Raw genomic sequence first — 72089 nt, forward strand, 5'->3', positions numbered from 1 at the left:
TGCCTGTAATCCCAGCTACTCGGGAGGCTGAGGCAGGAGAATCGCTTGAACCCCGGAGGCAGAGGTTGTGGTGAGCTGAGATCACACCATTGCACTCCAGCCTGGGCAATAAGAGCAAAACTCTGCCTCAAAAAACAAACAAACAAACAAACAAACAAACAAAAATCATGTTCTGCTGCCCACTCTTCCAGCACACACAACAAATATAATAGCTTATGGTATAATATTTTTCTCATTTTCTCCATTCTGAAGAATATATATGGTGAAAACTTGAAGAATAAATTCAACAATTTTCCCAATATTTTTCTCAAGATTATCTTTTTAATCCTTGCACTTTTGCCAAAATTTTACATTAAAGAGATAACTAAGATGTTTCCACTCCCCTACTTAACATCCAAAAGGATCTTTCTGTCACATTTAGGAAAAGAAGAAGGAGAAGGGAGAGGAGCAAGGGGTGCGAGAGATAAAGGCAGTCTGTACATCCTGCTTTAATTGTTATCAAATCTGGATTTTATATTAAGAGAAACCCAGACTGCTTTAAAAACATAACTGTGCCCGGGACCTGACCAGAGCAGTCAAATTATACTCTCTAGGGAAAAGACCTGAGCGTTCACTTTTTTATGGCTCTCCAGAGTAGAAAGCCATTTTCCTACATGATCTGGCTCTAGCACGCCCTTCTGAACTTCTCTAACATTCTCTTCCTTCCTTGTCCTACTCCGGCCCTGCTGGCTGTTTCTGGCCACACTTGTTCCCATCCAGGAAGTTGCTCTTTGTGTCGCCCTTGCTTTCCATTGTTCATTGTCTCCTGTTTCCAGTCTCTGCTCAAGAAAACCGCTTCTGGCCCCCAGTCAAAGTTGAACTCTTGCCTTCCTTCATTTTCTTCACAGCACTTAGTAGTCTGAATATTTTTACAGATACGTCTGTTTTGCTTCCGTCTCTCACCAGAACATAAGGTTTGTCAAGGAAGAGACATTTCTTGTTTAGTCCTTGCCTGGTCTTTAGGGCATAAAATCGTGATTGAAATATAAGCACTTAATAAATAAAGCAGAATGGAGCACAATGTAAGTTGGAAGTCCCAATCCAGAGAGGGGATAGATTAGAAAATGTCTGAGGACCGGAATTGTTCCCTTTTCTCAGATAATAATCTACTTGGCAGTAACTATAGGGATCCCTAGAGCTCAGGAAATTTGTAACTTGGGCCTTGCAGCAGGAACCAATTTTGTAGGAATGTAGATTACTTTCTGGTGTGGGCAACTTCTGATAAAGATAATCTGTGGCAAATATTTGATAAATAATCCAGTATCGTAGTTTTCCACTTCCTTTGCCACCAAGTGGAAAATGAGACTCCTCTCATAATTGCCTTCCATTAAGAGATGGGATAAACATTTTAGGAAGACATTTCTCATTGGCGGTATGGATTAAAAAGAAAAATAATAAGTATGGGGTTTTGGAGTACCATGATCTTGAGACAGGGTCTGACTTCACTATTTGCCAGCATAATCTGTTTGTTAAATACACATGGCTGATATGATCAGTGTATAGCAGGTTTGGCTTATTAGGAATATTGTTAACAAGGAGTGAGAGAAGGAGGCATAGAGTAATCTGCACCTGGCTTTATGGATTCTAAGATAACTGTGGATCCCATCCTGACACAGTTCCCTTTGGGAATCGGTCCTGCTCTTTGTTTTGTTACTAATGCCTGTTTTCATTCCTGTTGCCTGTGATTGGTGTCAGATGGTGCTGTGCATACCTGAACACTGATTAGCATTTCCCTGTTGATTTGCTCTAAATACTAGCAGATTGAAAGCAATGACACTATCTGCCAAGCTCCAGGTATAATTTTTATGACAGCACTGGCTTCTTTAAATAGCTTTAGCTTTACACAGATAACAGTAAATGTTTCCTTGCTTTCAATTTCTTTAACTGAATCACAAGGATTTCTGGTGATGGTATAGTAGCTAGAATTTGCCACGATGGTGCTTCTTAAAGGCAACGGTGCATATTCTTTCTTTGGAAGTGTGTGCATCGTCTTCTGTTTATGTCAGGGGTGTCAGCTCCAATGTCTTCAGTCACATTAGACTATTTGCTATGGGAAGCACTTATCAGATGAGCAACCATTGACTTGGCATAGTCATTGTTTATGGAAAACCAGTTTCAAAAATAACTCCTCTGCTTTTGTTTCCTATCAGTTTGAGCAAAATATGAATTGATAAGCTTTGAATTTAAACTGTTGCACCAATTGAAGTAGCCTTAAAATATCTTAGTTATGATGGAAACTGATCCCTTTATTAAAATATTTTGCCCAACTACTTTCACATACTTTTTTCATTACCACATCAATCATTGTGATTTGTTATATTATTTCAGTGAACCAAATAGAGAAGTGTTTTGCCTACAACATCTGAGCTACTGAATGACATAGATCTCAGTTCTCAAAAATCTCATGACAGTAATCCCTCCTCTAAAAACAATACTTCTTTTACCCTGCATTTGACTGAAAATGTTCCTATCTAAGTTAACATATTTTAACAAGGTTTAACTCTCAGCCACACTGTTATCCGTTGAATCGCACTTCTGTTTTTCCATGTCTTGACACTCTCTCAGACAATAAGTAACCTCATATCCTCCTATCACAACCCCTCAACCAATGCCATCACAATATTTACCTATTCTCGATTCCATTCTCTTCAATTTAAGTGCTTTTTTTTGAATCTGGCAGATAACCTAGTAAATCCTAGTTGTTATGTTCACCAGAGAGCGCTACCTTTTATTTTCACCACTGTACTATCTTTGTAATCTATGCATATTTCATTGAAAATTAATAAACTGAAATATAAGTAGGTCCCATAAGTCAGATTTACACAACCTAAAAGACAACCCACTACATCCCAGTTCTACCACACATTAACTTTGTTAACTTTTTCCTACTATCATTTCATTTGTGGTTGGATCCTTAAATCATTATGATTCCATATAATAATATTAATGATAATATATAAATGTTCTGTAACAATAAGTGAGAAGGACACAAGAAATTATATATAGAAAAGCACAATATTAGTTTAAAAGAATCAAATGTACAGGATTGTCAATTGCTTTAATTCTCGTTTTTACTAGACTTAGAGTCTTACATCACTGCTTATATTATGTAATTTATTTACTAGGTTGGGCTTGGGCCTACTCTTCACACCAGATGGTTGGGATAATTATTGAGGGAGACTGAACTTCCCTCTGGATTAGAGAAGGACCTAGCATTGTTCTGACCGTAAAGGGAATGATCAGGCCAAAACACGTAATTACCCTGAACAGCAGAGAAATAGTATCTCTTACATCTTGTTTCATCTCCATATTAACAGCAACTCAAAATTTGTCATGTTTGCATATTTCAGGTTTATAACCAAGATGCATTGTAACTTTTAGATCCAGACTTTAGCAAGCAATTATGTCTTCGGAGAAGCACACATGATGGGCACACAGTTCCTTAGAGTTTGCGATATTACTAAATCACTTTTAAATTGGAAATAAATAACTGTAAAGTAGATATACACTCCAGATACCTTGAGTAGTGATTTTCAAGGGGTTTAATGTGATGGAACAGAGTTAGAAGAAATCAACCCTGTTGGTTTAATTTGAGTTGTTGATTTCTTTTTAGTATTATCAGTTGAATTGATCTTCTCCCTTGTTCTTCTATAGTACCTTTGTTACATCCCCCATAATCAAGTGAATTTATCGTGCAGAAGAAACATTTGAAAAGGCTGTGTTTGTTTTTTACCTTTGCCTAATATAAAAAGGCATCACAAGGATTTCAACAGGGTAAACAGGCGAATGTGAGAGGAATAATAGATGCTTGAAGAAGTCAGACTGAAGACTACAAGATAAATTCACGAGTAGAAAAGTAGTGACTCCTGCTCACAAGTTATAATTTGACAGAGACTCTAAGGTTAATCTAACAAAGAGAAACACCAATATTAGCATAAAAACGTCCCAGCAATTTCAACAAAGTTTACTGTGTTAGATTGAAGCAAGATATCATAAAATATAAATCTAACACCTGGCAGGCTTATTGCACTGCTGCAGACTAAATGAATATGTTATATAATTGAATGAAGTTGAAGTATTTGAAAAGTTTATCGGGTTATTTATAAAAAGATCAAGCACCATTAGAATCTATGGAGCTGAAATATAAGAAATCAGATTTGGTTCACAGTAGAGAAGGGGTATTTAAGGTTTAGACATCCGTGAGTTGCCTAACTATGTTTGGGGAAGGAAATGTATTGTTGCCAAGGTAAGGAGTGGGTTCTTTGTCACTGTCAGTATTCAGTCTACAACACATATTAAAGAAAAACAGTGTCCAAAAAAAAAAAAAAAAAAAAAAACCCAACGTGTGAACCAAAAATGTGAGCCACATAATGTATTTCTAAATTTTGTTTCTTATTGTAAAAGTTATCTTTACCTTTATAAAAAGAAGTTAAAATAAATGACGTATTGTATTTGACAACTCAAAATATACAAAATGTTATCATTAAACTATAATAAATATAAAAATGAGCTGTTTTATATTTTTATATAAGCATTGGAAATTCCATGTGAATTTCAGTTATCCTTGAAATGTGGATTAGTCATGGGCTTAGTGGCTACTGGATTGGACAGTGCAGTTAAAAGTTTTTCACATTGAGCGAGAGATCTATTCTCTAAGGTGAATCCCATTTTAATATTTATTTATTCCATTATTTGTTCAAATCTTATTAGATGGACTTCCAGTTGGGTGGAGCAACCACAATGAGGACTTCATTAGCAGGCCACAGGGAAGGGAAGTCACAGGCAGGGCATTGCTCATTTTCGGGAGAGAAGAGCAATAACCTCGAACCAAATAAAAACAAGTTCAACTAATAGAAGTTGGTGAGACAAAAGAATGAATCAGTTAAATCCATATTTACTGGCTTTATGCACGGCATTATGGAGATATTGAAGTCCATGCTCTTACAGATCATAATATTAAATATGGGAAAGCCAGGCATAAATGCAAATCGACAACTAACTAATATTAATCAGTGTAAGAGAGTTCCAAAGAGGCTCTCTAGAGGAAGAATTCTGTAGATCACCTATATGTATGCATATATATATATATGTATTTATATATATATGAAATACTCAGCATTTAGAGGAGCCTTCCCGATGAAAGCAGTGGGCCTGAGCTGAACCTTGCAGGACGTACAGTACATGCACAAAAGCAGAGGGGAATGTAGCAGAAGCAATGAAGAGAGAATGTCCAAAGAACTTCATTTTTTCTGTGTGTGGTAAACATAAAATAAAGCATTCTGGATTGCAAGGATGCTATTACTATTCTTTATTTTTTATGTGTCACAGGAAGAGCTATCTCATTTTGGCCACGGGATTCTGTCAGACTTAACAGTCACCCAAAGGAGGATGAAAAAAAAATGTCTAATTCTTGTACCTTTCCTTCACTGTTTCGTCCTACTTCTATGCTCACTGATAAAAATGGGCATGTTGGAAGCTCAGTACAGAGGGTGAAGGACTAATTAAAATTAGATCACTATATCAAACAACTGCACTGAATGTTACTTGGTCAAAGAAATAGAGACCGGGATGAAAGTAGAGGCCAAATGAACAGCCTGCATTTCTAATGGGGAGAATAAAACAGCATGGCTCTAGGTAGATAGATTCATTTTAAGATTTCCAATGCGCTAAAAGAAGAGGAGAGGCAGTAAGCAGTGTGGGGTCAAATGGATCTATTGTCACTTTAGTTGGCAATCAGATACTGTTTTAATGGTCAGGGGATATGAGAACTGAGTTGTTTGAGAACAGGTTAAGAAATAAGAACAAGAGATGCTTCTGTTTGTCCGGGTCGAAACTTTGGTCTTATACTTGACTCCCTTTCTTCTCTGACACCCTACACCGAATTCATCATGAAATCCTTTTGGATCTACTGTCAAAATATACCCCCAATGTGACCTCTTTTTACCACCTAATGCTGTTACCATTCTGACCCAGTGCACCTTCAGCTCAGACCTCAATCTTTGCAACAGCATTCCAACTAGGCCCCTTCCCTCCTTCTCTCTTTGCTGTCTCTTCCCAGCAGAGCAGATTCCTTTGGAAACTTTGGTCAGATTATATATTTTTTCTGTTCAAAATCTTTTCTGTTTTACCATTCCACTAAAAAATCAAAAACGGATATTTCTGCTCTGAGCTAAAATCCCTTCCTTGATCTCCCTCCCTCTAACTCCTGCAACTGCCTCTCTGATTTTATCTACTTTATTTTCTCACTTGTTCACTCTGCACACTGAGCTTCTTGTTGCTGCTCGAAAACTCCAGCTCCTACTTACCTACAGAACTTTGAACTTGCTGTGTCCTCTATCTGATATGCCATTCCCTAAGCTACACAATGACATGCTCTCTCATTCCGTTCTCATCTTCTCAGTGAGTACCTCTCTAACCACCTTGTTTAAAAATTTTATCTTTCTTCCTGATACCTCCAATTCCCCTTCCATGTCTAATTATTTCCTCCTTAGACTGTATGTCTATCTACTAACATACTGTATGTAATTCTTTATCATGTTCACTGACTGCCTGTGACTCTGAAATATAAGCTCAAAGAAAGACAAGATTTTTGCTTTTTTTGTATCCTGCCATATTCACAGTGCATAAATAGTTTTTTGGCACATAATGGGAATTCAATAAATAAATTCTGAATGAATGAATGAATGATAGAATTGATATTGCACAGGCATCTAAAATGTGTACATGTCTAAAAAATAGTAGGAGGTAGATAAAAACCCATGTAACTGTACAAGAGTGAACCTTAATATCAACTATAGGCTAGAATTAATAATAATGCATGAATATCAGTTTATTAATTATAACAAAGTACTGCAACAATGCAAGATGTAAATGATATAGGAAACTTCAAGCAGTTGTGGGTAGGGGTGTAGAGTTTTATGGAGCTCTATATATTATCTGTTCAATTATTCTGCAAATGTAAATCTATACTAAAAAACAAAGTCTAGGTCAGGCGCGGTGGCTCATGCCTGTAATCCCAGCACTTTGGGAGGCCGAAGTGGGCAGATCACGAGGTCAGGAGATCGAGACCATCCTGGCTAACACGTTGAAACTCCGTCTCTACTAAAAATACAAAAAATTAGCCCGCCGTGGTGGCGGGCTCCTGTAGTCCCAGCTACTGCGAAGGCTGAGGCAGGAGAATGGCGTGAACGCGGGAGGCAGAGCTGGCAGTGAGCCGAGATCACACCACTGCACTCCAGCCTGGGCGACAGAGTGAGACAGAGAGTCTAGTGGTTATTTTTTAAAAAGAGAAAAAAGAAAAAAACATCCAGTTTGATGTATGTAGGGATTAGAGGCTGGGGAATATTTCTAGTAGCAATAGTTTTAAAGACTAACAATAGGCATAGTTTGCCTGTTTATTGCTAATGTTATTGTAACAGTTGTAAATTGACTCTTATCATAAATAGTCTGGGACATTGTAAAGTAAATCTCATGGCTTTTATGTATGCCAAAAATGGGTTCTTAACATGTAAATGAATTCCCTTACTTTGTAGTACAAATCCCGTAAGATTCTATTGACACAATAAATCAAGTAGTGCATTATTAGGAAATACCGGAATTACAATGGTTGTTTGTTTTCATTTTAATATTTCCTAAAGAAGAGATGTAAAATCAGGGAAATAAATTTAGCCTCTGCCAAGAAGGGACAGTCCTTTATCTTGTTAATCATAAGGGGGACTGATGCTCTTGACTGAAAGATAAATGCTTTCTCCCTACAAAATAAAAGTTAGAAGTCCCACAAATGATACTTTCGAAATAGTTTGGGTATATGAATGGGTGGGTAGATTGAAAGGAAATGTCAGTGTCAGTTTGGAGAAAAATTTTTTACTTTCTCAAGTTTGTTTCTTTCTTTTCCTGATCTTAACTTTATCCCATGCAACAAAATTCTTTGATTCTTTCAAATCACTGTCTCATCTTTGGCAAAATAACAATAAGCAACAAACAAATAACTACTTAATTAACAAGTTGTGATAGTTACACTGCATGTTGGAATATGGGTCATCAATTCACCATGTGACCTGAACTGCCTATCATGAACTGGGTGCTTTCTGAAATGGGTCATGCACAGCAGCATTCCATCATCAAATGGAAGTAGTACATATGTGATTGGATTCAATCAGGTCCTGAAGTCACAAGTAAGTTACATGAGGAAGTGGCTCAAATGCCCACGGTCTCCACTCCTTCCTGCCTTCTCTCTCACAGACTGCACCGATGGCTTCATGGGGAGTTCCCTATGATCAATTGACAGAGGAAGAGAAGACTAGGGCCTGGTTCACAGATGGTTCTGCATGATATGCAGGCACCACCCAAAAGTGGACAGCTACAGAACTACAGCCCCTTTCTAGGACATCCCTGAAGGATAGCGGTGAAGGGAAATCTTCCCAGTGTGCAGAACTTCAAGTGATGCACCTGGTTGTGCACTTTGCATGGAAGGAGAAATGGCCAGATGTGTGATTCTATACTGATTCATGGGCTATAGCCAATGGTTTAACTGGATGGTCAGGGACTTGAACATAGATTGATTGGAAAAAAAATTGGTGACAAATTTGTGGAAGAGATATGTGGATGAATCTCTGAGTGATCAACAACTGTAAAGATACTTGTATTCCATGTGAGTGTTCACCAACAGCTGACCTCAGCAGAGGAAGATTTTAATAATCGAGTGGATAGAATGACCCATTCTGTGGACACCACTCAGCTTCTTTCCCTAGCCACCCCTGTCATCACCCAGTGGGAACACGAACAAAGTGGCCATGGTGGCAGGGATGCAGATTATAGCTGGGCTCAGCAACGTGAACTTCCACTCATCAAGGCTGACCTGGCTATGACCACTGCTGAGTGCCTAATTTGCCAGCAGCAGAGACCAAGATGGAGCCTTCAATATAGCCCCATTCCTTGGGGCGATCAGCCAGCCACCTGGTGGCAAGCTGATTATATTAGACCTCTTCCATCATGGAAAGGGCAGAGGTTTGTCCTCACTGGAATAGACACTTACTCCAGATATGGGTTTGTGTATCCTGCATGCAATGCTTCTGCCAAGACTACCATCCATGGACTTAGGGAATGCCCACCATCATGGTATTCCACACAGCGTTGCCTCTGACCGAGGCACTCACCCTACAGCTAAAAAAAGCAAAGCAGTGGGCTCGTGTTCATGGACTTCACTGGTCTTACCATATTCCCCATCATTCTGAAGCAGCTGGGTTGATAGAACAATGGAATCGCCTTTTGAAATCACAATTACAATGCCAACTAGTTGACAATACATTGCAGAACTGGGGAAAAATCTCCAGAAGGCCACATATGCTCTGAATCAGCATCCAATATATGGTACTATTTCTCCCATAGCCAGGATTCACAGAGCCGGTCCAGGAATCAAGGGGTGAAAGTGAAAGTGGCACCACTCACCATCACGCCTAGTGATCCACTAGTAAAATTTTTGCTCTGTGTTCCTGTGGCATTACATTCTGCTGGCCTAGATGTCTTAGTTCCAGAGGGAGGAACGCTGCCACCAGGAGGCACAACAATCATTCCATAAAACTGGAAGTTAAGATTGCCAGCTGGACACTTTGGGCTCCTCCTACCTTTAAGTCAACAGGCTAAGAAGAGAGTTACAGTGTTGGCTGCGGTGATTGACCTGGGCTATCAAGATGAAATCAGTCTACTACTCTACAACAGAGGTAAGGAACAGTATGCATGGAATACAAGAGATCCATTAGGGCCCTGTGATTAAGGTCAATGGTAAACTACAACTGCCCAATCTATGCAGGACTATGAATGGCCCAGACCCTTCAGGAATGAAGGTTTGGGTTGCTCCACCAGGAAAACAAAGCAAAACAAAACAAAAATGACGTGCTGAGTTGCTTGCTGAAGGTAAAGGGAATACAAAATTGGTAGCAGAAGAAGGTAGTCATCAATACCAGTTATGACATGTGACCAGTTGCAGAAATGAAGACTGTAATTATTATGAGTATTTCCTCCTTCTTTTGTTACAAAACATGTTTGTGCATGTATACACTTGTACTAAGAAAATATCTTTGTTTTCTTTCCTTTTATCATGACATAAGTTTTATTGACTTCGTATCAGCATTTAAGTATTTTTAACTTTATGTAATAGCATTTGGGTTGGGTATTGGGGAGTTTCCAGTTGTACAAAAGATAGTTGTATTATGTTAGGCATAATTAACACCTCATTATTGTCTTTTTTTTTGAGATGGAGTCTCGCTCTGTTGCCCAGGCTGGAGGGCAGTGGCATCATCTCAGCTTACTGCAACCTCCATCTCATGGGTCCAAGCAATTCTGCCTCAGCCTCCCGAGTAGCTGGGATTGCAGGTGCTCACCACCATGCCCAGCTGATTTTTGCATTTTTAGTAGAGATGGGGTTTCACCATGTTGGCCAGGCTGGTCTTGAACTCCTGACCTCAGGTGATCCACCCGCCTCGGCCTCTCAAAGTGCTGGGATTACAGGCATGATCCACCACACCCAGCCTCATTATTGTCTTTATTTGAAGATTATGTATGATCTCAGGAGATGCATATGGTTCAAGTTAACAATGCATATACTGTGATGGTTAATACTGAGTGTCAACTTGAATGGATTGAAGAATGCAAAGTATTGATTCTGGGTGTGTCTGTGAGGGTGTGGCCGAAGGAGATTAACATTTGAGTCAGTGGGCTGGGAAAGGCAGACCCACCCTTAATCTGGGTGGGCATACAACTTTCCTTAATCTAATCGGCTGCCAGCATGGCCAGGATATAAAGCAGGCAGAACAACGTGAAAAGACTAGACTGGCTCAGCCTCCCAGCATACATCTTTCTCTCATGCTGGATGCTTCCTGACTTTGAATATTGGACTTCAAGTTATTCAGCTTTGGGACCCGGACTTGCTTTCTTGCTCCTCAACTTGCAGACGGCTTATTGTGTGATTTAGTACTACTGAATAAACTCCCATACACACACACACACACACACACACACACATATATATGTATGTATATAATTAGTTCTGTTCCTTTAGAGAACCCTGACTAATACACAAACAAATACACCTTTCCCAGTTTTCTTTTTCTATTACTTTGCTTATTTAAACAGAGACATTTTTTAGGTGTGAAACTCTGCCTATAAAGTGAATACATATCATATACATACATACTGCCTATATAGCGAATACATATCATATTTCTGGTTTTGCCACATAGTTGGAAATCCATGGTGCCCTTCAAGTTTCTGAAAAAATACACCCTACATAGATAAAGAAATTAGAGCCTGTAATGATTCACCCTGAAAAATAAATGAATATCTCAGGGTTATCCTCAGGAAAATAACCAGTAACTCTTTCAAAGAAGAGAAAACACAAATGGACCTAGCTCTCAACATTTTACCAGTACAAGATTCATCAATTAAACAGCAAGAATACAAATTATTAAAAAGAAAAAAATAAGTCACATATTTTCAAATGTCCTTCTCACCAGCCTTTACACCTTCTCAAACCATTATTAACAGAATTGATACTTTGTAGAAGAAGAATTTATCCTATTTTCTGATACCAAACCAACACACAAATATAATTGCTTAATGACTCTCTTCTTTATCCCCTCAGATCAAAACATAATAGTAGCCTCTGCATCCAGAAACTCATAAATATTTTTGTATTTAATGTTTTTCTATTAGCTTTCAATTTTATTATGATAAAGTGAGAAATCCATGCAATTGCCTCCACAGCTTTGAATCATATAGGCTTATCTTCCTTTTCAACTTCCTCCTATAATACTCCTCATCTTGTGATATTTATCTAGCCACAACTTTCCTTGACATTCGTATACTGGTTTTTACTAAGCACATCGTGGTAGCCTCTGACTGAAACACTATTCACATCTACCATTATTTTGCTTAATTTCTTTATACTCTCCCTTCAGATACTATATTAAACAGGTTTAAATTCTTTCATTGTTATTGCCTCTCATTTTATGTATGTTTGCTTACCATCTGTGTTCTCCAACTAAAATATAAGCTTGACAATTGAGCAAGACAATTGAGTGCTTTATTCATTGTTTTATCTATAAAAGTTAGAACAGTTCCTGGCATAAAATAATGGGTGAATGGATATTTGTTGAATGGGTGAAATAATGAAAATATACTTCTTCAGGTAAATTGTGCTTGGTATCATTGGATTAAGTTAGATCCTTCTGTTAAGTACATATAACATCTGAATATTACTAGTCCTGATACTCCTCATATCCTTGCTAATTTTTAAAAAAATTCCAATAACCTATCTCTGAAATTAAGAGTCAGATTGAATTTAAACAACAGCACAATAAATGGAAATATTGTAACATCTCTCTTCATACACAAATCTCTCCCCCCTCCTTAATTTACATTCATTTAGATGCTTATTCTTGGCTGAAAAAATGTGGCATTATTTTGAGGTCTTTTTAGATGCCTTTTAGCAACTCTTTAAAATGTGGTAAAGTGTTCTACTACTTCTTTGCCAAGTTTGTTTCTCGTGATTTGTGTTCCATTTTACAGAAAGAAACTCTGTTCAAGTTCATGGTTACATATTTGCTAGTATATATTACACTATTACGTATACTGGATTACACATGTATTAAAACGATGCATACATATATATACATTATACATGTATTATACATTATACATATATTAAAACAATAAAATAAATTAATATTATTTCACTGCATATTTTCTGTGTTTATGGTCCTGAACTCCTTTTGCTGGGCAGATGCCAAACAATTGTGTAGGTAGACTGCATACCGTGTCAGTGATTAAAAGTCCCAGAGTGTGACCAAGTCTTAAGGTTTCCCTAGCGTGACTAAACTTTAGACTTTTTATTGACTAAAGGCCATGACCTCCCTTTTCTTAGAGCATTTACTTTAGAAAACTTGTAATTGCAAATTCTGTCTCTGTCATTTTAAGATTAAGCCTTCTCCCAGCTCCCAGCCTCTCACCAGTTTTAAAACTCAGGGGATGTCTTTCTGAAGGTCTTGTGTGCCATCTTTTTGAAATGTAGTCATTAACAAAGATAGAGCCTCAACCTTTTGGTTCTATGAGAAAGTAGGAACATAGATAAGCAGCAATTAGCACATGCAGATAACCCAATCACAGTGACCAAACTCCTCCTTAATGTCCTCCACTACTTTTCTACTATCTCATCCCATCACTTAAAAACTCTGCCAGCCATACACGGTGGCTCACATCTGTAATCCCAGTACTTTGGGAGGCCAAGGTGAGTGGATCGCTTGAGCTTAGGAGTTCAAGACCAGTCTGAGCAGCATGGCAAAATCCTGTCTCTTCAAAAATACAAAAATTAGCTGAGCATGGTTGTGCACATACCTATAGTCCCAGCTATTAGAGAAACTGAGGTGGAAGGGCTGCTTGAGCCTGAGAATTCAAGTCTGCAGTGGGCTGTGATTGCACCACTGCACTCAACCTGGATGACAGAGTGAGACCCTGTCTCAAAACAAAACAAAACCTTTTTGCCTTTCTTTTATTTATTTATTTATTTTATTTTTTATTTTTATTTTGACCAAGTCTTGCTCTGTCATTCAGGCTGGAGTGCAGTAGTGTGATCTCGGCTCACTACAACCTCCACCTCCTGGGCTCAAGTAATTCTCATGCCTCAGCCTACTGAGAAGCTGGGACTATAGGAATCCGCCACCACTCCCAGCTAACATTTGTATTTTTATTAGAGACAGGGTTTCACCATGTTGACAAGGCTATCTGAAACACCTGACCTCAGGTGATCCGCCCACCTCAGCCTCTCAAAGTGCTGGGATTATGAGCATGAGCCATCACACCCAATCTGTATTTCCTTTTAGCAAAGTTGAGTCAATCTCTCTGTCCTATTGCAAGAGTCTTGAATCAAGTCTTTCCTGCTTAGTAACTTGTCCAGTTCTAGTTTTCTTTTTCTTTTCTTTTCTTTTTTTTTTGACACCTGTTGTGTTGAACCTGCTGCTATATAGTCTCATATACTCAAGAAAACATTTCACATTCTTAGCCTCACTGTCCTTATCATCCAAAACAAACAAACAAACAAAAAATTGAGTGCCCTGAGTAAAGTGCTAGGAGCTAGAGAAAAAAAAATAGTGAACAAGATAGATTAAATTTTGTTTATTTTAGCACTTGCATTTATTAAAGGAGAATGTGAATAATAAAAGTAGCAACAAAAAATCATTTAGAATGTGCTAAAATATCTAAAGTCAATAAATAAGATATTGCCATAACAAATACTTTTCGAAAATTTTATTTTTGATAGGTAAAACATGAAATTATAACTTCAGGTGTTGACAATTTAGGTAAGTTAGAAGGAAGTGATGAGGGAAACACCATGAGCGGGCTCTAGGCAAAACGGTCAGAAATACAAACTCCCATGTGGTAGATTAAAATGGCCCAAATGATTTAATCGTACTCCCGATAAGAGAGGCAGTCTTTGTCCTCTGCTCTTGAATGTGGACAGATTCTGTGATAACTTTGATCAATGATATATTGTAGAAGCGATGGAGTCAGTGTTTCAATCAGGCTCAGGAGATTGGCAGGTTGTACTTCCTGCCTTTTGATACACTGTCTCTTGGAGCCCTGAGCTGCCAGGTAAAAATTCACACAACCTAGCAGGGAAGACTAGATGGAGAGGCTCTAATATTACATGAAAAGAAAGAGGGGCCCACTTGAGTCCAGCCTTTTAGCCCTGTATACCAAGGAACCAAGGAACCAGACACCTGAGTAAAGCCACCTTGGATCCTCTACACTGGACTGGCCACCAGCTGAAAACCACCAAAGCGCCTGTCAAATTCATAGTGAAATAATTCCTGAGATATAATATAGTTTTGTGGTAGTTTGTCACACAGCAATAAAAACCAGAATCTCCAAAAAAAAAAACAACAGTTGACTTACTTTAGGAACTTCTTAAAAGCCAAGGCTGAATGCAGGGTACAAGAGGAGGGTGAACTAAGAAGATACTGGAGATGTAGGTAGTGGCCAAATTATAGTTTTCTTAGGTTATAGCAGGAAGTTTGGATTTTATTTTAAGTGTAAAAGGACATTATGAGATTTTAAAAGAGGATTGACATAAAATGTTCTTACATTTTAAAAAGATCTCTCAGATTGAAAGGACTGATATATTTCAGAGAGAAAAGACTGATTTCTATCTTTGCAATAGTCCAATAAGATGATGGCAGTAGTTTTGTACATATCAGCCAAGATAGAATCGATAGATCTGAAATATATTTTGAAAGTAGAATTGACAAGTGTTTTGTAAGATGGGTCCCTTTGTTGTCACCATTTAGGTGGTGTATTAGTCCATTTTCATGCTGCTGATAAAGACATACCCAAGACTGGGCAATTTCCAAAAGAAATATTTAATTGAACTTACAGTTTCATGTGGCTAGGGAAGCCTCACAATTATGGTGGACGGCAAGGAGGAGCAAGTCACATCTTACATGAATGGCAGCAAACAAAGAGAGGTTGTGAAGGAAAACTCCTCCTTATAGTAACCATCAGATATCATGAGACTTACTCACTATTATGAGAACAGGGTGGGAAGAAAGACTTGCCCCACGATTTATTTACCTCTCACCAGCTCCCTCCCACAACATGTGGGAATTCAAGATGAGATTTGGGTGGGGACATAGCCAAACCATATCAGGTGACAAAGTGAGTTATTTTATTAGCTACTTCTTATGTAATAGAGTAAGAACAAGAATTTTTCAGAATCCCATGACTTAGGCGAAGGGATAGACGTTAATGGAGAAATTCGCAAAGTCAGTGTCAGTTCAAGAAGACAAGGCACAATTCCCCAATTAACATATGGATGGAAGTCCTGGCGCCACAGTTTAATTCACAGGGTGGATCTGCTTTCCAAAAAAGGCATCTCACAGCTCCAGCTTCTATTTCCTCTTAAAGAAGTTTAGCCTATTTAGAAAATGAACACATAAGCTCTTCATATGCCATATAGTCCATATTGGCTGTCAGCCTTTCACAGGTGTTTGGGAACACCAGCTGTCCAGTGCATGTTTACCTTGGCAACAATTGGAAACCACAGGCCTTCTATTTAGGGAAGGCACTGGAGACCATTCCTACTTGGAGAAGGACAAATCCTCATTACTATGTAGGTCACAGTCCAGGATATGCAGAGTGAGTTCCTGGGATCGTTTTCAATACTTCTGTTCTATGCATCAAATTAAAACTTTTTGATAAAATTGGTTATAATGTACCAGGCACGGTGGCTCACATCTGTAATCCCAGCACTTTGGGAGGCCAAGGCAGGTGGATCATGAGGTCAGGAGATCGAGACCATCCTGGCTAACATGGTGAAACCTCGTCTCTATTAAAAATACAATAAATTAGCCGGGCGTGGTGGCAGACGCCTGTAGTCCCAGCTACTTGGGAGGCTGAGGCAGGAGAATGGCGTGAACCTGGGAGGAGGAGCTTTTAGTGAGCCGAGACCACAGCACTGCACTCCAGTCTGGGTGACAGAGCGAGACTCTGTCTCAACAAAATAAATAAATAAATAAATAAATAATAAATAAAAAAAATTGGTTATAATGTTTTGATGGTTAAAAAAAGAGGAATCAAAGATAAATTCTAGGTTTCTGCCTTGAGAACTGAAAAGGCTAGTGGTATGCTAATATGTAAAGAACTGAAGAATGAAAAATTGTTAACTATGAAATGATAATTTTTTCTGCACATGATGCATTTAAAATAAGTGTTCATATATATGAGTCTAGAGCTCAGAAGAGAGAGAAGTCATGGAGATGTACATTTTGAAGTCATCATCATACAGATAGAATATAAAGTCATGCAAACACATATCCCATCAGTATAAAGTGGAAAAATAAAATAAAAGGTTTGGGGTCTGAATCTCAGGGTATTGCAAATTTCAGAAATTACAGACTTGCAGAAACCTAGCAAGTTACCCTAAGATGAAGTACCTAGTGAGGTAAGAGGGGAAACAAAAAGTTTTTTTTAAATGTCTCTAAAATCAAGTAAAAAATGTATTTTGAGAAAATACAGCAAGAATGCATGTGTCAAATGTTGCCAATCGTTCAAATAAGGGGAGGTCTGAGAATTGACCATTAGCATTAGTAAGTTGGGACTGTTGATTAGCTTTAAAAAAGCAGCTTCAGTGGAGTGTGTGGGTCCAATGCCTCCAGAGGTGGAGTTAAGAGAGAGGGAGGTATAGGAGACACAAGTATGGTAAAATATCATTTTGTGGTATTTGGCTATAAAAGGAAGAAAAGAAATGTTGTACTGACAGGTATATTGTTGTTAATGGTTCCTTCTAAAAATGGAAATGCATTTACATGTTCACTCAAGCACATCCTAGTGTTACTCAAAAGCACTCAATCTCAGTAAGAAGCAAATTCTGGTAAAACTGTATACATCTATCTACTATCTACCTATGTATCTATCCATCTTACATGAAATATAATAGAGATGAAAAATGTATTTATTTTTAAAGATATTTTATAAAAAGATAAGGGTTAAACTCAAGAAATAATATACAGATTATAATCTAGTCTTCTGTGAATTATCACAAAGTGAACACACACATTAACACTTCCTAGATTAAGACATAAAACATAATCGTATCCAGAAGTTCATGATGTGTCTTTTCCTCGTCACTCACCTCTTTCTCCTTAATTAAATTGTATGCTGAATTCTAATACTATAAATATAATTTAAGTATATTTTTAAACTTTTCAACAAATACGGAAAATATCGAACACATGTAAAAGTAGATAGCATGACTTAATGAACCCCTAGCTTCAGTATACCTCCCTCCCAGCTTCAATAATTATCAGCTTATGAACGATGTTGTTTCATCTATCAAGTGATTCTCAGAAATGCGGTTCTTGTACCAGCAACATCAACAACATACAAGAACCAGTCTGAAATGCAAATCTTCAGGCTCTATCTTAGACCTCCTCAATCATAAACTCTGAGGGTGAAACCTATCAATTTGCATTTTAACAAGTCCTACAGTTGATTCTAATGCACAGTATTGCTTGGAAACCATTGATCTAGACTTGGACAGATGCCTTTCCCCTGCTAGATTAATTTTTAATTTGATGCACACCTTTGACATCTTCATACACCTTTTGATTTCTGCCATAAATATTTCAGCATGAAACCTAATACAATTAACAATACATTGTGAATATCAGTAAATATCCAGTGTTTAAATGATTTCACATATTTTAAGTGTATTTGTTTGAGAAAGAATCCATATAAAGTCTCTGCACTGAAATTGGTTGAATATGTTCATTATAGATATTTAGTTTATGGTTCCTTCCTTCCCTCATGGGCATTCATCTCTCTCTCCTTTTCTCCAACTCTAAATTGTTATTACTGTTTCTGTTTCTGTCTCCATTATCTCTATCTCTATCCTTATCACTATTTCTGTCTCTATCTCTATTATCTTTATCACTTTCTCTGTTTCTAATTCTATTTCTATCTTTCTCTTTCTTTTATATTTTGAATTGGAATTTTTGAATAAAATTAGTCATTTGTCCTGTAGAGTTTCTCAGTCTGGGCTTTGCGTACTACAACTTCACGACAGTGTGTGTGTGTGTGTGTGTGTGTGTGTGTGTATGTGTAACATGTTCATCTATGCCTGTGTTTCCTGAAAATTGGTAATCAAATCTAGTGACTTTATCATAATTAGATAAAATTTTTCTGAGAACTGGAAGAATTTGAAATTTTTTCGATGTGTAGTTGTGATACTGTAGTTTTGGGGAAAGGAAGTAACTAGGGAAATAGGGGTTTTAGAGGTCAGAACAGAAAGATTATGGGGTACAGACTGGAATGGAAAAGCACACAGAATAGCTGGGAAGTTATGAAATTGACAAGAATGCAGTGGTTAGTCCAGGTTTTGAACAAATGATAGAAGAAGTGAAAAATGGAAAAAAAATTGAGAAGTACAATAAAAAAAGAAAACTTGGTTACTGGAGATCAAAAAAAGAAAAAAAAAAAAAGGGAAGTAATTCAGTCAAAGGTAAATCCAGAGTTTAATCCTGGTTGTTTGCAATTATGGTAGCATTCACAAAATATTTTTTAGATTAATGTTGGAAAAGAAACATATTTTGAAGTAAGGTGTTGCATTTAATATATAAAAAATACATTTATGGTAACAGTTTAGATGATCCATAGAAGGTTACGTACTTCAGATATACCTTGCTATATTTTCTCCTCTTCTTTTATGTTTCCATAATAGGAATTCTTGCATCTGCAACATAGCTTCACCTGCTTAGACATGAAAAAGTAAACTCTGTGTGTGTGCTTCCTGTTAGTCCAGGAAGAAAAGCAATCATTTTTCCAATGCTTGTTACCTTTCATTTGCTGTTTCAATTATATTGACTTCTTATTAGAAATTTATAAATTTTCCATACTGTATATGAGATAAAAATTAAAATTCCTGGAATAATTAGTTTAATAGACTCAAAAGATTGCTTTTGTGCCATATCCTACCTTAGGACTCTGTTCTTAAGAGGGGATCCCCTATTTTATTCATAGGGGGTTCACCTTCCTGCTCTAATTTCCCTCCATTCACATAATCCCATTTGTCTATGTCAGGAAGTAATTTCAGACACATTTCATTGCTCATCAGAGATTCAGTTTATTTTTCTGTATTATATGAAAATAAATGTTTACCTGTGGGATTAATTCAAGGAATAAACAAGATAATATGTGCTAAGACTCCAACATGTACTTTGGGACACAATCAATAAAAAAAGAATGCAATCTATTCATGTAACAAAACTACACTTGTACTCCATAAATTTCTATAAATAAAAAAATTTAAAAAGAAGACTAACTAAGATTTGTGGTCTGTCTCTAGGTAGACAGTGTAACCTAGACAATTTTCAGTGTAAGGTACACAGTCTTCTTGGTGCTGTCAGCATAGAATAAATAATTCAAGGGTAGATTCCTTTATCTTCCTCCAACCCTATCCCAGAAGTTTTGTAATTTGCCTGTTTTAAAAAGAATACTACATAGGAAGTTTTGGGTCATATTCTCTGAAAGTATCTCCTGCTCAAATATTGAGTCCTTTCCCTCCACATTAAAATTTCACTTTTTAATTTTTTTAAGCCAACACTCAGAGAATAATAAAACAGTAAAAAAAAAAAAAAATTAAAACCAAATGAATGAAGGTATACATGAATATCCTACTCATCTGATGGGTAGCTAATTAAAACATGGAAACTAACGTATGGTAATTAAAGGAAACATCTTTGAAAATAATTTTTTAAAATGAGCATCTCTGTAGACACTTATTTCAAATTTATAACGAACACACTGAAAATTCTAATAATCTCTTATTGAATTCCAGCAGCAAGCACATAAAAATGACAGTTCAAATTAGTTTTATACATATATTTCAAGAACCTTGTTCTCAGGAAAAAATTAGCATGTGAACACTGTAGGATATAAGAAAACATATTTCTGTTTTGGTTTTTCCTGTTGGAAAGAATGAATCTCTTCCCTCTCTTCCTCCATCCCTCCCTTCGTTGTTACTTCAATTTCTTCCTACCCATTTGTCCTGAAGGCAGTTAAAGAAAAAAAGTAAAAAATTTAACTGCCAAGATCTTAGTGATTCATCTCTCATCTTTGTAAAACTACTGTTTGTCACAGTTCATAGTGAGGATATGATGTTTGATATTTTAGTAAAATTAAACATAAAAGTGTATGTATCAGTTGACAATGTTTCCATATCAGAACTAGTTTTCCTTGTTTTGAATGTTCACAGTCTGAAAAATAAAGTCTTTCATTGTGTGCATTGACATAGATGTTTTGCAATTGTTCACTAGAAAAAAAAAACTATTTCTGGCTGTGGCATTCTTATCTATGAAAGCAGCTTTTAAAAGCCGAGCACACATTATGAAGCAAACATACCCACCACTGGGATAAATATACCTAAAAAGAAAGATGGAGAAAGTAAATTTCATGTGTACCTTGCAAATAATGTTGATATGTTTTAAGTAATGACTAAATATGGATATATTAGAAATGTTTATGTAGTTGATTAAATGCTAAAACTAAATTCTTCCTTTGAGAGAAATGTTGATACACTCATCTTATTCTTTTGAATATTTCCCTATAGAAGAAGGTGCCTACAAAAAATATTTTGAGCAACAATTTTTCTTTCTTTCAAAATAGCAAAGAACAACTTAAAATGATCATGATCTTTATCACAACTTGGGAATGGGGCAAACCTACACATCTTCAGTCATTGAGCAGGGTTCTCTTTTTTTTTTTCTCGATGAAAATTCTTAAAGTTTAGATAAGGCAATAATTTAATAGGAATAATTGAATATATAATGATAGGTTATTCAAGCTTTAATATGATAACGGAGAAGATTTGGTGGCAGAGGAGAATGTTTGGGCAGTGGCCTTGCAGGTGTCTTTCGAATCATACCTGGTTGTTGACTTTCTACTATGTCTGTGAAAAACCTTAAAAATATGTCAGGGAAAAATCCAAAGTGCTAAAGAGTCAAATGCTGATTTATTTTGAGTATGTTTACACATTCCTTGTTAACTGGACATAATTTGAATCAAGTATTCTGCGTGCCGTTAGAGCTTTTTACTAAATCATAACTTTATGGATTCATAAGAATATTAATATTTTGGTGGTTACTATTTGTTATTGAGGACCAAAACTTAATCAGTATTTTTTCAAAAATATCAGGAACTTAGGATACACAGTTCTTCAGCTAAACTAGTGTCTTAGGCTGTATTACTGGAGGCTGAACCTGAGACAAGATTTGTGTGCATCAAATTTGTGGAGCTACTGTTTTTTCAGGAGTACTAAGTAAGGGCATGAGGGAAGCAGGAGAAGAGGGAAGAAGTGCGAGAGAGTCATCTGAGGTGAAGTCTAACTTCAATCTGATCTCGCTGTGAACTCCAGAACATGAATTGTACCATGGAATCTTTCCTGTTTAGAGTCAATGGTGCCGGTCTGCATATATCATCGCAATTTTGGCCACTCATTGACATGCAAAGCTTGGGGTGCAGGACCTCTAGACTTCAGCACATCCACTACATCCGGTGACTTCAATCAGCTCAAGTGCATTACTTTAAAGAAAATTGACTAATCCACTCAAGTGCAGCACTTTAAAGAAAATTGCGTGTGTGAACTCTCAAAATCATGGCCCAGGAATAGGCATACCAAACAAATTTGAAAAAAATTGCAAAAGATCTGGGCCAGACATGACAGCAAATAATTATTCTTCACCAAAAAAAAAAAAAAAAAAAAAAAAAAAAAAAGGGAAGATGGTTCTCATTCATTCTCTCTCTCTCTTTTTTTTTCTTTTGGTATGAAGTCTTTCTGGTTTTTGTTTATTTTGTTTTTTGTTTTTTTGCTGTTTGAAACCATCCTCATTTTGGTCTTAACATGTATACTTATGCATGTGCTTGGTGGATATATTTTTATGTTTGCCAGCAAGTACGTTCAGTGTTTTCATCTACATGAGAGTTAAGCAAAACACAGCAGGGCTGTGTTGATATTGATTGTTGCAAAATTATAGAGCATTTAGTAAGCAGATGTTTTGTTTGCATTTATCAAAGGAAAAAACAAACGGATTCCAATGAAGTTGACTTTCTTTTTTGTCAACACCAAAACCCATTTATTAATTCCAACTTTTCTAGAAACACTGACTCATAAATATTCAGTTCTATTCAGTAAACTACTTAATCTGGCCTAGGCTAAAGCTGCCTAGGCACCAGGTAAATTCTCTCAGTCACTATTTTATGACTACTACTCAGATTTTCTTTCATCCTTAATATAACATGTTATCTTTTTCTACTTTATAAATTTTAAAAATATCCTTGTCCCCTTTGCTAGTTGTAAGGAGGGGAAAGATAAAAGTGAAATTCTCTTCTGTTTTTAGCTACAAATAAGGACTAGAAACTTGTCTAAAAATTGGAAGTGAGGTCGGGTGCAGTGGCTCATGCCTGTAATCCCAGCACTTTTGGAGACTGAAGTGGGCAGATCACTTGAAGCCAGGAGTTCAAGCCCAGCCTGGTCAACATGGTGTTGCAGCGAGCTAAGATCATGCCACTGCACTCCAACTTGGGTGACAAAGTGAGACTCTATCTCAAAAAACAAGCAAACAAACAAACAACAACAAACAACAACTATCTATCTATCTATCTATCTATCTATCTATCTATCTATCTAAATTGGGAGTGGAAACTTGCTTTAGTCCAAAAACTATTGACCTTTGCCAGTGTTATCACAGTTTCTGACATGGTACAGTCTGGCTGCTAATTTCTATAGCCCAAGTAGGCCCACAGCAAGCTCAGGAATCCCCAGAATCCCAATCTTATTGTTGCAGGGCAGGAAAGTCCCAAAGTGGGGCTTAGCCCATGAGGGTTCTTGTCTTCACTCAGGAAAGAATTTAACGGGGAGTCAGTGGTAGTGTAGGAAAAAAACAGCTTTATTGAAATGGCAGTGTTACAGCTCCATGACTGCTCTTACAGAGCAGGGCTACTCCATTAGCAGTGTGCTGAAATTAGCAGCTCAGGACAGTTTTGCAGTCATAGTTATACTTAATTTTTATTACATGTAGATTAAGGGGAAATTTATGCAGAAACTTCTAGGGAAGAGATAGTAATTTTGGGGTTATTGGATCATTACTGTGGAAAGCCATGACTCCCAGGTGGCAATGGTAAACTGTAATGGCACACTAGCTAGCATGTCTTATAGAGGACTGTTTTCACCAGGTCCTTGTTTTAGCTAGTCCTCAATTTGTTCTGGCATCCAAGCCCTGCCTCCAGAGTCAAGTCCCACCTCCTACTTCACTATGTGACTCCAGGAGAAACTGATGGGAAATTTTTGCCCTCTTACACCTACCTATGATACTATATTACAGGTTCATTGCTCTTTCTTTAAGCCTAGCAGCACTGCCAGTATCTGTAGCTTGTAATGCTTGACAACATCTATATAATAAATATTTCCTGTTTACAGGATCACTTCGCAAATGCCACAGATAATCCTCTTTAGTCCCATTAATGCAATGGGCATTTATGTGGGTTCTCAGTTATTGAACTGGTCTAGACCAGTGGCTCTCTCAACAGAGGGTCAGTTTTGCTCCTGAGGGGACATTTGACAATGTCTGGAGAAAATTCTGATGATCATAACTGAGGAGGGGCCACTACTGGCATCCAGTGGGTAGATGCTCGGCATGCTGGCAAAAGCCCTAAAATTCACATGACAGCCACCTGTAGGAAAGAATTATCTGGTTTCAACGAGTTGATGGGTGCAGCACAGCAACATGGCACAAGTATACATATGTAACAAACCTGCACGTTATGCACATGTACCCTAGAACTTAAAGTATAATAATAATAAAAAAAATCAACAGTAAATAAGATCAGAAATTCTGGTCCAGAAAAAAACTGCATGGCCATCAGTTAATATTGACATAAAATTGCTTTCTGTCTGGGTAGAATTTTGTACTTTGGAGTTTCTTTACAACTTTAAAATATATATCTTTCTTGCTTTCTCATGCCCTGCTTCAGTCAGATCAGTTCACCGTAAGAAAATGTACCTAAAAAAAAAAAAATTCATTGATGTTCAAAATTCCCACATTTCTTGTAGCCTCCATTTTGTTTTCAGAATATTTATGCTCTACTCTCAGTTGCATAGGCTCCACCCTTTTGTATTAGTGTAGTTGAACTCATTAGTACAGTTTATCTGTTGCCCCATCCTTGCTATCTATGTCTTTGTTGGTATCTGCAACAATATCTCTATCTACATATTTTCACTTTAAACATTTCTGGCTGCTTTTTATGTTCCTATGTTGGGTTTAGGATTCTAGAACTCAATCCAGTCTTTGAAATTGAGTCAATATCTGGTTAACTCTCCCTGAATTTCCACCCTGCAATAGGCAGGATTTGTAGCGCTCTACTCGATATAAATGACTAAAATTATGAAGGCATTGTTAGCTCAGTAGTTTCAATTAGTTCCTTGATTCATTGAGCAATAACTGTTTTAGATGAATGCATGATATTCAGAGTGCAATTTTTAAGCGAAAATAATTCATTAATCCCTTGGAAGTTACATATAATCCCTAAATACATGCTCTAATTAATTTTCTTTAAAATTTTAAAGTTGGACCTATCACTAGAAACTAATATACTCACAAATGACATATTTGTAGGCCACACAACTAGAAGACATAGATTTCTTTTTTTAGTTTCTTGAAAAATTAAGTAATTTTGTGTTCAGTAACTGCAAAGTGAACTGAAAATTTGTTCTCAAGGTGGAACTGTGGAGCTGCAGTCATGTCTAAATGAATGTCGTCCGTAAATAGAGGTGCTGTTGGTGACTTATTTGCATAAATATCTATCCCTTTTGCGCTAGAGGGAAAAAAAGAAAAAACACTGTTTTTGCCAGGTGTTTTGTTGACTCTGTTTTCCACTGATTTTTCCTCTTGGTTTCAAACCTCCTGAAAGATAGAAAGGACAGAGAGCTCTAATGTAGAGAGCTGACAGAAGCACTAGCTAAACAACTCAGGGTAATAATGACATAGCTCATTTTTGTCCCCGTTCATTCCATGATTTCTTCCTGGCAACAATGTCAATTAAAAAAACAGGCAAATGATAACAAATATATACTCACTCAATTTATTTCCTACACTCTTTTAGCCAGTGTCAGTGAGGGAAGCAAGAGATTGGCAGTACTTAGAAGCTCTAATGCATTCACAGGACCAAGTTGGTCCTTTATATATGTAATGTTTACATATTCTTTCTATCTTTCTTTGCTTATTAATTTCTTTTAGTTGATACAAAGTAGAAATGAAAACACGGACCTTTAGGTTTGCAGATAAAGGAACAGTTAACATTGATTTAGTAGATGAGGAAAGACATTGTAAGGATAATATACATGGAAGGAAAAACCAGGGAAAAGTAAAAGAAAAATTGAATCTCTGAAGAGAATGTGATTTGTTATACATAGGAGGTTTGAATTTTGAGAGTAGTGAGAAATAAAAGTAGAAAAGCCAGTTCCAAAAAAAAAAAAAAATCTAGAATGGCATGTTAATCATCTGTTTTTTATCTGACAGGTAACAGAAATAAGAGACAACTAAGCTAGATGCAAAGGTTGGCCAATCAAAAACTCTCTCATGTTCACCACCCCCTTCTTAGAGAAACAGTGAAGCCCACAGCCTCTAACTTAAGGAGAAAAAAACTCCTTAAGTTAGGTGATTGAGTGTAAAAGCTCAATTCAAACCCAGACAATGGCAATTCCTTAAGTTAGTCATATGTTTTGTATTCAGAAATTTAAATAGGTGATACAAAGAAAGTTACTGCTAGCAGTGGACATGGAAGATGACATAGAAGATAGTCTGAAGGAGTAAGGGCAGGAAGTAGCTAAGCCACACTGAAGGCAAGCCAATAGTAATAGAAATGAACAGATTCTGATTTGCATAGGGCTCTTGAGTCATCTCCAGAAGTAAAAAAAGCAAGGTGCAAAAGAGTGCATATTTTATGCTATCTTTGTGCATTAAATGGGGAAATATATATGTGGGTTTTTTTTCATTTTTTTTGTATTTTCACAGACACTAAAAGGATGCACAAATAACAAATAAAAGTATATACCTCTAAGGATAGGATGGAATGAAGTGAAACAATCAATATGAATTGATTGTTCACAGGAACAGGGATGAGAGACAAATTTATTCTCTTGCTAAGATTGTTTTTTTTAATCTAAGATTTTATTTCTGGTTATCTATACTTTTACAGGATACATTGTAAGCCCTGGCAATTCATCTCATGTCTATGCTGTCTGAAATTCATTCTTGCCTTCTGGGAAATCATTGACTGAGTCCTTATGAAATATAAGTGATTCAGCATTCTCCCATTCTGATTATTTCAGTTTCTGTGATAAATTAACCCAAGACAGTCAGACTTTGAATCACGGATGGTTTCAGTTCTTCCTTCATGTTTTAAGGCCCTGGTTAGAACTATTTGCCTGAAATAGTGTCTTTTGGAAAAAAGAATCAACGTAAGTTAGCCTTATGGCCTCAGTGGAAATGATTGTATTGGATATTCTTGGCAAAAGATGAGGAATAGATTCCTAGGTGCATGCTTCCAGCTGATTCAGCCCATGTGAGCAGTCATCGAGCAAACTCAGCCATGCACCTTATACTCAAGGGTTCTAGGAAGCAGATGATGAATATAATCACTGTCCCAAGTAAAAAACATAATTGTGCAATTTAAAGCAAAAAATAATGAAGAAAATCTGACTGTGGAATATTTTAGAATGTGTCATAGAATATTGTTTATTGTTTTTACTTTCTAAAATAGACTTTTAATGAGTATATTTAGATTCACAGAAAAGTTGCAAAGGGTACAGAAGGTTTCAGTGTACCACATCCCCAGTTGCCTTATTTACATATTACACTGACAGGAAACAGTTGTCACAATTAATAAACTTATTTTTTCCTTTTCCCCTTTCTTTCTTTCTTTCTTTTTCTCTTTTTCTCTCTTTCTCTTTCTCTCTTTCTTTCTTTCTTTCTTTCTTCTTTTTCTTTCTTTTCTTTCTTTCCTTCCTTCTTTTTTCCTTTCCTCCCTCCCTCTCTTTCTTTCCTTCCTTCTTTTTTCCTTTCCTCCCTCTTTCTCTTCTTTCTTTCTTTCTTTCTTTCTTTCTTTCTTTCTTTCTTTCTTTCTTTCCTCTCTTTCTCTCCTTCCTTCCTTCCTTCCTTCTTTCTTCTTTCTTTCTCTTTCTTTCTCTTTCTTTCTTTCTTTCTTTCTTTCTTTCTTTCTTTCTTTCTTTCTTTCTTTCTTTCTTTCTTTCTTTCTCTCCTTCCTTCCTTCTTTCTTCTTTCTTTCTCTTTCTTTCCCTCTCTTTCTTTCTTTCTTTCTTTCTTTCTTTCTTTCTTTCTTTCTTTCTTTCTTTCTTTCTTTCTCTTTCTTTCTTTCTTTCTTTCTTTCTTTCTTTCTTTCTTTCTTTCTTTCTTTCTCTCTCTCTCTCTCTTTCTTTCTTTCTTTTTCTTTCTTTCTTTCATTTCTTTTAGTTTGTTTGTTTTTTGGCAGGTTTCTTACTATGTAACCTAGGCTGTCCTCAAACTCCTGGCCTCAAATAATCCTTCTGCCTCAGCCTCCCAAATTGTAGCTGGGACTGTAGGCATATGCCACCTCGCTTGACTAAACCAATGTTGGTATATTATTAATTAAGATAAGGTCTTTACTTGGTTTGAATTACTTTAATCTTTCCACAATGTTCCTTTTCTGTTTCAGGATCCCATTCATGATACCACATTACATTTAGCTATAACACAACTCCATATGCTCCTCTATGCTAAAACAATTTCTCAGACTTTGAGGTATTGCTAGACTGTCCTCCAAAATGGCTATAGATTTTGTATTCCTACCAGCAATAAATGAGATGTTGTTTAGCATCTGCCAGAAATTAGTATTGTCAATTTTTTGTTATTAGCTATTCTAATAGGTGTTTAGTGATAGTTCATTGTTACGGAATTTGCATTTCTTTTATGGAAAATGATGTTGAATTTTTAATATTCTTATTTCCATTAGTATATCTTATTTGATGAAATATTTGTTCAGATACCTTAACCCTTTTAAAATTAAGTTATTTATTTTCTTATTGTTGAGCAGTAAGAGTGCTTTTTCAGGATTGTCTTTTAATTTTTTCTCACAGTTTGCATATCTCTGCCGACATCACACATCTAGTTTTGCATGTTGTCTACTTTTGCCAATAGCAATCTTTTCTTTTCTTTTTTGAGACGGAGTCTCGCTCTATCTCCAGACTGGAGTGCAGTGGCATAATCTCGGCTCACTGCAACCTCTGCCTCCTGGGTTCAAGCGATTCTTCTGCCTCAGCCTCCTGAGCAGCTGGGATTATAGACTTGTGCCACCACACACACCTAATTTTTGTATTTTTAGTAGAGATGGGGTTTCACCATGTTGACCAGGATGGTCTCCATCTCTTGACCTCATAATCTGCCCACCTCGGCCTCTCAGAGGGATTACAAGCGTGAGCCACCTTCCCCAGCCAGCAATCTTAACATATTAGTCAGAGGTTTTTAAAATCCCATGGCTGCATCATATTTAAATCTGGCTCTGATGAGTGCTTTGCCTCTTCAGACTTTGTTCTAAATTTTCTTCATAATTTGTAATTTTTTTTATTTGTTGGAAGCTGAACGTGTTCTATCAGCAATATAACTGAGTTAAACAGACCTTGACTATGAGAATTTGCATTTGTATGGCTAGGAGTTGGGCTGTGTTTAATGTTTGCTGTATCTATATGTACCAGAGATGTCAAATTATTCTAGTGTCTTTTTTTTTCTTCCTTTGCATCGCTCCTCTAGACTTAGGGCTTCCCTAAGTACTTCTCTTCTAAGTGAATCTGTATCTTGTGGCACTAATCCACTCTTAATTTTCTGGGTGCCTTTTGGTGCAATAGTCGGGTATGAGGGAAGGGTGCATTCCATAACCTTCTGATTATGTCTTAGTATTCTAGTGGGGTTGCAGCTAAGGAGTTTAGCCTCCAGAAGTGTTCTGTCCCTCTTCTAGCTACACGTCTCTTCCTTCACGAACTCCCCTCTACGTAATTTCCTAGCTGCAGCAACCTCAATATATTTGTTTAATGCCCTGACATTGTTTATTTACCTTAAGTATAAGAGGAAGGCCAGGGACCTCTTGAATGAGATAGAAATCCCTACCTCAATATGGTATAAGGTTTTAGTATTAGTCTTTGTCCAACCTTTCTCCATAAGACCCAGATGAAGTTCCTGAAAGAAAATCCCAGGGAAGTGTGACCGCCATCTCACAACTCATCCCAGCTACATATTTTCAGCTGCCATTTAAAAAAAAATGTTCACTCTTGTTTGTACTCAGCCATCCATAATTCATCAAAATTATTAGTGAAGGCATGGTGTCTCATGTCTGTAATCCCAATACTTTTGGAGACTGAGGTGGAGGATCACTTGAGGTCAGGAGTTTGAGACAAGCCTGGATAATACAGTGAGACACAATTTCTACAAAAATTTTAAAAAATTAGCCAGGCAGGGTGGCGTGTGCCTGTAGTGCCAGCTCTTTAGGAGGCTGAGGCAGGAGGATCACTTGAGCTTAGGAGTTCGAGGTTTGGATGCTATGATGGTGCTACCGCACTCCAGCCTGGGTAACAGAGGAGACCCTGTCCCTCTCTCTCTCTCTCTCTCTCTCTCTCTCTCTCTCTCACTGTATCTCCCTCTCTCTGTATATGTATATATGTATACACACACACACACACGTATATATTACTTCATGCATCTCTCTCTCTTTCCATATAGTAAAGTAAGTAAGGGCACTTAGCACTTATGACTTTCAGTGTCTTATAATTCTGGTAAATAGACTTGGCTCCATCTCTCTTGATGCTCTTGGCCCTACACTTATCAAAGTAGTGGTATCTTGTGGCAGTACGTCTCTACGAGTCCAAACAAAAATCTTGATTTTCAGTTTGTCTAGCTTCTTGTTTTTGTAAGGATAGGAACAACAACTTCCAAACTCTTTAAATGTTACAGATAAAGCAGAAACCTAGCTTTTTTTTATTTAAAAATTTTAATAAAATATAAAATACATAAACACATACACACACCCCCAAATAAAGTCACAGCTCATTGAATTTACATAAAGTAAATAGATAACTTCACCCAGGTCAAGAAATAGACCGCTGGCCGGGCGTGGTGGCTCAAGCCTATAATCCCAGCACTTTGGGAGTCCGAGACGGGCGGATCACGAGGTCAGGAGATCGAGACCATCCTGGCTAACACGGTGAAACCCCGTCTCTACTAAAAAAAAATACAAAAAACTAGCCGGGCGAGGTGGCGGACGCCTGTAGTCCCAGCAGGAGAATGGCGTAAACCCGGGAGGCGGAGCTTGTAGTGAGCTGAGATCCGGCCACTGCACTCCAGCCTGGGTGACAGAGTGAGACTCGGTCTCAAAAAAAAAAAAAAAAAAAAAAAAAGAAATAGACCGCTGTCAAAATCCCAGAAGCCCTTCTCCTTCTGCTGCTCCTCTTGTCTGCTAGCAGTTTAAGTATGATGACTTTAGGCATGGTTTTTGTTTGTTTGTTTGTTTTGGTTTTTGTATTTCTCCTGACGAGGGTTTGTTGGAATGTTTAAGATTTGTTCATGTATGTCATTCAACGAATTTAGAGAATATCACATTTTTTATTAGTAGTTATTTATTTATTTTTTCTTTTTGAGTCTCTCTCTGCTGTCCCTGTGGGTCTTCCATTACACATACCTTATACCATTTGATATTGCCTCACACATCACTAAGGCTCTGTTTATTTTTTAACCTTTCTTTTCCCTGTAATTTTCAGCTTTAGAATTTGCATTTGGCTTATTTATATAGTTTTTCCCTCCCTGCTGAGATTTCTTGGTTGGCAAATGTATTTGAACAGGACTGTATTTGTTGCTTTAAAATCTGTTTGTACTAATTCAAACATCTTACTCACCTAAAAGCTGCTTCTTATGGTTTTATTTTTCTCTTATAGAATGACTATATTTTCTTATACCTTTGTAGGTCTAATAGTTTTGAATTGTACCATGGACATTACGAATTATGTGTTAGTGATTTTGGATTCTGTTATGACTCTGAAAATTATTATTTTTTGCTTCAATGGCCACTTAACTCAACTGCAGCCAAACTCCAAACTCTGTGTCTCCTGCTCTGGGGAGCATCTGAAATCTTTATTCAGATTTTTCATTCTTGCATTCCGCCCCACACATGTGGAGTTTGGAGATCAGCCAGTGATTTGTATAGTTTATATGCAGAATTTGGAGTTTCCCTTCTTTGGGTTTGTCCTTTCTGAGATTTCTTAAGTTTTCAGTATCTGTGCTGTCCTCTAAAACTCTGTCCTTTGATTCTTCAGTCAGTAATATTACCTGTTTGTATCTATCAGTAATATTAACTGTTTGTATCTAAGTTTGAGTCAGTTTAGCATTGGCTGTCCTCAGATGAAAAACTAGAAACAATTATAAATTCACCTTTGTTGTTCCCTTTCCTGTCAGCTACTCTCCTGGCGATGTCTGCTCTTCATTGGTTTTTAGTGTTTTCATATTTCTTTGTTCATATCTATGTATTTCTCCAGAGTTTATAACTTTTATCTGATGGTAGTTTTGTTTAATGTTGATATTATAGAAAGTGGAAACCCCCTTTAGTCATTTTAATTTGCATTTCAAACAAAACTAATAAGTTCATCGACTTTTATTTTGTGTTTTGGCTATTCATATATGGTTTTATTTTGTGTGCATATAAAAGACTTATTGAAATTTCTTGTCATTTTCTATTATGCTGTCTGCTATTCATTTAAGTTACTTAAATATTCAATATATGAGTATTTTGCATTTTTTAGATGCGGTGAGTATCTTTCCTACATTGCTTTGCCTTTCATTCGAACATTCTTGTATCTCTTGTCCTGATATTATTAATTTTCATTTAATATTGAAGAAGTTGATGTGATTCATCTTTTTCATTAAACGTTATCTTATTTTTGCAAGTAATACATATTTTATTGCAATCAAAATAGATAATGAAGATAATAGAATCTGTAATGTCTGCAACCTCAAAATCCAGATTTAAACATTTTGCTGTAAATATTGCAGTTTTTTCTATGCACATAAAAGAATATTTTTGTAAAAATGGTCACATTAATAATATTTTATGAACTGCTTCCTTTAACCAAGTATATACTGAAAAAATTTCATGTATCTATTACTGTTTATCTAAACTAGAATTATTAATAATAAAGTATTTAGCAAATCATCATTTGTTGACCACTTTGGTTAGTTCTAACATTTTTCTCATGTAAACTATGCTGCAGTGAGTATCCTTGTGCATAAATATGTACATCTACTATTAACCATCTTAGATAAATTCTCTGAGTGGTATCTTTTATCCAAATGACATGCTTATTTTGTGACTTTTCAAATACTTTTACATTGAAGTTAAATATAGTATTAATGGCTTTAATATACATTGACAATGAAATATACTGAAAGTAAAGTTAGTGACAATTTATTTTGCTACCAATATATGACAGTCCGTAGCTAAGTATTTTACTTCCAAGAGGAACCATTTGTCTCTCCTGGGATAAGTTCTCTCAGAAAATTCTTGTAGAAGTGTAACTGCTTATCCTTAGTCCATGCTATACTGATAAAATCCTCCTGGGGAAACCATTTATGTCTTCACTAGAAGAAAGCATTAGCTCTTCCTGCTTATCTGGAGCTCCTCATTCTAAATATGTGGATGGGTGTACAGGCTTCTGAATACCTTATTCTCAGAAGACCACTTTTTTCTAGGTAAGCATCAGCATGAACCTCCACAGATATGACAGATTTCATTTGCTATTTTAGACTAGGGAACCTATTTGTCCATATACCTATTATAAAACTGATGCTAAGAAACAATGGAAAGCTCCAAAGTCAAACTTTCCAGGTAATATACTTTTTAGCCAGGTCACTTTGATTTTTGTAACTTCAATTTTCTTCTTGAAAATAAATGAGCAGTTTTTCTGCTGCTTTTCTCTCATGGCAGCTGGAAATAATCTCCTAACATTTTTAGCATCGGTTCTGAAGATAATATTTGTCTAGGTGTCAGCCGATTTAATAGGATATTTAATATTGTAAGCAAACAAATGTCTCTTTTCAAATGTATCTAAAATGCAACTGGAGACAACTTAGGTAATTTGTGCACTTGAAACATATTATTGTTGATTCTGTGTATTTTGGAAAGCAATTTTCCATGAAATTGTTATTACCTTTTAAATGTAATATCATTTTGTACAATGCTCATTTAAGGGAATTACCCCTTCTGTATAAATATCATTCACGCTAACTACTCAAAAAATGCCAACATATTAACCTCTCTAAGTGCGTGGCTTAGGAAACAAAGGGGTACTTTTCTGCATTGTAAGTAGGATCTGATTACCATTTAGATTACAATATATTTCTAGCTGATTTGTTTAGATAATGCTGTACTTTGACTACAATAATTTAAAATGTCGAACTTAGGTCAGGCGCGGTGGCTCACGTGTATAATCTCAGCCCTTTCGGAGGCCGAGGTGGGTGGATCACTTGAGGTCAGGAATTCCAGATCAGCCTGGATTAACATGGTGAAACCCCATCTCTACTAAAAACAAATACAAAAATCAGCCGAGTGTGGTGGTGCATGCCTGTAGTACCAGCTACTCGGGAGGCTGAGGTAGGAGAATCATGTGAACCCGGGAGGTGGAGGTTGTAGTGAATGGAGGTTGTAGTGAGCTGAGATTGTTCTACTGCACTCCAGCCTGGGTAACAGAGTGAGATTCAGTCTCAAAATAAATAAATAAAAACATAATTAATTAATTCATTAATTAAATATAGATCTTGTTTTATATACTGGGGACCCTGAATTATATCCAATGATTAAACTATTTTGCCAAGGGTCATCAACAGAATTATGAGTCTAAGATATTTTCAAAAAGTATCAGATATTTTTCAAGATTAGTATTTGCCTAATAGGAAATCATGTATTCAGTCAGGTTTTTTTGTTTTTTTTTGTTTGTTTGTTTGTTTGTTTTTGGTAGCACTTGAATTCTTAACACTTCTTTTAGATTTCTAGGAATTACGTGGTACATTCTCATTTAAGCTATTCATCCCATGATTTTAGATAAGCTAGTCCTGTTAGTAGTAAACAGATCTGACTTTCATTTTTTTCCTAACCAGGGAGGTTTCCTTACCACAGTTTGCACAATGTATTGATACTTCCTTTATTTCTCCTAAGGTGATGCCCTCTTTCATTACACAGAATAATCTACCCAGATCTTTGCCAATCATCTTATGCTCTCTAAATAACTTGTCTAGTAACAAAGTCACTTTGTGTTGCTGAGATATTCTAAATGTTTAGATATATGGTTTAGGCCACTTGCTATAGAATTTTAAGTCTTCTACATAAAGAAGAAATGTTTAATATTTATCTCTTCCACTTAAAAAAAATTCGTTAAAATATTTCATTAAAATATTTCCCCTCTAGTTAATTTTAAGTGTAAGCTAAGTTTTATGTAAGTTGGAGGTGCCAAGAGTGGAGTGGGCATTCTGAATACGATTGAGAATATGAGTTGAATTTGTTTTATATGATGTCACCATTTCAAAAATTAAATTTGAAATATTGGAGGGAAAGAGTATGAGGACGATAAAAGAAAAACCAAATAGTTATAAAAATGAGGGTTCAATAAAATATTATAGAAAGAACTTCATTGTATAAGATGAACAAGAATGGCAGGGGTGCTTATCATGGCAGTGCTAAATGAATTGACAAGTCAAAGTGGAATTCTGATACCAAAATCTGATGGGTCATATTGGTCGTGACTTTGAGCTTTGAGAACAGAATTGTTTGGGAGTAGATTAATGGTTCAGTAGTTTCCAACTCATTTTCTTTACCATCACCACAACTGCCATCAACACCATGGTCACTCTGCTTAGAATTTTTGAGCATTTATTTGCCAGAGATGGCAATCAGTCCCTCATACCCTTATATGTGTTCAAATACAAATGAGACTTCACATATTTTTTCAAGTTTACACAGAGCTGAGATTTAAACTTGTGTATCTAAGTCCCTAACCCATGATTTTTGTTTATTGATCCTATTCCACCTATAATTAGTAGTTAAATGAATATCCATGCTTGTTACATGGATATTCAAGTATTCTCTTAGCTTTCCCACCTTGCCTTCATATTTGCTTCCTCTTAATGAATACTGAGTTCCTGTTCTAAACGAAAATCACAATCTATGTAGGCTGCTTTTTAAAAGGATTTTTAATGACTGCCACATCTGAGAGAAGGAAGCTGCTATCAAATGACTGTTCATTTGGAAAATCATGAATTCTTTAAGCATATTTGCTGCCTTTGTGGTGATTCCAAGCTCTTTCCTAAAGCCAGCTCTTACTTCCATGGAAGGAAGTCTAAAAGTTGGTGTTTTCTGAGGTTGTATGTTACACTGATGACAAAACAGTACTTACAGTGGAATTATAGGTGATGCTCACTGTAAAATAGTAGGACTTTCATGAATTAAATGAATCAGAGTTAGAGGAAAAATTTTCTTGGGCTTATAGCTGCTAGATATGAATAATTATCAAATAAGTAAGCAAAACACTTAGAAGTTGTAATATTAAAATAAATTGAAAATATTCTCATGAGAAAAACATTTGTATTAGTTAGAAGTTGAATACCATTATCTAATCAGATTTTGAAGTTATATCCAGAGGTGTCCCACCTCAGTATAATTCACTATGTCATTGAATATCTTTTTCCTAGATAATTCTACAAATTCTGTTTCTCCGTCGTGAAATGCATTCTATTGCTTTGGTGCATAGAGGGCAGATCTTGCTAGTCTTGGCAAAGCAGAGGCTAAATCATTTGTTACTTTATTGTACTTCCCTTGCAATGTTTTGTTTCCTGTTTCAAAAAAAATTTAATATATAAAAATGGGTGAAGAATCACATTGTAATCATTGTTTCAAAAAACTGGATCTATAACAACAGGTGAGGAATAATACTGTAATCATTGTTTTAAAATACATATTATTATTAACCCTTTTAGTAAACATGCAAAGAAGTAAACATGCACTAATACTCTCATTATAGATGTAGAGGCTTATATTTGAGCATTACGGTAGCTAACTTGTCTACTGGTAGGTAATTCATAAGACTAGTAAATGGTTATATTTTTACCTATATTAATGCTATACAGAATTTTTATGGTAGTTAAACATCTTGAACTTTTATTCTTAGTATCAAAAACAAAAACTGTGATAGCTCAGCTAGATTGCCAATGTTGGTGTTTGCCTGGTTCCTGCAGGCACTCACCTGAGCCCACCAAGAAGAGAAAACAGACAACAGCTCAAGGAAGTAGAGGAAAATTATTTCTGTCCGTTCTTTCTAAAGATCGTATCACTTTTATCACTTTCTTACATATTTAAATATTGCATAACAATTTTATAATTATCTATAATTATATAATAATTATAACAGTAGAGGATAAAAAATTAAAACAGTAAAGGATTAACTACAAACTTTAAGAAATGTACATATGATAAAAAGAATCAATATGAACACAATCTAAAATACACATATAATTATATATATTAATTATAAAATATCACAGTTACAAAGCATTTTATTACGATTTAAACATTTTTTTAATTGACCTCAAGGTATATTTGGTTTGATGGCCTTAAAATTGACACTGACAGTAGATAATAATTTAAACTGTCTCTCCTTTTTGGAAAGCAATTTGTTACAGAAGCAGCAGTGACTATTGATTTCTCTTTCAAATTATATATTCTATTATCTTCTGCAAAAACAATAATTATTTTATATATACCCTGTCTTATGCATTTCATCCAATAAGTCTAGAGTAATGTGTCAATATTCCCATTTAATAAATAAGAAAGTGGTGAATTAAACTATTGGTAAAGGTCATGAGGCAATGAGAAGCAAAGTCAAGATTCTAAACAAACTCTTCTTGATTCTAAAGTCTATGTGAATTTCCATGTCAGAAAAAAGTAGGCACTTTTCTTTGAATATCTTAGGCACTACATATATTATTTGCACCATAAACACAAATAATATAGAAGCCTACATCTTACAGACTTACTTAAGTCAGTCAATATATGCAGATCCTTTATATTCACAGCACACCTAGAGGAAAAAACAGTGCCAGAAAAAAAAAAAAAAAAAAAAATGTCTTGCCCAGGCTGGAGTGCAGTGGCGCCAGCTCAGCTCACTGCAAGCTCCGCCTCCCGGGTTCACGCCATTCTCCTGCCTCAGCCTCCTGAATAGCTGGGACTACAGGCGCCCGCCACCACGCCCGGCTAATTTTTCTTTTTTTCTTTTTTTTTTTTTTTTTTGAGACGGAGTCTCGCTCTGTCGCCCAGGCTGGAGTACAGTGGCCGGATCTCAGTTCACTGCAAGCTCCGCCTCCCGGGTTTGCACCATTCTCCTGCCTCAGCCTCCTGAGTAGCTGGGACTACAGGTGCCCGCCACCTCGCTCAGCTAGTTGTTTCTAGTTGGTTTTTTTTTTTTTTTTTTTTTTTTTTTTTTTTTTTTTGTATTTTTAGTAGAGACGGCGTTTCACCATTCACAGGATGGTCTCGATCTCCTGACCTTGTGATCCGCCCTCCTCAGCTTCCCAAAGTGCTGGGATTACAGGTGTGAGCCACCGCACCCGGCAGGATGTCTTCTTAAAAGTGTTCTTTTCCCCCATTGTTTGTTTTAGCTCTGACATTGAGTTGTTAATTAATGTTGCTTATGTCATATTACCTGATTATTTGGTTATATCATTCAGTTTAGCTCAAAATTTCAGTTAGCTCAATAAACACCTGTATGCTAGGTGTATGACATACATTGTACCCTCAACCTCCACTTGTCTACTTCCTTCTTGTCATTTAGAACCTAGCTCAATCCACCACTCCCATCTTCCCCCTCTTTACAAGAAGACATAGTTTTTCAGCTGTGGATCCCCTGAGTCCTTACTTTGTTTTCATTCTTCCCTTTTATCACAATCATGACTATGTGAATGAAGTAGCCCTGTTTGTTTGCTTCTTTAGGTAGGCATGTTTATATTATCTGTCTCCCTACATTGGTGTATCAATTCCATGAAGATAGAACATTTAACCAGCCTTTTCACCTCTTTAGCCTCAGGATCTACAAAAGTGTCTAATAAATTACTTCAAAGGGCAAATACACACACACACACACACACACACACACACACACACACCATGAAGTTTTGCCATACCTTAAAAAAAAAACTAAAATAATTTTTGTAATGTGTAAAGATTATTGCATACTAATCCACATATAAAATACCTTTATCTTTCTAGAGTTTCTGTGGTATACGGATTAAAAAATAACACTTCGGATTTTGGTAGAATCAATCAATATCTATGGTTTAGGCTTAAATATATGAGAAACAGACACCAAAATATAACACGGATAAAGATAAATGCTAATATTGCTTAGTGTGAGAAAATGACTTTATTTAGTTTCATTGTTTTAGAGTGATGTCATAATTTACCACTACCACAGCTGTACGTGAGTTCTATAAATGCTGCTCTTATCCTCAGGCAAGACAACGACCTATCCGTCCTAATAATATTTTAATAATCAGAAAGTCCCCAAATATGCTGGCACTTGTACTGAGATGATATTTATTATTACTATTATTATTGTTGTTGTTTTATTACCCTGAATCTACATAGTTACTCTTCCAACATCTTGAACTATCAATTAAACCCAATTTTGTCCACTGAAATATAAACATTAATTCATTTATCAGAAGGAAACTGGAGAGAATTGTAGAGTACAAGAGACATACGGATTTTTTTGTATACGGTATTGGACTTGACTAATGACCTGCATATAGACTAACAGTATAGGATGAATGTTTTACTGAATGTTCCTACTGATATAGTAAACATTTATTGGATAAATTTTACCCAAATATTATCCTATGTGTATCTGGCCAATGGCACGTCCCATCCAAGAGCTTTTCCCATCCATGCACAAGTCGAGGATCAGTCTTAGCCATCAAGTCTATTGCGAAACACTATCCCTCAGACAAGTTCATGTCCAATATCCTTCTTGAAGAATGAAGCCTAAATTTGAAAAATAGGGTTAAATTTGTGGCAAGAAAGAAGAGATAAATCTCAGGACAGGAAAGGAAACAAAAGGAAAACAGCCAGAATGCTCTGAAATGTCAGATGGAGAAAAAGGGAAATGTGAAACTGTGCTGCATTTAAAAAAGGAACAACAATAACAACCAAAAACTCCTACATACTAGCTATATGTCTTAAAATATGAAACCCACAAAGTCTTGTAGGAAAATTTCAATATTGCTAAGAGATGCATGATCAAATCTGTAAGTGTACCTTCTTCCTAGCTAAAACTCTGAATCCAGACCTCAAGGGTATCTCATAAAATTTCTCTCTCTCTCTCTCTCTCTCTCTCTCTCTCTCTCTCTCTCCATCTCTCTGTATTTCTCTCTCCTCTCTCTCTCACATATGCTATTTTCCAACCACTTGGAGAAAAGTATATGTACATGTAGTCAATATCTGGAAACACTAATCATTTGTATTTAAAAATAATGTTCAGGCCGGGCACAGTGGTGCATGCCTGTAATCCCAGCACTTTGGGAGGCTGAGGTGGGTGGATCAGGAGTTCAGGAGTTGGAGACCAGCCTGGCCAATAGGATGAAACTTTGTCTTTGCTAAAAGTACAAATATTAGCCCGACATGGTGGCATGCGCCTGCAGTTCCAGCTACTCGGGAGGCTGAGGCAGAAGAATTGTTTGAACCCGGGAGGCAGAGGTTGCAGTGAGCTGAGATGGTGCCACTGCACTCCAGCCTGTGTGACAGAGTAACAATCCGTCTCAAATAATAATAATAGTATGCAATGAGAATTTTTGCCCATATCTTTACACACATGTTATTATAATCAGGGAATGTATTTGCTGAGAGTAAAATTGCCAATTCACATGACAAACACTATAAAATTTATTCCAAAGACATGTATTTCCACAAATATGGCAGGAGTCTTTTCCACCCATATGCCCACAAACACTGAGTTTTATCAAACTTCAAAATTCCTTTTTTCTTAAACAGCTTGGGGAAAAAAAAGTGTACCAGTTATTTAAATGTTATTCCCTCACTCGTTAGTGAGATGAAGTGTTCTGTTATTAGTTTACAAATAATCGTTTCTACAAATATCTTTGCACTTAATATTTAATTTGGTTGATGGCTTTTCTCTTTGTAATTGTTCATGAACACATTTAATCACAAGATGAGCTGTTCTCCATCACAAATGTGAAGTATAATAAAAAAGAGAAGAAAAATGGGAGGTATAAAAAAGACATAAAATTAACTTGTAGTTGTAAAAAACATAGTATCAGAAAAAAAATTTCCAATATTATTCTGGAAAAGATTAATTCTAGAAACTGCAGAATAAAATACTAGTCAACTTGAACACAGAAATAGAAACTATCCAAAAGTGAATGTAATAAAAAAGGATTGAGGAAAAAAAAATAGAGCACTAACGAGCTATATAGCAATATCAGGCAACCTAATGTAAGTGTAAATTTAGTCCTTACTTAGAAAATAAGGGAGAAAAAAATATTTTTGAAAAAATAATAGCTAGAATATTTCTAAATCTGATGAAAGTATAATGTTACATATCTAGAAAACTCAATAAACTCAAAGCAGAAAAAAATAGCACACACATCTAGGGATATTATAATCAAATTGCTGGAATCACCAATAAAGAAAAAAAGTCTTAAAACCAGTCAAAAATAAATCAAACCCAGAGGGAAAAGGACAATGCTATTAGACATCTTATCAGAAACAAAACAAAACAAAAGAACGTTGGCGGGTTTCTTTAAAATACTGTAATTAAAGACAAAAGCAAAGAAACAACAAAGTAAACAAAAAAACCACCCCCCCCCCAAAAAAAACAAAAAACAAAACCAAAAAAAAAAAAAAAAAAAAAAAAAACCCTGACAATCCAGAATGCTATAGTTAGGAAAAAATGTCTGTATAAAAATGTCTATTTTCTCTTTTTTCTTTTCTTTTTCTTTTTCTTTTTGTTTTAAGTTCCAGGGTACCTGTGCAGGATGTGCAGTTTCGTTAAATAGGTAAACCTGTGCCATGATGGTTTACTGCACCTCTCAACCCATCACCTAGGTATTAAGTGCAACATGCCTAGTTTTATTTACTGATTTTTTGACGTTTCCAGACACAGAAAAGGTAATTATAAATATAAAAATGTTACTAAATATTGTATCATCAAATCCGACAACATTTAAAATGTATAATATTTTATGACCAAGTTGGATTTAACCAGGAATTCAAATTAATTCTCTCCTAAAATTGATTGAAATCTACTGTAATCCCACTCAAAATACCATAACACATTTTTGGTTTTGGCAAAAAAATTGGTAAACTAATGTTAAAAATTACATATAAATGTCAATGATCCAGAATAGGCAAAAAATAAATAAATAAATAAATAAAATAAAATTAAAAAAATTAAAAATAAAAGCTTGATGATGCATACCAGTTGGTCTCATGGTATTGTAAAGCTAGTATTCAAGACAGTACGTTTTTCTTAAAAGACTGTGATATGGACCAATGGAACAGCATAGCAGGTCCATAAATTCAAAAATACACAATTGATCAAATGACTCTACAAAGGAACCAAAACAATTCAATAGGGAAAGGAACATCTTTTCAACATATAATGAAAAAAATGACTATTTATATGAAAGAAAGAACAAATAATATTTGACCACTATCTTATATATAAAAATTTGCGGCAGGGCGGGGTGGCTCACGCCTGTAATCCCAGCACTTTGGAAGGCCGAGGTGGGCGGATCACGAGGTCAGGAGATCGAGACCATCCTGGCTAACACGGTGAAACCTCGTCTCTACTAAAAATACAAAAAATTAGCTGGGCGAGGTAGCGGAAGCCTGTAGTCCCGGCTACTCTGGAGGCTGAGGCAGGAGAATGGCGTGAACCCAGGAGGCGGAGCTTGCAGTGAACCGAGATCTCGCCGCTGCACTCCAGCCTGGGCGACAGAGAGAGATTCCATCTCAGAAAAAAAGAAAACAAAAAGCAAAAAACACTTTGGGAGGCTGAGGCGGGTAGATCACAAGGTCAGGAATTCGAGACCAACCTGGCCAACATGGTGAAACCCTGTCTCTGCTAAAAATACAAAAATTAGCTGGGCGTGGTGTCAGGCACCTGTAATCCCAGTTGCTCGGGGAGGCTGAGGCAGGAGAATTGCTTGAACCCGGGAGGCGGAGCTTGCAGTGAGCTGAGACCACACCATTGCACTCCAGCCTGGGTGACAAAAAAAAAAAAAAAAAAGAAAGATAGAAATATATCAAAAACACATGAAATGATTCTCAAGATTATGTCATTACAGAACTGAAAATTAATACCATAAATATATTCACTATTGTTGAGTAATATATTTCACCATAATTTCAAATAAAAAGAAACATGTATTATGTCAGAGTTTATGAGGGTCAGGAATCTAAGAGCAACTCAGCCGGATCGTTTTAGGTTGCAATCAAACTATCAGCCAGTTACAGTCATTTCACGAGCTTCCTACTTACTCAAGCAGTTGTTAGCAGTCCTAGTTTCTTGCTGGTTGTTGGTGCGAGACTTCAAGTGTTTGCCACTCAGGCCTCTCCAAATAGATACTCACAAATGGCGGCTTCCTTCCTCCAAGATTAAGTAATCTAAGGCAGAGTGTAATGAGGAAGTGCCAATGGCTGGGACCTAGTTTCAGAGAACTCTGTGTCTTCCTCTCTCTGTCACACACACACACACGCACACTCTCTCTCTCTCTCTCTCTCTCTCTCTCTCTCTCTCTCTCTCCTGCTGCTGCTTTCTTCTATTTGTTACATGCAAATCACTAAGTATAGTCTACACTTAAAGGGTAGAGAATAAATCTCCACCTCTTGAATGGAGACGTTTCAAAAAATTTGTGGATGTCTTTTTAAAACCACTACAATGAATTACCTCTACATGTGAACATGAATGGTTAAAACTAAAAAGTGTAGCAATGCCAAGTGTTGGCAAATATATGAGGTAATTGAGACATTCAAATATTTCTGATGGGAATAAAAATGGCATAGCCAATTTGGAAAACAATTTGATGATTTCTTAGAATATTAAATATATCTTTACCCTGTGATCCAGTAATACCACTAATTCCACTTCTAGGTATTGACTCAAAAGAAATAAAAATTGATGGCTAAAAAAAGGCTTGCAGGTTTGTTTATCATTACCAGGAAGAGATAATAACTAAATGCTAATGAACTGCTCAGTAGATAAACAAGCTATGGTAGATCCACATGATGCAATGATATTCACCAATAAAATTAGTGGATTATTGACATATGTTACAACCTGGAGAATCTCAGACACATTCTGTCAAGTTAAAAAAAATTCAGATACAAAAGACTACATACTGTTTGATGTTATTTGTATAAAATTTTATGAAAGATCAAATTATAGTGATGGAATGAACATCAGTGGTTGCCAGGGTCCAAAGTGTGGTAAAGATAAAGAAACAAAGCATTTTGGGATGAGGCAAATGTTATATACCATGGCATGCTATTGTGTTTACATAGCTGTATATATTCCTCAAATTTAATCTGATTATACACTTAAAATTTTGTTGTATATAATTACAAAATTCTCTAATTAAGAAACAAAGTCAAAACAAAAACAAGAAGAAAAGAAGACAAGAGTAAGAGTAAGAGAATATGAAAGAAAAAAAAGAACATGAAAGTAAGAACATAAGAACAAAAAATGCACTCTGTAAAGTCAGGCTTGTGGAATAGTTATCAATACATTCTCCTCAAAAAACGTAGTGGATTTTTGTTCTGTTTGTTTCTAAACAATTTTATGTGTTTGCAAGCACATTTTAAAAACCCAATTTTATATCCTACCTTTCATTTTCAAACTATCCTTCTTTTCCTAATTTTAATTGCACTTGCTTTAGAACAACCTAGATCAATGAAATAGGCTTGGGTGAGAAGGCAATCAATGTCTGATTATTTAGAATAACTTTCCTTTTTATTGTTGTTGTTGACAATCACAAAGGACCTTCAAAGAGTTTGTGAGTAACAGATTTATTTTCTGGCATTACGAATCTAAAAGAAGCTGGCTTTCTCAAACCAGCAAGGCAACAAATACCTGAAAAATATTCATTCACTCAATCATGTACCTTTACCATATATTTTGCTATAGTGTAATAGGAGTCACCTGCTACTTAGCTGCAACAAATGTGCCTTCTCTACCCTACTATCTCTAAGTGTATGTCACATATTTTAAATTCATTACAGTAACAGCTTAATTTTGGTATCAATTCCTACAATACCTATATAAGAGTCTATGTTATTGCAAAAAGAGAGCTCCAAATACAATGGATTGCACAAAGTTTATTTCAATCCCCACAAGAGTTTCAATTGAGGATTCCACATTGGCACATTTTCAAGGACAAATTCCCTCCATATTTTGTTGTTGTGGTTGTTGTTGTTGAAACTAAGCCATGGACTGGGCGCAGTGGCTCACGCCTGTAATCTCAGCACTCTGGGAGGCAGAGGCGGGTGGATCATGAGATCGGGAGATTGAGACCATCCTGGCTAACACGGTGAAACCCCATCTCTACTAAAAAAAAAAATATATATATATATATATATATATATATATATATATATAAGCTGGGTGTGGTGGTAGGCACCTTTAGTCCCAGTTACTCGGGAGGCTGAGGCAGGAGAATGGTGTGAACCCGGGAGGTGGAGCTTGCAGTGAGCTGAGATTGCGCCACGCCACTGTACTCCAACCTGGGGGACAGAGAGAGACTCATCTCAAAAAAAAAAAAAAAAAAAAAGGAAAAGTAAGCCATGTATGCATCTCTCCTCCAGCAAATAAGGAGGACAAGGAAAGATGGAAGATAATTTACCTATAGGCTTAGGACTCAACTATGAAATGTGCTCACCATGCTTCCACTAATGTCCCTATGCTGAGAAATTAGTCATATGAGCACCCCTAGTAAAAGGCAGGCTGAGAAATACAATCTATTATGTTAACAAATTGTAATGTTTCTCTGAGGCTATTTTGCATTTATTTAAGCTTTTTTGTCACTGGTATTTTGAAAGAGTCAGGATACACAAATGAAAAAATGAAAACTTTAATTCTAGCAGTCAGAGAAAATAACAGCTTTTATCATTTTACATGTGCATTATTTTTAAATATTAGAACTATAGTTTCTGATGTTTTTAGACCATAATTTCTACTCAGAATACCAGAAATGACCCATATTATTATGTAATTTTTAGTATTATGATATTTATAGCTCTTCATAGCATTTTATGTATATACTATCATTTAACCATTTCCCACTGTTAAATATTTTAATATGTTCACTTTTTTCAATTATAAACCTGATGAGTAACCATGTGTTTATACTTTTTTTATCTTTTGCTATTTTCTAGATAAAATAGGTACATATGAAATTTTTAGCAGGGAAGTAGACGTATATTTCAAAGGTCCTTAATATTTGCATACAAGTCTCCAGAAGAACCTGTAGTATTTGAAATTACCCAAGAAAAAACCATTACCTATATAAAACTACTTGTATTTGAGCTGATATGTTTGTAATTACAGTAAACATTCATTTCTTCAGGAACTGTAGTAAGTACAGTTTATATAAGATATAAGCAAAATGCGCTACCTATCCTCAAAGTTGAATGTAGCAAACTTACTGGTGAACAATTAATGACCATGTCTTGTAATGAGTCCTGAAACACATGACTATGCAAAGAATAACTATGACACAAAGAGAGCAAGTATCTCACATTTTTGACATTATCTTATTCATCTTCTAGATCTGATAAGTTGCAATAATAATTTCCACAAATTTTTTGAAATGTCCAATAAACCTGTATTTTCTGCACTGGCTAATATAAAAAGAAATAATATTCTATCTGTAGCTTATTTTGCAATGATCTGGGATCTTGTCCTAATTATTTTCCCTGGACTGACTTCTCACTATATCTGCATCTTTATATGTGCCTCATTTCAGATATGTCACGGACATCTTTGTTCCAAGGAGATGCAAAGTACTACTTGATGGTCATCTAGATAAAGGATGTGAATGAAAGGGAACGAGAGTAGAGCTTTGGAGAGATATGTCTTACCTCCTATTTCGTCTTTTATTATTATTATAATTCTCTTTTCTGTACATCCAGTTTAAATACCACAATTTCACAAGTCAGAATTAATTACTCCTTCCTTTGCTCTAAGAAAGAATATATCTATTTAACGTGTATTAAATTTTGCTATCACCAAACCTCAGGTGTACAGTCAATGGAAATTTCATTCTGCATCTCCCCACAGGCCTAAATGGTGTAGTCGCTCAGTAAATATTAGGTGAGTGTAGAGCAGAATGAAAGTTTGTGGCAGATAATTAACATTTGTCTTCTTAAATAGATCTCATGGCCTTTCTGAGAATTGTTATCCTTGGAAAATGTTGAAGATTGTCTCCTGTGAAAACTTATTAAATCACTAGAATAAATGTGGCAAGACTTTTGGAAGCTTGACACATCATATTTTTGTGATAAATATCTGAGTGTTCTGAAATAAGATCTTTTCTAACAACCAAATTATTATGTTGAAATTGGTTGAATAAAGCTAGAGTTTGTAGTCTGCTGTTTATTATTTTCCCCATTTATTTATTTACTCAAGTTTGCTACTCAAACAAGGAATGTCTGTCTTTCCCTCTAGACTGATGGATAAAGATAGATGATGATGATAGATAGATAGATAGATAGATAGATAGATAGACAGATAGATAGATGCATACACAAATACACATACATATATATTCACACACATATATACATATTTGCAATGACATAACACTATAAATATTGTATTGTGTATATAAAAGTATGTGTGTGTACATATACATATATATATGTTTATCACTATCTTCCAGAAAATGTATTTTTATTCTTAAGAATAAAGATCAGTGAAATGACATCTACAAAAGACTGTTAAATTTCTTACTGAAAGGGTGTCACAATAATATAAAATAGTGTATCATCACTAAAATCCCTTGTTTTGTTCTTTTGTAAAGATACCTGTCTCCCTCCCATCTCTGTTTCAAACCTGGCCATCACTAATGTGTTAATCATTCCTAAAATGTTGTCATTTCAACATAAATGTAATCACAGAATATGCAATCTTGAGAAGCTTCTTCACTCAGAATATTTCCCTTGTGATCCAGCTAAGTTGTAACATATATCAATAGTTCATTTTTTTTGTTGGTAAGTAGTATTCTATGTTATTACAGTTTGTTTAAACATTCAACTGTTGAATGATATCTGGGTTGTTTTTATTGGGGGACTATTATGAATAAAGAGAGTACAAACATTTGTTCATAGGCTTTTGTGTGAACACAAGTTTTTACTTCATTGCTATAAAAAGTAGAAAGTGAAATTACCGGGTCATATTATAAAGACATATTTAATTTTATGAGAAATCTCTGGCCAGGCACGGTAGCTCACACTTGTAATCCCAGCACTTTGGGAGGCCAAGGAGGGCAGATCACTTCAAGTCAGGATTTCTAGACTACCCTGTCCAACCTGGTGAAAGCCTGTGTCTACTTAAAAAAAAAATACAAAAAATTAGCAGGGCATGATAGTGCACACCGGTAGTCCCAGCTACTTGGGAGACTGAGGCAAGAAAAGCATTTGAACCTGGGAGGCGGATGTTGTAGTGAGCCAAGATTGTGCCACTGCACTCCAGCCTGGGTGACAGAGCAAGACTCTGTCTCAAAAAAAAAAAAATTTCTAATTTATTTCCAAAGTGGCTCTACCATTTTATATTTCTACTAACAGCGCATGAGAGATCCAGTTTCTCGGCATCCTTTCCAAACACTTGGTATTGTCACTATTTTTAATTTTAGACATTCTGATAAGTGTGCAGTGACATCTTCTCATTGTGATTTTAACTTGCATTTCCTTTATAGCTAACAGTGCTGAAAATATTTTAATGTACTCATTTGTCATCTGTTTACTTTTCATCTTTGTTATGCTTTTCATCTTTTTCTATCATTTTCTAATTGGATTGATGGAACTTTTTAGTATCTGGACTATGGTGGTGGATATAAGAACCTACTCAAGTGATAAAATAATATAGAACTAAACACATACACATATTTATGAGTAGAAGTAACATAGGATATTTGAATAAGATCAGTTGATTGTATTAATGCCAGTATCCTGGTTGTTATGTTAGTCTATACTTTTGAAAAATGTTAATACTTAGAGAAGCTGATAAATTGTATATAAATGTCTTTCTATTATTTCTAACAACTGCATAAGAATCTACAAGCACTTTAATAACATTTCAAGGAAAAACAGTGTATGATTATGTTATGCCATTAAGACTTTAATGTTGTCTCTGGAATGAGACTTGAGAAATGTAGTCACTGATTTCATTTACACCAACTATGCTTCACATGAAACAAAATAAAATAAAAGTATTGGGTACTCAATGTTCTTCCATGCAAATAAGTCTAAAATAACCTTGCAAATGAGAATGGCTTATTTTAAAAGCATTTGCTTTTCCATTTGTCATCTATACTCCCATGCATACAGGGAAGTAAGGTCAATGATGTCAAAACTCTGCCCGACTCTATGGAATATGTTACTAATTTTGTTCTGCACAGTTAGTAGAAATCCATTGATTAACTTAAAAGTTTTAATCTAAGGTATTAAACTTGACTCTTCTATGTAAGAAAAAGGGTTATATTAGTACAGTAGAAAGCCTACATCTGTTCGTTTTGATTTGGCATTCATACGCTTATGCCTGTATCATAACTTTTATGAAATATGAAAATAACACTAGGAAAGGCAATTCAAAGCAAGAGGACATTGACAAATATCCACCATTGCAGAGATTAAAGGTGGAAAAGTTCATACTATTATGTGGGAAGCCGAGATCATCTGTGACTTTTTTGAGATAGTTTCTAAAAATGTTAGAAACTGAACAGAGTGCAAGCTGTTGGGAAGTGGATGAGCGGTGAGGGAACAGCAGAGCGTGTTGAATATATTTTGCTGAGGCAGACAAGGAATTGTGATGGAATCTTGAAAAGAAGCCGGGGGACTTCTGGCCACAATAAGAACATAGTTTGTGAATTTACATATTCTCTTCCCTTCAAAAATGGAAGTGCTAAGAGTAAATAATAACTAAATAAAATGAAGTAATATAACCACAAGCAGGAAAAAGATGTCCATGGGCTAGAATATGAATAGAAACACACTGTACCAGGCAGGGGCTGAAGCTGTGTGCCTGCTGGGATCAAGGACTGAATGTGTGAGGAGAGAGTCTGGAGTTAGAGTTCTTGGATAACAGGGCCCAAAAGTACCTTAGGCGCTATTGAAGATCAAAGTGTGGCTCATCTTGTGAAACCAGAAGCCTGGGCACCCTGCCCGTTCGCAGGGGCTGAGGACAACTTAGGCCAGCTACCTAAGGTTTGCGTACAATTCCTTGCCATGGTTGGCTGAAGGAAATAAGCACAACCAGGAAAACAAAACAAAAACAAAAACAAAAACAAAAACAAAAAAAAAAACACGGGCCAAGCTGGCACTAAATTAGCCCCAATATCAGTAGGTGCCTCAGAAAGGCAACTGTAAATCCAAAATATGAATGGATAAGCATCAAAAGATTCTGTTTGTTAATCCTTTTGACCATGAACCTGAGAATGAAAATTTCAGGTTCAAAGTAAATGACCGAAAGTATCACTCAGATTGATAGTCAACATTTACCAAAATGAGGATATATGTATACTCACAGCAAAAATGCAAATCAGTAATATGATATAAATAGATTTTATTTCCTCAGACACATAAGTATAATATCAACATCCATTGCAATAACATTAATAGAGGACATAAATTATAAATGTAATTAATAAGGTATTAGTTACTTATATATATGATATATATCATTTATGTCATATATCATATATATGATATATATCATTTATGTATATGATATATATATCATATATATATATATATGAAAGGAAACACAGAAGTAAGAAAAATAACAAGTTAGGCGCATTGCAATCATACATAGAGCCATAGAAAAATAGACCTGATAGTTTGTAGATCAGAATTAGTAAATAGAAAGACAACATTGAAAACTTTGCCCTGAATTAACACAAAAAATTAAATCATAAAATGTATAAAACTTAAGAGAAATGGAGACCAAATTACACAGTCCAAGATTAAAAATATCTCTATTGCATTTTTTTTTTTTTTTTGAGATGGAGTTTCGCTCTTGCTGCCCAGGGTGGAGTGCAATGGCACGATGTCAGCTCACTGCAGCCTCTGCCTCCTAGGTTTAAGTAAGCCTCCTGCCTCAGCCTCCTGAGTAGCTGGGATTACAGGTTTGCCCCATCACGCCAGCTAATTTTGTATTTTTAGTGGAGATGGGGTTTATTCATGTTGGTCAGGCTGATCTCAAACTCTAGACCTCAGGTGATCCGCCCACCTCAGCCTCCCAAAGTGCTGGGATTACAGGCGTAAGCCACCACACCTGGCCAATTAAAAATATTTCTAAGAGAAAACAATAGGGTTAATATTAATAAGAAATTCTGAATGTTTTAAGAATTGCAAAATATATTCTTGCTAGTAGCCAAATATATATGGTGGTTATATAAAAGCAAGCACAAACAAGTAAAATCTCTTTCCTCAGCATGGCGTTAATGATCAGAGGAACAGATCTCATTCTGGTAGAAAGGAGGTGGATAGAATGTGTTTGTGTTTGAAATATTGAGTTTAGCATGCTATGGGCACCCAGGTTCTCACATCCAATTTTCAATTTCAAACTGGGTAAATTTGGGTATGGGATGCCCGTTGGGTAATACTGTAGAATTACTATTGTTAAGTATCGGCACATCATATTTAGCCATGTATGGAAAGTTTATTGTTTAGGACACATCATGAAGCTTATAGTGGTGGATGTTATGATGTATTTAATTTACTTTTAACATTCTTCAACATTAAAAAAAATGCTAGATAAAGAATAAAATAGTAGATAACCAATAGGCGAGAATGGAAATTAAAACTTCAGATTTATTTGCTGGTAATTCAGTGAAGATGATCTAAGTGAGAATGGTTTTTTTTCTCTATGTTTTCTATGATTTTTTTTCCAACAAGGCAAGCATTTTGGAATTTTTTGGGGGCTGATCATCTTGTAAGGATCCCAAAGGGAATTTGAGAGTATCAGGATGTTCCCACAAGCCCCGTAAACTGTCCCCATTTGTTATCCCCTAGTAAAACTGTCTAGTACTTATTGTGACCAATTATCCTGGTTTGCTAAGACTGTCTTGTTCTTAGCGCTGAAAATTCTACCGTCTGAAAAAACTCTCAAGTAGTCAGTACCTTTCAGGAGGCAGAAATGGTCTGGGAGACCTTGACTTTTTACACAATGAGTTTACGAATGAGAATATACCTATGATTTTGTGTTCGGTAAATGAGCTCCATGTAGATGGTTGTTTCTATGGCTCATTTGTCTCTCACTGTTAGTCCTCTGCTCTTCAAAGAAATCTGGTTTGCCTATTCACTTTTATAAATTATGGCATAAGTCTTTTCACATACATCTGCTTCATAATGTACATTAAATACTTGAAAAAGAAGCCACAAAAAACCCAACATGAATAATTAAAGCATAAAGTTTATATTTCTTGATATTATCTCATACACACTAAAATCAAAAACTGTGATTTTGATTTTAGTGAAGTTTTTGATTTTAGTGAAATCAAATGCTAATTTGGTATTTTTATAGCATGTATTAAATAATAAATCTTATGCAAATTAAAATTATGAACCAAATATTTGTAGGACGTTGATTCATTTTATTGAGAGAGAAACCGCTTAAGAAATGTATTTTATACAAGCTGCACCCATAAAAAATGATTACAGTATTCTTTCTTTTTAAGCTAGATCTAACAGTATTTCCATGTGGCAAGACATTGTTAACATTTAGTTAACTCACTGTAATACTCTCAAGCAATTCAATTAAAATAGTGTATATAAAAGCATTTTATAAGTACAAGAATATTATACATATGTTATTTATGTTTTTTCTGCCTCTAAAAGTATACTATAAACCTTGTTTGCTTTTTTACCAAAACAAGCCTCAATTTCCAAATAAGTAAAGATTTACTGCAGAAGTGTATGTTAATTCTATTTGTGACTTGTCTCAGTTACAACTATTTCATCAGACAATTCAGCCTTTTTGTTGCACTGTATTTAAGTACAAACTTGAATACAGAAGACATTATCTTCAATAATGTAAACTAATCCATTTTAGCATGAAAGAGGCTGGGTTTATTATTGATTTTTCTTCAGCACTAAAAGGAAATTATGGCTGTGAACATCTTCTCTTATAATAAGATTATAGCACTGAATATAATCAAATATAACTCCTCTTTTCTCTTCCATTGCTCACCTCAAAATGGTAAATATTGCAATATTTATTAGTAAGTTTCCAACATAGCAGAGTTGTAGACATAGAGATGCTTGGTCTTCCTTCTGACCTCCTCTGTTATTTGCCTTTTGCTTATCTGTTTCTGTATCTGGAATACAGAAAGTTCCATAGCGTACCAATAAAACCTTATATCAAAAATAATCTTCATCAAAATTATTTTCAGCAACTAAATAAACACACCAATTTACATTGACTTTAGGTGCTCCCCTGTTTAGATCTAATAAAGACAAAATACCTGATCCTTAAATAGCAAAAGACTATATACTCAGGGTGTTATCAAATTTACCAAGTCACAGGAGCAGGTGGGCATAGTGATATTTTATCGTGTTAACAAATCATTCAAAATTGCTTTGAGCAGGTACAAAAGGAAGGCATAATTTACATGATGAAGAAACCCAGATTCCCATGTCACCTACCTCAGCTGACCTGACATGTTTCCCTCAATCTCTGCCTGTAGTTAATATGCAGTTCTTTCATGAAGGAGGAAAGGGTAAAAACCTGATTTACAGGTATCAGTACAGTATGTTGGTACTAGCTGGCGAAGATATTCTGCTGATTAAAATTCATCTCATGGGTGGCCCAAGACACAGTGATGGGAAAAAAAAAAAAAAAAAAAACATTATTTGGTGGGGGAGGATAGCTAAGTATGGATATACCCCAAACCTCGGGCAGTGGAGAATGGCTGCATTGTTTGATCAGAGGCCTAGAAGGAACAAGATTGCCAGATTCAGACAAGGTTACCAGGGAATACGTGCCCAGATGCACATATACAATCTACAACAAATATTGCAGACATTTTTCTTCTCATACTAATGGCCAACAGATAGTATCTACTACAAGCAAGTCTCTCAAAAATTGGATGTATAGGATGACTCATCTTATGATTGTCAATCTAACTCTTTCTTAGATTATTCTGGTACTTGTACCATGTACCTAAGGGCAGAATAATCATTAGGAAAGAAATTAAATGCATTCTTAAGTCCCCAAACAGGGACTGTCCACTAAAGATATGCTAGCTACCACCAGTGCTGAATATTCAACCTGCCAACAACAGAAACCAATGCTAAAACCTTAATATGGCTTTATTCTTCAGATATTCAGGCCATCCAAATGCTGGCCATTCAATCACATTCAACAACTTTCCACTTTGGCAGAGACAGAAACTCACCATACTGGAATCAATACTTGAATTGGCTCTTCATGTTTGTGTACTGTCACAAGCACCACTCACTGAAGACTTACAGATGCCTAATGTATTGACATGGTGTCCCACATAATATTGCTTCAGACTTTTATAGAAAAGGAGCTGTGACAATCAGTTCACACACAGGAATTCCACTGTACATATCACCTACTCAATCATCAAAAATCAGTCAACTTGACTGAACAGGACCGATGTTGGAATGGAGTGCTGAAGGCTTAATTGAGGCATCCAATTGACAAAACCTTGTGAGACTGGGCACTGTCTTCCAGCATGCCACTTATGCACTGAATCAATTATTTATTTCATGTACAGTGTCCTCAATAAAATACACTGATCCAGCAATTAAGGAGTTAAAGTAGGATCAACATCTCCCATCATAACTACCAGTTATTCTATGCACTTTGAAATTTGGAGTTTTCATTTCATAAATCTTAAGATCTTTTAGGTAATTGTTAACTGCTTCCTGGGGATAGGTGAAACTAGGGTTTTGGCAGGGCTTGTAGTCAAGTATCCACTGTACTAAAATCTGGGTTTACCATATTGTCATTTTCAGTCTCTCATACTGGGAGACTAGCAAGCAATGGAAAGAGTTACTCTACTGATAATCCACTCTGATTTTTTTTAGGGTAGTGGTGGGGATATGTTTAACCCAGAGGATTCATCAGGTTTTCTCTTGGTGCTTCAACATCCAGCGTTATGTGAAAATAGTCAGTTTCAACAGTAACATCCACAAGAACATGAGGACGTTGCAGCTAAGTGTCAAAACCACTGCGGTTTCAGTAAGGGCTATTTTTCCAAGTAAGCAACCCAGCTCAGCTAAGTGATGGCCAACTATGAGGGAAATCTTACATAGATGGCGGAGAAATAGATGCGACATGAAAATTGTTACTGTATTTTGCTTGGCCTTTTTATTTAACTTCTTCTAGGACATATTACCTAGTGGTACCCTTGAAGAACTGGATATCTACTTTTCTATGAGGGAAGCTTCCTTTTTCTACATGGACTAACTGTACAAGAATGATTCAAGAGATGGCCCTTACTAAACAAAGTTATATACTATCCAAGATATGTTCCAATTTACCTATTTTCTTGCCTTTAGACTTGCATGCTGATTTGCTCCATAATGGCCCTAGAGTTGGTCCAATCCATATTTTTGCAGCAATTGTTGCCACCACTTCAGAACAATGATCTCACATGTGCAAAGTGACTGATAAGTAGAAACAGCTACACCAGTGCATCAGCAAGTCTGGATACACAGAGCCTCTGGCACACCCCAAATGCTTATGTGAGGTGCCAAGTAACACATCTTTGCCATAGAAACTATTATGACCTGTGGACATGCTTTTACCAATGGGGAATGGAAACTGGAATAGAGCTAGCAGGAGATTATCTTCTCTTCTTACCTTAATAAATTTCCCTGAGACATGGCAGTTTTATTTAAATTTCTGAGAATGTCCTGCCATCAGCTGTGCTTAGTGAGAACTAATGCTCCTTCTTGTGTTTGCTTTTTCTATTTCTCTGTGTCACTTAAATTTATCCTTTGCTTTTGCTTCCCTTGGATACAAATACCTGTAATATGACATCATTATATCTTTGGCCTCAGGCTCTCTTATCTAGTCAACTTGAGCAAAGACCATTGAACTATTTAGTTATTTTGTGTTGGTAAACATCTCATATTTTATTTGCAAATATGACTGTTTCAACCCATTAGTTTGAATCAGAACTGCACAACACAAAAACTAATACATGTTCGGGGAACTTGGTAAGTGGTAAAATTTTATTTGAAAGATTAGGTCTCATTATGGAAAATTTATGATTTGGTGAATATTTTCTCTTGCTGTTTCTAGACTTCTTGTCCCCCGAGCTGCTGTCACTTCATACCTAAAATTTTCTATCAGAAGAGACAGAATCCCTCATTTTTAATTACCTTCAACATCCTGTGTAGCATTAACTTAATTTTATTCTTTAATGGTGATAATGATTTATTTGAATAAAGCTGTACCCATATAAATTCCTAGGTGTTAAAGAAAGAAGAAAAATATTTGGTAATTATGTGTCTACATTGCTTCTTCTCAAACAATACTTTGTGCATCCTATTAACAGCATAGAACTGGAGCCAGAATCCCAGAATTATTCTGAGTATATGGAACTTTGATTGGAATTTTATATGCTGGGGTAAAATAATAGGCCTCTTCTTGAAATGAGAAACATAGAGATACCAATTTCCTTTACTTGACAGACTGTGGATTTCTCTTCTGATGCAATACTATATTCTGAAGTCATCAATTCTGAAGTTCAATCCATAGAGAAATTAAGCCACTCACTTTAGAGTGATAAAGTGTTACTTGTCAGCCTCTAGGTCCTTCAAAACGTCTCTCAATTCATCCAACCAATCATCCCCTGGCAACGTCCATGAATAGGGTTCATTTCTTTCATAAGAGGTTATTCAACTAATAAAATTCACAGGGTAACTCTCCTGAATTCTTCTGTGGTTTAAACTTACTTTCCCTGGTAACAGGCTGTGCCATGAGAGTGAAAAAAATCCCATTTTAAAATAAAATACCACGAGGTGTGTTTCATAGGAGCAAAAGGGCACCTATATTTTATCAGATAGAGGCATAATCCCCACTGGGCACATCAATATAAAACCCATTTTTTGTTTATTACTATTTGAGGATCCACTTATTATTAATAAAATTAATATTTCTTTTGAATGGCATGTTTATCCTTCTGAAACCTTAACTGTCTTCATAAGAAAAGATTTATTGGTCTTCCTTTTACACAGCATTGAAAGATGCCACAAGAGTAAATTGGATCACTTTTGTACCAGGCTTTAATGACCAGTCTGGTGTTATTTAGAAGCACCGCAGGGAGAATAGCTACTTCTGATAGCTGTTGCTTGACTTACACTGTCTTCACATTTTATTCTAATCCTAGCAAGTGGAGTTGCAACTTTATTTGCTCAGTGACAATCTGGGGATGCTGAAAGGGACATGGATACAACACAGAACTCGAATAGTATGTCTCACCCCTGTCACTTCCCAACCTTTTAGTTAGTACCAAAACTTAGTTCACAGACTTCCTACATATCCCAGCTATTGCCATACATTTGAGAGGCTTTATTATTCAGATGGGCATTCTCTGGACCTCATAAACAACGTTTATCTTCATATGACTTTACATATACACAAATATGATTGCCTTTCAACATTTGTGCTCACAAATACCTGTTGGACCTATGAAATAAAACTGCAATATTTATCCACTGATATTACGACCTTTCAATTTTTCATGCCTTACAGTTTTTTCATTAATTCTAATCGTTTTCTTTCATTCCATCTTTAGTCCTTTGTTTTTCTCATAGATGGCCAGTATAATTTTTCTTTTTCTAGATTTGTTTGCAAGTTAGATGTTGTTTTTAGTGAGACATGTGATGAATTATGCATACAATTGCATAATTCGCAATAATGAAAATGTACTGTTTATTTAAAGTTTTGAAACAAATGTTACGAAGTTTGGAAGCAAAGTTTTTTTTTTTTGTTTTTTTTTTTGACAGAATCTCGCTCTGTCACCCAAACTGGATGGAGTGCAGTGGCATGATCTCGGCTCACTGCAAACTCTGTCTCCCAGGTGCATGCCATTCTCCTGCCTCAGTGTCCCAAGTAGCTGGGACTACAGGCACCCGCCACCACGCCCGGCTAATTTTTGTATTTTTAGTAGAGGCGGGGTTTCACCGTGTTAACCAGGATGGTCTCGATCTCCTGACCTTGTGATCCACCCACCTTGGCCTCCCAAAGTGCTGGGATTACAGGCATGCGCCACCATGCCCGGCCGGAAGCAAAGTCTTAAAACAAAATCTTTGCTTCATAATTGTCAATAGAACTTGATCAGGATAGTCAATTATTTCACTGAAACCATAACATAATCCTAAAAATTAAAGAAGTAAAAGGTGTAAAACTTTAAAGCTTCCTGCTGTCAATTTTGAGATACTTTAATTTTTGTTTAACTCATATGCAACTTTTCATTATTTATAGAGTATGCCAAGAGTACAGAAAGAATAAGATCCACTGCCCAGATCTGTCCTGGCATCTCCACTGTCGTGCCACAGCTGCTCTTTCCTGCTAATGCTGTACAATTTTACATAGTTAAGCCAGTACAAATGGCCAATCCTCAATATGTAAATCCTCAATGCAGAACTCATCATTTGTCCATGTTCTGGTACATGCCCACTCCTGTTTCTGTCAGTTACTATTTCATCATTCACCACTTTATTCAAATTCCAAATTTGAATAAAGTTCCAAACCATGTTAATTACAAAATGCAAATGTCTTTACAATTTACTTTTGTCCCCGTGAGTTCAGATATAGTCTCTCAATGTGAGGATAATTCTTTAAATTTCTGCCTTTTCAAGGAGAAAAGAGTTCGAATAATTTATATCTATCTGGCTCCCTTCTTATTTAATGCTTTAATAATATAAAACACAAATGTTAAAACTGATTTAAATGCTAGGGGGAGAAAGGCAGACTGGAGTAGCTTCGGTCACAAATCCATGTTTTGGCCAGAGAAGGCAAGGTATTTTGATTGAGAGTTCAATCTAAGTGACATGTAATCTCCCAAATAAAAAGTGAAGGGTTTTTTTTTTTTTTTTTTTTTTTCCCAGAAGAAAGTAAAACAGACTTAGTTAGATTCATAATTAGATTCATAGTTAGAAAGCCTTTCCCTACAAAGAAAGTTTGAAATGGAATTCCCTCAGGTTTTCATCTAGTTCTTATATACTTTCATTTTTCACACTTCTTACTTTATTTTACCAAATTAATATATCAGGTAAGAGGTAGATTTGATATATTAACTGGAATATTCTGTAACTAAAAGTTTGCATGCTACTTATTAACATTTTTTGACCTGGTTGACTCTGTTGTAGAGCATACTGCTTTAGCTATTTTTATTTTCCCCTCTATATTTTATTCTGTAGGTTATTTTCTAAAGAACAGAAATTCTCTGAAATTGCATTTCATGAATTTCAGGATTCTATGAGACATGTGCATGATACACTTTGTTTCAATTAGCCATCATGGAGAACATGCCTTTGCCACTTACTAATTGCATAAACTCTCTATCCCAGTTTCCTCCTCTGAACATGAGGACCATAAATGTCCAGCTCACAAGAGTGTGGTAAAGATTAAATGAGGTAACACATGTAAAACACTTAGAAAAGCTGCCATTACAAGATAAATTCTCAGTAAGCGTTACTGCTACTGCTACTCCTAGTACCACCATGACCATCATCATCATCACATCTTACACTTTGTCTTTTCTCTGCTATGAGAATATGGAGCCTATTTAGTGATATTCTCCCCTTATTGTCCCCATTCTGATTATCCTTTTTTCTAAAGAGTCAATCATTTTATTTTTCATTTATGACTAACTTTTTATGTTATTCCAAGGACAGTCTGAATGGTCCATGTTTAAAGACACAGCTACAGCAGAATCATGGCAAGCTAAAGAAAATAAACCATGTAATGAGGGAAAAGGATGAAGGGGATAATTCTGATGGTGGCTAACATTTTGTGGGCACCTATTATGTGCAAGGCACGGAGCCAAATGTTTTACTTTAAAAATGTCAAGGAATTCTGCCTCAGGATGGCTTCATACTTCGAGGCTCCCCATATCTGATTTAAATGATGAAATCTGAGACTTTTGAGCTGATGATATTTAAATGAGACTTTGGACTTGGAGTTGATGTTGTAAATGGTTGAGTCATTTTAGGGTTGAGTCATTTTAGGAATACATTTTGCATGGAGGATAGATGTAAATCTTTAGGGATCAGAGGGTAGATTGTGGTAGGACAAAAAACGCCCCCAAAACATCTAGGCCTTGGCCGGGCGCGGTGGCTCACACCTATAATCCCAGCACTTTGGGAGGTCGAGGCAGGCGGATTGCCTGAGCTCAGGAGTTTGAAACCAGCCTGAGCAACATGGAGAAACCCTGTCTCTACTAAAAATACAAAACAAAAAAAATTAGCCAGGCATGGTGGCAGCCGCCTGTAATCCCAGCTACTCAGAAGGCTGAGGCAGAAGAATCTCTTGAACCTGGGAGGTGGAGGTTGCAATGAGCCGAGACTGTGCCCCTGCACTCTAGCCTGACGAGAGAGCAAGACTCTGCTTCAAAAAAGAAATATATATATATATATATATATATATATATATATATATATATATATATATACACACACACACAGACACACAGACACACACACACAGACATATACATATCTTAATCCTTGAATCTGTGAATGTTACCTGTTGTGAAAACAAACAAGCAAACAAAAAACCCAGCAGGTGTGATTACATTAAAGATATTGAGATGGAATAATTTTCCTAGATTATTTAGATGAGCCCTATATGTAACTTTGAGTGCCTTATAAGAAGGAGACAGAGAGATTTGACACAGAAGAAGAAAAGGCAATATAACTATTGAGGTAGAGATTGAAGCCATGTAGCCACATGTCAAGAAATGCTGGTAGCTACCAGAATCTGAAAGTAGCAAGTAATGAATTCTCCTTTACAGCCTTTAGAGAAAAAGTGGCCCTGTCCCTGCCAGACTGATTTTTTTTTTCCCATTGAAACTGATTTCAGACTTCTACTTTTTCACATTAATAAAAAGAAAAGTCGAGCATCAAAATAAAAAAGATTAGCTCTTATTTGACCTATGTCATACATGTATCTACAACTAAGTCTATCTCACTTCACAGAAAAGTTTTTGGAATTCATTCTATTCTAAATACCCTTCTATATCCCATGCCCCAATGCGAGACAAAATTGATTCTGCTCTCACCACTCCAATGATACTGTTGTACCAAAATCACTGGGTAAGAAGATAATGCTTTTGACAACTCCCTATTTTGAAGTCATTAGAAACACAGGCTTTCAAGTTACAAATACAATTTTTCAACTAAAAATGAAACTTTTGGAAAGTAATTTTACCTCCCAGAACCTTTATTTTTCTTTAAGAAAAATGGTGGTAATAGTAACACCTATCATGACATTCATGATCTTTGAACCCCATTTTATTAATTTTATATTTCACCAAAGAGGCTGGAGCTCCAGACGAATTTTTGCTATTCAGTTTATATAAAAATTGAACTAGTAAAATTGACTTAAATTTGAACTAGTTAAATCTTAGAAAACATTCTGGCTACCACCCTATTGTTTCCAACTTCTAATGTTGCAATGTAAGGGTATTTTAAAGACTACATATTCCATACGGTAGTATTGATGCTCCATTTTTAAAAGGATCTTTTAATTGCAAAACAGGCAGGTAGAATAAAGGAAAGTTCTTTATATTGAATAAATTTAACTTTCATAATACCTTATTACTGATAAATTTGCCTTATGCATAAAATGCACTAATTGATAAAAATGTGTAGGAGTGGCACTGGTTTGTAGGTGACTGGTTTGTTTTTTTTACCTCAGTGTCTGAACTAATGTTTCTCCCTTTACCTGGTTTAGTTTGCTGGTCTGGGCTAGTTTCAATCCTGCTTTTACTTTAAGGACCATATAAAAGTTTGTTTGTGAAGCTTTGTCTGATTCTCACCTTCAAGCCTTCTTTCTTGCTTCCAGACAGAACAAAAAATAAAATCCAGTTCTAAAAACAACTTTTTTTTTCCTTTCAAGTTCAGCAGTACGTGTGTGGGTTTGTTATTAAATAAATAAATAAATTTGTGTCATGGGGGTTTGTTGTACAGGTTATTTCATCACCCAAGTATTAAGCCTAGTAGCCATTAATTGTTTTCCTGAATCCTTTCCCTCTCCCCATCCTCCACCTTCCAATAGGCCCCAGAAAACAAAACAAAACAAACAAAAAACTTTTGTCGAAATAATCTCTACATTTGCAATTGAAGCCAGAGATCCCGAGAAAGGAAATGATTTATAAAAGGCCATGAATTGTAAGAATATTAAAGTTTGGTCTAATGTTCAGTTTTTCTGGTGTGCCCAATTCCTTGCCTGTGATTACAGACACTCCTGCCAGGGGCTGAGAGTACATCAACTGGAGCTAAAGGGGAACAGATAGCTGAGGCTGGTCAGTGGCACAGATCTAAACCATGGAGAAACCCAGAACACCAGGATGAACAGCATGAAATTGGTGAATTAGACACTAGGGGGGTTGGAATCTTGCATCAGAGAAGGGACAGAGATCATTGTACAAATTCAGGCTTATTAGAAAATGTGTCTCCCAAAAAAGCATGTATTAAGAACTTAGTCCCAAATGTAACAGTCTTAGGAGGTAAGTCTTAATGGGAGTTATTTAGAATATGAGGGCTACACTCTCAGCAATGGATTTATGCCAAGTATAAAAGGACTGGAGGCTGCCAGTTTGATCTCTTGCTCTCATGCAGCAAGAAGGCCCTCACAAGATGTGACCTCTCAACCTTGGACTTTGCAGCCTCCAGAGCCATAAACCAAATATTTTTTGTTTGTTTGTTTCATAAGTTACCCGGTATCTGGTATTCTGGTACAGAGGCATAAAAATGGACTAAGAGAGTGCCTTCGAGGTTGTCTGGTGTTTTTCTTTGGCTAATAAAGCCTTAAGAATAACCTTCATCTGAGATTGTAAAATCAGGTCTTCCAATATAGAATAGTCTCTATAGCACATAAACACCTCTCACACAGAATATTTGCCTTGTTGGTATTTGACTAGAGTCTCATTTTTGATGATACAGCAATAAATAAAATAAACAAGGTCCTCACTCATCCTCACAAAGTTTATGGTCTAGTGGGTCAAGATTATAGCTTGTGAGCTAGAATTGTATTGAAGAGAGAACTATTGGTGTCTTGTACTTAAAATATATATATATATATTTGGAGGAAAAGGGCAGGAGAAGTGTGTTTCCAGAGGTAGATGCATGCATATCTGTTCCTGTGACACTTAGGCACTGCCAAGAACTGGGACTGTAGACATATCAGAGCTTCTTTGCTGATGAGACATGAGACATCATGATGAGATTTGAGATTCTTTCAGGAAGTTTGTAGGGTCCTTTACACATTACAGAGGGTCTGAACTTGGTTACAAGCTACTGCTCAAAGTGGATGAGTGTCTTTTTCTTGGCTTTCCATGGTTCAAATATTTTTGTCTTACCAATTTCATGAACACACATTTTCTTGATAATATATTGTCTTTGTGATCTTTTCAAGTCAAGAACACCCAAGCGTTTTGTCATTACAATATAATTTACCATAGTTCCCAAAGCAAGTGAACAAGTTGTTGAAATGAATCAAGAGAACAATGGCTCTTTCTCATTTCAATATATCATTTGTTTATTCTACTAACTTAAAGAATTTGTGTTATTTTTACTTCCATCTTGTTTTACAATTAGGAGGCCATGAGTGTAGGAAGACCTCTTCTCTGGTTTTGAATCTTTGATTAAAGGATTGGATATATTAGGAAAAACATTCTAGTTCTCAGTTATCTAAGTTTCTTATCTGAAAAATGCTGTTTGATTAAATGATCCAAAAGCTAATTTATGTATTAAGGTTATAAGATCAAATGTATGAAAGAAAAACAAACATGACTATTTTCTAGCAAAAATTTCCAGAATTTATACTATTTCAATTAAAACTTTCAAGGGCTCTATGAAGTAGGTGTCATTATTTCCTTTTATAGGATAAGGAATTTGAGGCTATGAGAGGATATGTATCTTAAAGGAGGTCACCAGTTGCTAAGTAGTGTGGATCATCAACTGGAACCCTTACTAAGTTAGATCCTAATCACTTTACTACCACACAATCCATAAATATAAGGATTTACTTAATATATTGATGATAACTGCATTTTATTTATTTATTTATTTTTTGAGACTGAGTCTCGCTCTGTCACCCAGGCTGGAGTGCAGTGGCGCGATCTCGACTCACTGCAAGCTCCACCTCCCGGTTTCACGCCACTGTCCTGCCTCAGCCTCCCCAGTAACTGGAACAACAGGCGCCCGCCACCACGCCCGGCTAATTTTTTGCGTTTTTAGTAGACAGGGGGTTTCATCGCTTTAGCCAGGATGGTCTCAATCTCCTGACCTCATGATCCGCCCGCCTCGGCCTCCCAAAGTGCTGGGATTACAGGGATGAGCCACCACGCCCAGTCAATGGACTGTATTTAAGAGTAGATAAATAGGTCCCATTAGCCATGACATATTATGACAAATTTCTCTCAGTTTTTCTGGGACTTAAAGTGGATGCTACCGACATAAATAAATATTTGGAAAAAAATGGGTGACACTAAAAAGTGTTGAAGTGATATCACCTGTTATGACACTCTGTGTTCTATACACCTGACATTTAAACATCTCTCTTTAAAGGGATGAAAAACAGTGTACAGGGAGGAGATTGGTCAGCACATTAGAGACCAAGGGAAGACTATTCAGGAGAAAGTTAGTGTTGGTGGAGCTCATTCTCTGCTGCCAGTGGAATGATTACTTACAGCGCAACTTTTCTGAGGTTGTCACTCTGCCATTAAAACGAAAACGTTTAAATCTCTCAAATATATTTTGACACTAATACCAAGGTCTGTTTCTGAAGAGAGAGAATTATGCTTATTTTTAACCTACAGATATAAAAAAAATTCTCTTATTAATTATGAACACAATGATTCAATTGCTAGCAACTTCCATTTGTAGCAAGTGAGAGTCTTAATTCTGGTGATTTATCTGGTTCAGAAAGCAAGTAAGTTGAATATCTATAACACCCAGTGGTATACAATGGAGGATGCTTGTTCCACTATTGCATATAGGATATGTATGCTACTGAGCTGGAGAAAGGAATGACTAGGTTGTAAAGAAGCGTTGAGGTCCCTGATTAGAAGGTAGAATGAGAGTATCTCCAAGCCAGAGATTTGTTCTCCAAATCTGAGACCCTTTAAGACCTTGCATTCAACTAAGCAAGGACATAAAAAGGCACAACAGTATCCTGAAGAAAGAGAGAACACAGACTTACAGTGCAGAGGCCTTTTAGAGAAGCAGAGGGGAAGACAGAATGATTGTTGCTTGGTGTTTTTACTATTAATCTTGAGTTTTAATTTTAAGGGAATTTTAATATGTGGAACAGATAATGATATAGCTGTTGTGCTTCAGTTCTGTAACTCCGTTCCTCACTTCCCTTGTTATCTGCTGATGCTTCTATGTGGAAGCATATAGACTCTGTAGACCAAAATGTAAATACATCTAGGTCAGAAAAATAAGTTAAACTTTGAATATTGATTGAGGACCTTCTGTGGGCAGCTAAGTGGTTGGTTAAGAAAATCCTAGTGCACCTGTAAGTATTCATGGTTAAATATCTCTGTAGCCAATGAGGCTTTCATTGACAGAAAAGTACTTCCCAGTATATCTCAAGATGAAATTGTAGATTAAAATTCTCTGGATTCTATAGCTCTCAGCTGCAGAACTCCTTGATGTACAGAAAGCCAGACTCACATACTGAGTCTGAGTTGTGAGAGGTCACCCTACGGACATGGTCATTACCTTCTACATAAGTGAAATCAAGCTCCAGTTCCTTGGAAATTAAGCAATATTTTTGCACACATCCCCTTCTTTTTAAATAAAAAGGACACAAATATTATCAATGCATTTACCTTTGCTTTTTTCAGTAGGTGAAGTCCATGCCATAGTGACCTTCACTTTGAACAAAGCTGCTCCCTGTTTGCATCAGTTCTATGCAGGTACAAGTCTTATGTGTGGCTGCTCTAAAAAAGTCACTCTCTGACATAGGGTAAACATCTGCCCCTAAATATAATCCCCTACGTTGCATCATATTGCATAACAGTGTGATATCTGAAAATAATTCCTTCAATTTATTACAATTGAGAGACATTGTTCCACTGTTTCCTTGAGGCAGCAGGAAATTTATATGAGAACATTTTCTTCCTGGCTTTCCTGAGAAGGAGGGGGCTCTTGTTCTTGTGGTGAAGGTATGATGACAAATTCCTGAAGAGACTTTTTACCAAAGACTTTAAATTCTTCAAATTTCAGCTATAACAAACTTGGGAGAATAAAACACAGGTGTAAATACAGACTGCATATCAAAAGAAAACACTCTTTCTTCAAAAGTGTTAGGCATTTGGAGAAGAAAAATGAACCTTTGCAACATTAGGACAGCAAATAAAAGCCAAATTCATTAAAAGTTAATGATGTAGGGTGCAGATAATGAGAAACAGAAATGGAATTCATAGAGACATATTATTTTTTGATGCATGGCAAAACTTAATGCATAATCAACATTACTCAACAGTTCCAAGAGCTATTTTTAAACCAAGTGCCTTTAAAACTCAAACCCATTAAACATTCATGATCCCCAAGCCATGTGTTTCCTACATTTGGAAACATTTATGTCATGTGGGTAAACTGCTTGCTAATGGAAACATTTGCTATTTTGCATTGTAATAAAGACAGTACCATTTTGCATAATATTATTCACTCATTCTGTAAGCACTAAGTGAGGGTTAGTGACTTGGTAAGCAAGAAAAGCACAGGGCCAATCTTAAGACACTTGCTTCTACCTTGATAAAAAGAAGAAAAAAACAAAAAGGCCGGGCACAGTGGCTCACGCCTGTAATGCCAGCCTTTTGGGAGGCCGTGACAAGCAGACCACTTGAGGTCAGGAGTTCGAGACCAGCCTGGCCAACATGGTGAAACCCTGTCTCTACTAAAAATACAAAAATTAGCTGGGTATGGTGGTGCACACCTGTAATCCCAGCTGCTTGGGAGACTGAGGTGCAAGAATCACTTGAATCTGGGAGGCTGAGGTTGCAGTGAGCCGAGATCACGCCATTGCATTCCACCCTGGGCCACAGAGTGGAACTCTGCCAAGAAAGAAAGAAAGAGAGAGAGAAAGAGAGAAAGAAAAGAAATAGAAGAAAGAAAAGAGAAAACACTCCCTGCTATGTGAAATTGGAAACTATTCAAGATTGAGGAAAATGCAGCCATTCCTAACTGAATTTTACAGAAAAAGAAATAATACTGCAGAGGTGAAAGGGGTTGTTCATTTTCTCACAGTTGGTAAGCAGCAAAGTCCAATCCATGTGTTGCATTGGCTTGTGCTCTTTCTACTGCATCTTATTTTATTTGCCACCTGAGAGTAGAGAGTAGAATTTTAAGTTTGATATTACACTCCTGGCAAAATTTCTATGTGTATTTAAAATCCTTCCTTTTTATCTAAGCCGCCTCAACCCATAAAGTTAACATGGAAAATATTGGCAATATTGTTTTTCACATAACAATAAGCACTCAACCCAGCTTCAACATCTCCAGATGTGAGCAGGACAATTTTTTAAATTAAATAAATCTATAATTAAAAGTATGGGCCGGACACGATGGCTCACACCTGTAATCCCAGCACTTTGGAAGGCCGAGGTGGGTGATTCACTTGAGGTCAGGAGTTCAAGACCATCCTGGCCAAAATGACGAAACTCCATCTTTACTAAAAATACAAAAATTAGCTGGGCATGGTGGCGGATGCCTGTAATCCCAGCCACTTAGGAGGCTGAGGCAGGAGGCGAAGGTTGTAGTGAGGCGAGATCACGCCATTGCACTCCAGCCTGGGCAACAAGAGTGAAACTCCATTTCAGAAAAAAAAAAAAAAATATATATATATATATATATATATATATAGCTTTAATTCATATTTAAGTTATTTTGCTAATGTGTACATAGGAAATTAGTAGTTTTATAGAAAATTAGATGCTATATATTTAAAAAAGAAAGAGAACAAATGAATGAATAAGTAAATTAATTAATTGCACCTCAGTGGGGTTTTATTTTTGTTTTAATCTTTAATGTGAAGATTAAATGAAATATGTATGTAAAAATACATTTTAAATTATAAAATGAAGGATAATATTTCTATCAATTTTCAGCAACATTATATAGAAGCATAAATAGACTACTGTAATAACCTAAGTTAATCTTCCCTACCCAACCTCTCTTCTTACACCTTCAGTCTGTCTTGGAATTGACAGAGTAATATTTCAGCAATGCCTACTTATTCATTAACCCCATCTAACACTCTTCCTGCAGTATTAAGTTAAAACTCCTCTTCTTTACACATAAAACTATTCCTTATCTGGCAGTTTATGTTTTCATTCTCCTCTTTCTTCTCTCCTTGGCTCTCAACCCACAAGTGATAGTAAATACTCAGGCTCCTAACATGCCTAAGCATGTTGTCTTGTCCCTTTGCACATTTTCATATAAGATTTCCCTTGAATGGTATGTCATACTGTGAGCCTGTGGAATATATTTTCTACCTAATTAAATATATATATTTAGTATATATTAAATATATATTTTATATTTATTCATAAATATATTTATATTTATTTATAAATAGATAATATATAAATATAATTATATATTATATTTATAAATAGATAATATATAAATATAATTATATATTATATTTATATATAATATATAGAACAAATGTAGAACAAATGGAGGCATTTTTCGGTGATTGTAATGTTAGCTATAGATTTTTTGTAGCCATCTTTTAATCAGGTTGAAGAAATTTCCTTGTATTCCTAGTTTCCTGAGAGCTCTTATTGAAGGTATGTTGAATTTTGTCAATTATTTTTCTGAATCTGTTGAAAAATATTGTTTTTTCTTTTCCTTTGATATTATGGTGATTACACTTATAGATATTTTATATTAAATATAAATATATATTTATATAATATATAATTATATATACTTAATTTATATATTTATATATAAATAATTATATATATTTAATTTTTTAAATTGTGCTTTAAGTTCTGGGATACATGTGCAGATTGTGTAGGTTATATAGGTATACATGTGCCATGGTGGTTTGCTGCACCCATCAACCCGTCATCTAGGTTTTTAAGCCCCGCATTCGTTAAGTATTTGTCCTAATGCTCTCCCTCCCTTTTCCCTCCACCCCCAACAGGCCCTGATGTGTGATGTTCCCCTCCCCGTGTCCCTGTGTTCTCATTGTTCAACTCTCACTTATGAGTGAGAACATGCGACGTTTCATTTTCTGTCCTGTGTTAGTTTGCTGAGGATGATGGTTTCCGGCTTCATCCATGTCCCTGCAAAGGACATGAACTCAAAGGACATGAAATACTATGCATGGCTGCATATCCAGTCTATCATTGATGGGCATTTGTTTATTGCAGCACTATTTACAATAGCAACTTAATTATATTTTTAACTCATTTTTCAGCTAACACTTTAGTTTTCCCTGAATATCACAAGTAGAAATGTCATCCCTTTCTCAGTATTGCGATAATTAGTGATTGTATCATTTATTTCTTTGTTTTGTTAAACAAAACTTATGAGAAGCCACCATTTTGGACTGAGCTCCTACATGAGGCCTCAACAGATCACACAAAACCAAAAAGGAGTCACTTATGCTAAATGCTACATAAACAAACTTCAACTTTAAGGAAACAGGGAGATCCTCAAACAGACCAGTTGTTCCTGAAAATAGGAGATTACACTCTCCTTGAGTCAGATTAACAAGGAAGTCCCCTCTGCTTTAATCCTTTCAAAAAAGTAACCTGATGTTAACCAGTCAGCTTTTTTTTCTAGTGGTCTGTTTCCTTGCTCCCACCTTACGAAGCTCACTGTTCTACCATTGCCTGGTGGGAGCGCTCACTCTATGTTGTAGAATGGAGGTTACTTTGATTTATGGATCACAAACACATGCCAATGACACTTGTAACTAAATTTGCTTTAATATTTTGTTTGACAGTATTTACCATACTGATGGCAGATAATATATCCATATTTGGAATCTGAGCACCCACCACCAAGAGAACTTCTTGGCACGTTTTATCATCATCATAGATATTTGTTTTGATTTTAGTTTGAATTTTCTTTTATTTCTCCTTCTTGCCTCAATTACTTGCAATGGTCTCCAGTATACTGTCCAATACAAGTAGTGAGAATAACCATCCTTGTTTGTTTACAATCTTAGGTAGAACAAATGGAGGCATTTTTCATTGATCATAATGTTAGCTATAGATTTTTTGTAGCCATCTTTTAATCAGGTTGAAGAAATTTCCTTGTATTTCTAGTTTCCTCAGAGCTCTTATTGAAGGTATGTTGAATTTTGTCAATTTTTTTTCTAAATCTGTTGAAAAATATTGTTTTTTCTTTTCTTTTACTATTATGGTGATTACACTTATAGATATTTTATATTAAATTAATATTGTATCCCAAGAATAAAACACACTTGGTATAAAGCATTATCTATCCTATATATTGTAGTACTTGTATGCTAACATATTGTTAAGAACTTTTTCATCTATATTTAAGAGGAATTATTGTTTTATAGTTCTCTTTTCTTATATTGTCTTTAGTATTGACTTTGGTTTTATCCTGGTAATATTGCTCTCACAAAATAAAGTAGAACATATTTTTCCTCAATTTCCCAAATATGTTTAGTTATAATAGGTGTGATCTTTTTACTTAAATGTTGAACAAAATTTACCTGTGAAGTGACCCAATACTTGGAATTTTGTTATGGGTTGTTTTGTAATTAAGTCAAATTATTTAATTGATAGAGGGCTGTTCAAGTTTCTAATTCTTATTTGGTTAATTTTAGCAATTTGTGCCTATCAAGGAAATTTTTGTGTTTTCTCGATTGCTATATTTATTGGAAAGTGGTTGTTCCTAATATTCATTATTATTTAACGGCAGTAGTCTCTGAAATGTACCATCCTTCTTGCTTTTCGTCTTTTTTTTTTCTTTCTTTGTAAGACTGCCAACTTTATCGATATTTTTATAAAATCCATTAGGAACTAGCTTTCTTTTTTTAAATTTCCTCTATTGTTTTCCCTTTCTGTTGTCTTTGAGTTTCTCTTTTTTCTTCTCTTCTCCATTTTATTAATTCTGTTTGATTTTTATTTTCTTCCCTTTCCTTGATTTAGGTGTAATTTTCTAATTGTCAAAGTCTTAAGGGAAATTCGAGATTTGTGTTATTTTCTAATATAACCATCTAAGTTATAAAGCTCTCTAAGCAGAACTTATGATGAACCCATTCTGAACTGGTTCCATGTTGACAAATCTATGCATTAGTCAAAATAAATTGCACTGTATACCACAAAGAGTACATTTTACTGTATGTAAATTAAAAGATAATTCAGGTTGTTAGAGAATAAAGATTGTTTCAAAAATGAATGAATGCGTATTATATATAAAATGGCGTAACCACTGTGAAAGGCATGGGGAAGAAGGAAAGTAGATGACCTAGATAACTTTGGAAAACCGATTTTGACTAGATACTATAGTGATAATATATATTCTAGTAAGTAAACTTGTTTTTCATAGAAGTATGAGTTAGAATTTCTGCAACTATGTTACATGTATACTTATATTACTGTTGAACAAATGAGTGAATCCATTATACATAAGAAAGCCATCTGTTTTTTCATGTTGGAGAAAGATGTTACAGATAAGAAAATGGAGAATGCTGAATATATCTATCTGGTGATGCCAAATTAGTGCATGAGTTATCATCATGAACTCACGGATTTTATTTTTTAATGTGGATTAAAATGTTTAATACTGTATCTTGGGTAGGAATATTACAAGATAATCTTGAGGAATCGTGTGGTACTGGAAAGTAAGAAAAATACAAAAAAAAAAAAAACCCACAAGAAACATAAAAA

The sequence above is a fragment of the Macaca mulatta genome, chromosome 13 (assembly GCF_049350105.2).
Source record: "Macaca mulatta isolate MMU2019108-1 chromosome 13, T2T-MMU8v2.0, whole genome shotgun sequence".
In the NCBI taxonomy this organism is placed as follows: Eukaryota; Metazoa; Chordata; class Mammalia; order Primates; family Cercopithecidae; genus Macaca; species Macaca mulatta.